We start from the raw sequence: 72089 nt of genomic DNA, 5'->3' as shown, positions 1-72089 counted from the left end.
TTCTGCCTCTGCAATTGCAGGAGAAATGGGTAACTGAGATTTATTGGTGGATCAGACCTACAGCAGACCACAACAGTCATTTCTTGGAAGCTTATAGAAAGGGAGCTGGAGTAAGGCTGGATCTTAATTTGCAAATGGAGAACTAAATTATTCAAAAAAATATTGAAATTTGGCTTTGTGTGAAAACCAATGATTCAATGCAGCTAATCAATATGTTGATAACATGCTGTTTGGAAACTACTAGATGATGTGAAATAAGGCAATTTACCTTTTTCTAAGTAACTTTAGCACTAATTATGAATTATTCCAGAATGTTTTATCACAGCAGACATTCCAACAATTAAGAAGGTAGAAAGTGAAAATGGAGTTGTAGAAGAGGTTAGAGAGATTCATAGAGTTCTTTGGTGGCTTTTACACATGATTGTTTGGTTCAAATCTGGCTCAGAAACTCCACGTCCCTTTGATTGCTGGAAGTTGGTGCAGTTCAGTCAGAAGAATTACACTGTATTTGGCCTGTGTCTCATATTCCTCCCTCAATACCTGCTACTCTCTCCCACTTTCCCTCCCAGGGACAAGGCTGAACTCGGTAGATTTTAGGTGTGATGTAGTGGGGAGCTGCTATGCTCTTTCTTGTGTGCTTAAATGCTGAGCCGCTTATCCTTAATCTTAATCGATGGCTATTATGCTGCTTTAGTTTTTGGAAGCAAGTGTGTAAAATCACTTTTCCGTGCATAGTCACATAGACCATATCCTCTCCATTAGACAGCCACAGAAACCATTTCCCTCTCTGTTTTTGCGACAGATTATTGAAATAGTAACTGTAGCACCTGTGTCCTTGGCTGATCAAATGAAGCAATACTAGAAGGTGCCAAATGCACTTTAATTTTTTAAAATAAAAATCCAGTAGGATTTTTCCAATCCAACTGGAGAAAGAAGCCTCAGCAGCACTGCACAGCCAGATGACCTCTGCAGCCCAACAGGAAGGGCTACAGAGGCCCTTCACACAAAGACTACAGGGTAGGAACCTCTGCCAGCCAGGATGGGAGAGTACCTGGGGATTTCAGATATGGGTGATACCAGGAGAGGAGTCAGGAACAAGGGCACAGCAAACATGAGACTGTAGACAACAAATAGTTCAGCCTCATTGTTATTGCTGAACTGATGGATCAAGAAAAAGGGAAGATTTACTGCTGCAGTCTGGTAACCCTGCATGAAATGTAGGTGAAATGGTAGATGCTGACAAAACAGGCGAGCACCAGGCAGAGTGGTAAAGGCTGAAGCAGTGAAAAGGATTTTTAAACAGGAAGTTCAGCAAAAAATGGAACAGTTAATTATGGTCTCTGTATTGATGTGTCTCATAGCTGGGTTTTCTGATTGAAGTTTTTCTGTGTTTGGGGCAGAACTAAAGGCTTTTTGGTCTGTGGGTTTCTGAATGCCTGGTAAAGGATGAGCTTGTCACACAGGGTTTTCCTCACTGCTAAGCTCTCTCTTCTATAGTGGAGGAGAGGTATCTGTTTTTAAAAAAATTAATTTCTCTGAAGCTGCTACCGCTCAGTTCAGTCGCATATGACTGAAATTAGCAAGTGTGGACTTTGTGGAGGGGACAGACAAACAGACACTGTATGAACAGAAAACCTGGCTAAACCCTCTGTTTTTCAGATGATGTTTTAACATAAACTCTCTTAACTTTATTAAGTGGCTCTTTCTATAGATACTTACCCTAGCACCTCAGAGATTTGTCTTTATACCTATAACATTCCTGGGAATCAAGGACGGGTTGCTGTCTTATTTTTCACTTGGACAACTGGAACACAGAGAAACTTTGACCCAGATCACAAAGCTATTTAAGTGTACAAATCCTAGTAGTAACTTAAGGCTCTGTAAAAATAGTCCCCTGAAGCTTCTGGATCCAAGCAGTTTGTCCAAGATCACACTGCAATTGTGTAGCAGAGGAGTGAGGATTGATTTCCTTACACACAGGTGCACTCTGGTCAACAGGTTGCCTTCCTCTTGATGGAGACCAATACTGCACTGCACAGCAGGTTGAGGTGGGGAAGGACGTTAGTGCCAACCTGATTGCTACCGCTGCTTGCCACTGCCCTGCTGCCTGCCACAGCCACCCCAGCCATACCGAGAAGGGTACTCCTGTGAGTCCTTTTTCAGGCTAAAGGAGCAGGCCTAGTTTAAACGATGTAAATAGCAGGCCTTTGCTAATTTTGCATGTGATACAGTGCTTCCATTAACAATTTTCCTAGGAAACTGACAAGGCTGAAGGCTGTCCCGTTTTCCACAGGTATTGCTGGATCCAGGAGAGGATGTTTGTAGAATAAGTAACTTTGCACATTTCCATTCTGCCTGAGCCTCCTTTCAGCCCTCTGTGGTTGAAAAGGTAAGAAAAAGCTGCTGTTAGCAGAATTTGCTCTTGTGCTGAGATTTTGCTTGAGGAACTTGGTGGTATGTATTGGTGAGCTGTACTTGAAGTAATTATTTGCCTCTTGGTGCACTTGACAGTAGGAAAGCTCCCCTATTCTATGTGAATGTTAAAGAGCAGATTTTCAAACAGCATACAGCTACTCTGGAGAATATTCCAGCTGAAGATTTATTTTTTAAAAGTACTGATTCTCTTACCAAGAGGGACTGTCTTTGTTTGGTATGGAGAAGTTTCAAACTCTTCCGCTCCAGGTCTGAAGGAAAGAGAATATTGCAACAGTAAGGAGCTAAGGACAGCTATCCACCAACACCTCCATTTTCAGATTTCACATCTGGTTAAGTGCATTATTTTTGCTTTTACATATAAATCATTAGCTATTGGCTGTGGCCTGTAGGAAAAAGAGACAGCAATTTTCATATGTCTATCCATATTCTTATATAGAAAGGGAGTAATATTTTTCTAAAATACACAATATGAGTGCTTCTGTTGCATCTCTTATCTAAGTACCTCCGATTCTCTGCAAATTGTAGTCAAATTAGATGTACGTTACATGACAAGACAATTAAGAAAAGGGGAAATGTGAGATCAGCTTCTGTTTCTTTTATAAATCCAGAGGCAAGCACATATTCCTTTCCTGCTGAGCAATGAAAAGTTCCTGTTTTATTCTGATGCACTTGAAATGCAAAGTAGAACTCCAGTTTATCCATACTCTTTCTGCTAATGTGCTCAAAATGGGGTTTATTTTGCAAATATGCTTTCTCCATCAGAACTGGAGTCTTCACCTAAACAGCTTTTCCCCATCTAAGCAGGATAGTAAGTGGAGAAGGAAGTTATTCCTCTGTTAACCTCCCGCATGGCTCAGTAAAAGCTGTGGCAGTCTCTTATGTGACTCTCCTGTGTCAAATGGGAAAATCTTTTGTACCTTCATGGTTCTCACTTCTGTACTTCAGTCCCAACCCCAAACTTCCTTCTATGTCAGCTGCTGCCTTTGTTCCCTTTGATGCACATTGTGTGATCTAGTGAGATTTGAGCTGCATATTTGTGCTTTGTTGTCTCACCTGCTCTCGTTTTGACAACTTGAAATGGACAAATGAGTCAGACAAGCAGCTTGCTGGAAAGGCTCAAACTTCAGAAACCTGCAGTACTACTGCTCATCCATAGTACAGTGACTGCTGAGGTCCTTGCCAAGGCCACATTTCCCCAGGGTCTGAGAAGCTGCCAGGAGCTCTGAAGGTACACTGAGAGCACTCCAGCAATCCTGTTTGTCTGTCCAACAGGCTTGCTGTGACAGCGACACTTTCTGCCTCCAGCGTGCTTCATGTCATCTCTCCATCTGCAACACCACCCCAAACAAGCTGCTGCAGAATCCTGTAGCTTTTTTTGGTAGGTTTTATGAAGACAGAGCAAATCTTGTATAAAGGAAAAAAGGCTTTTTGGGTGTTGGAGTGGAGTTTAATACATGTTTAATACATGAGTGGAGTTTAAACACTGCTTCTAAGTAACATTAGTTATGAGACTATTCAAGGGATGGGGATACTGGCTGCTTGGCACTATTTCTAGAAGGAGCATTTTCCACTGAGCCGGTGATTCCATAGCAGTTTAAGCCAAAATAAATTGGTGTTCTGTGGTCTAGTGCTACCCCTAACCTCTGCTTGCACATTCCCAGTCCCATCTCCTCCCCTCTCCTTTCTGTGCTGGCTCTAGCAAGCCTGTAGCTGTGGATGAGGCAGGGCTGCTCCCTGCATGCCATGGGTTTTGCAGTGTGGCAGGAAGGAACAGCAGAGGTGCTGTGTTTCTGTAATACCCAAGAAGCTAAGTCACCACCTGGCTAAAAATTCTGGGAACTTGTGGCCTGCCTTAATCAAATCCACGTGTCCAAACAGGAAGCCACTCAGTGCTGTCCTGCTTTTACATGGATAGTCTGGGATGGAGAGTGGGGAAGATACTGTTGGATTTTCCAAGTTCCACCACTAATTTACACTCTTTCCTACCTTTGGTGAAACAATTTAATTTGCAGCTGTCCAGACTGTACCATGGGGTTATCAATGCGTTTGATCCCATAGGAAACTTGCATGGTGCTACTGTGTGTGGGCCAAGACATTTGATATCTGTGGGCACAAAGTGCTCCGCCTTCTGAATTGCTATAATTGTGATTTTGTTAATTATTTGTATGTTTGCAAACACAGGGCAAAGAAGTCTTAGAAAATACCAGAAATCAAGAACTGCCACTCTGAAGTTTGTAAATCATAGAATCCGTATTAGGAGAAAATATTTTTCTGCACTGTGTCACTTTTCAGACTATGGCTGGTGCCACTTTGTCCAAATGTAAAAAATACTGGGATGAAAAGAAAAAATTGCTTATAGTTATGTTCACCCTTATTCTTTTCTTGAGGGAAAAAAGGGATGTCATAGGGAACCCACAGAGCATCAGCCAGTCTGAGCTCTGCTGCACAGAGCTAGTTCAAAACTGAAGATACATGAGATTCAGTATAGAAAAATAAACTGATAAGAGGAGCCCAGGCCAAGCACCTCTGCTGGTCCCAGCTGTCACAGTTTATCAGGGACTGAACTCCAGACTTGGCTCTGTGACCCTCATGAGAAAAGTAGAACAGGTTATCAGTAATGAAAACACTCAGAAAAATGGTATTGTTTCATATTTAAATGCTTATGTTCTTGCACATGTGCAGTCAGTGAGTCTCCATCAGCAGCACCGTTGGAAGCCTGCTTCCTCCTCCTGCATCTGGGGTGCCAGCCTAGGAGTGAATGCGGGAGACCAGGTTGACAAAGAGTCGAGTATTATCCTGAGGATAAATGAGTTAGCCCATCACTGCAAACACTGTGCTGGCGGATTTTAGTGCAATTAGCTCCACAAATACCAAGACATGCAGTCTGCAACCAGACTAAAAGGTCTCCTAAACAATTAGGGGACCACGGCCCCATGGACCCCTGTCATGCACATTAATGTCACTAGCCTTAGCAAAGGGTATGTGTGTGCTTTGATGCCAGGGGAATCCAGAGTTTGATGGCCCCATAAACTTCATACCATTTTTGGTCCCAACTCCCACGGCTCAGTGGCATTTTATTTACTACACCTAATAACATTTAGTCAATAAACACGTACAGGTTGGAGAGAAGGTCTAGTGTGAGCTTAATTACCTCAACTCTCTGCCTTCTCTTTTGTTATGTACATCATGGATACTTGACAGCATTAACATTCCTGGAATTGTATCTGCCATCCTTTGTAAAAGGATTGAATACTACGCATTAGTTCGGGCTCGTGGGGCATTTGTGTCTCCAACAACAGCTTAATTATGGACATTGTTTACTAATCAGTATTAAATTGACAGACTATGAGGGCTAATCTGGAGATTAACACAATAGCTTGTTTTCATTTTGTTCTTCTAGCAGTTTATTGAATGCAAGATTTAAAACAAGACCCTTTTGTGAACCTTACCTTCCACATCACAGCTTCTGTGAGTGTAAAGATCTGTGTATTTTCTTTCTGTAACTTCATGTTTGAGCACAAACATTTTGCTTAATATATAAGAACAATCATTAGAAAACCATGTTGTATTGGATACTGCTGGATGTAAAAGCTATAAAGAGTGTCCTTTCTGTAGGATCAGCAGTTCACAAATCTTTAGGCTCCTTTAAGCCTTCTGTTTGTTCTGTTTCACAAGCTACACAGAGTATCATCACTCAAACAAATACCAACAGACCCCAGGCCCCAAGCAGTAATATGTGTAGTGAGAAGATCTGATGTCACTGTGTGCAAAGTTATTCAGTGAAAGCTGTGTGTGCTTCTGGACGTCTGTTTTGCTCATACAAATTATTAAACTCCCTGATAGTTTTGATTTGCCTGTGAGCTATTTCCATCATTGGCCACTAAAGCTGCCCAGAAGCTGAAGAATGTCTGTTCTGCCTAGGTGGATGTCCATTTGATTATAAGAAGTATGAAGGTTCGTTTAGGGAAGAACACACATCGTGTGAAAGAGTCTTATGTATGTTGTGTGTCTGTCCATCTTGTCTGACTGCAGCACTTGTGATTTCTAGTGGTGACAGTGATCTGGTTCCCAACATATTCACATCTCTATTCAACTCTGATTTTTCAGACTGCTGAAAATACCTTGAGTTTTGTAGTTTGCCAGACTTTGCTTATTGATGGATTACTTAGCTGGTTATGTATAAATGGATAAAAACACACTTAGTAATAACGAGATAATCTTTTTCTATGCTCTTACTTTCTGAAAGAGTGATGTAGAGTAGGGGGAAGTGATGCTACACTACAGCAGCAGTGAGGGTGGTAGAGTGGATAAAACAACCAGAAACAAGCTGAAAGGGCTGTTACTACCCTCTGTCCCAGACATGGCAATTCTCATACACAGGGTTTAATGACAGTGTGGCACTCCAAATTACATTATGGAGCTGCAGTCATTTTACTTGTGGCAAGAAAAGATGGCAAATGTTTTTGCACTGAAATGCCCAGCAGAATGTCTCCAAAGTCAGTGCTCTTCTGGTCCATGCACTCCTCATGCTGGAAGTAATTAGTATAAAAGCCCTAATCTTTTTTTTGCATCCGAGCCACGCGGTATAATCCAGCCTTTCAGAAGGATAAGTCAGTATTTCTGAGCTCACTTGGATTTAATGTAAACAATAAAGGGCTAATTCAATAAAATGGCTTTGACCCATCAAAATCTACTTTCAGGAGCTGTACTGTAGGCTAGGAGCCCACATGGTGTGTTGTGCGTGCAGAAATCTTCAAACCTGCCTGTTTGGAGAATAGCTGACAATGCAGATGTACCAGCTCTAAGAAGAGCCAGTTGTTAGAGATTTTGTACCTTGCTTTTTGGGGTCATATGCCTTAATTCTTAGAGAACTTGTTTGTCAAATATGATATGACAGCTCTTCTGATTTATTCACAGGTCTTAGAAAAAACAAAGGAAGACAAGGAAAGGAAAAACAAACAGAAAGAAAATTAGCTGGGACAAAAAATGTAACTTTTTCTTCATTTTTTTAACTTTTTTTGTTTGAGATTCTTCAGAGGAGTGTAGCTTTCAGGAAACATTGAATATTCCTACTGATCTGTCTCCTGAAAAAAGGAAAAATCACAAGAACGCTGTTAAAAATTAAGACATCCAAATGTAGTTGTTGGCTTCTGAAAATTGAAGTTAGAGTTTTCCAAACATCTCAGCTCACAGACTCTGAAAAGTCTCCCGGAGGAGGTGTAGTGTGGCAAATAGGCTGTCTTTTATTGTTATGCTGCTGACTCATTAAAAATTGTCTGTTGATCACAAGTTGAAAGTCAATGATGTAAATGATTGGTTATTGTAGCAAAGTCAAGTTTTACTTCAGTTTTGCTTTTTCTTCTTGCTGCTTATTTACTCAAAGGGTTATTTTACATAGGAGCAGCAGGGTTTTATAAAGGGATTCATATTGGCTTCATGCATGTGAATGTACATCCATAAACCATATATTTTAACTATTGTGTGCAAAGGTTAACAACTCTGGTCTCTTGATCTACCTTTTTTGCAGTTGCTTGTATTCAAGTCCTTTTTAAGCAGCAGTCTTGAAAGGGTGAGCAGTAGAATGTTTTCATGGGACTCTTGGGAAGCTGATAAAGTTTGCTAGTTAATCCAATAAAGCTAAGTCTGTTGCATCAGACCACATCAGTCAGATCAGTTTACACTCTGGCTTTTAAAGCAGGTCTTTGTTTATTTTCTTAAAAAAGTACCTGCTACCTGTACATAGGCTCTCAGGGCAGAAGGGACCACCCCACTGATCATCTATTTCCAACCTCCTGTTTCTGTAGCCATATGGTGTTTTCTGGAAGCTGTATGGAAGCGCTAAATTAGAATTATATCTGGTCTTGCTTAAAGGCTAAGAAGAACAAAGTCAGCCAAATCCTATACTAAGATGTTCCGATATTTAATAATGCTTATTACAAGAAAATGACTTTTTATTTTAGTGTTGAATTCACCTGTCTCCATTCAGCCACAGGATTTTGTTCTACTTTTGTTAGATCAGGAAGTTCCTGGTTGTCAGGTCTCTTCTCCGTTTTTTTTTATTGTGCTCAATATTTTTTTGTATTAAGGTCAATGGACTGAACTCCTTAGGCTTCACACTACAAGCTTTCCTTTTCAATATATGAATGTTTTTTGTGTCCCTTCTTTCAATACTTGAGGAATATTCCAACCTCCTTCAAAGTATGGGCATCTAACCAGCTACTCTAATAGATGTCTCATCTGTGTACAGAGGCAGTGTTGCATCTCTGCTTCCACTTCCTAGACATCTTATGATCAAATGAACTATTTTTTTGCCACAGCATCTCAGAGGTTTGTGTTTGTCCATTGTCCCTTGAATCCTTACTGCTTTCCAAGTCAATCTCCCATCCTGATGGCAAAACCTACATGTTCTGTTTCAATGTGTATTGTAACAGCCAAGCGATCCATCCATGATAATACAGTTTTTCTTTCTGTCCATTACAGACAGAAGCTTGAAAGTGGATTAATTGCATACCCTGATCACAATGGAATAGATGCATGTTATTGCTCACTTACGCATTTGGAAGCATTCAGGCTTGTGTGTTTCTGTATGATCTCTGACAACCTAACGGGTAAGTGTCTTTGCAAAAAGTCTAGTGCGCTGTTTTCTTGTTCCTTTACAGAAGGAGATGGAACCACTAATTTTAACATTCAGGTTAAGTGACTTATCCCCAGTTTTCAACCATATAATTATTTCTTCCTTAGGAAGAGAAGAAAATAAAAGGAGGTCTCTAACACCTCCTTTTTACTACTTCTCCTACTATTACAACACAGAAGTTTTTAAGCTTGGTCTCTCTCAAACCTTGCCACCTTAAAGTGCCTTTGGACATTGCCTTGAGGTTTAGCTGTGCCAGTTTAAGATATTATTATCCTCAGCTATTCTTCATCACCAGAATGTAAAGATACCTTCTTCCCCAGCTCTTCAAAAATCAGCCACATTAAATCAAAGTGTGTTTCCACAACAGTTTTAGTTTCTCCAGACCAGAACTCCCTCAGCATCACACTCACCCCTGCTTTTCTTACTCCCTTCTTCCCACAAACTTAGTAGTCATCAAACTGTAGTGAGGCAGCTTGGAAAAGGCAAAACCATTGATAATTACTCACTTTTTCTTAGGGTTGAGATGCAATCACATTAGGTTCCTTTTATAATTTAGGGAGAAATCTTGAGAGAGTAATTCAGACCACCTAAATTCTGATTTTCTTTCTCTCCTTTTAGGAAGTCTGAGGATAAAGTTCTGTGTTATGATTGAGCTGATCTAACATCTTGCCCTTCTGTTGAAAGATGTGTTTATGCTCCTCCTTACTGTTATACAATCCTGTCACTCTTTTTCAGTAGCTAAGTAGTCTTGTGTAACTGCACCCTAAACCAGCCCACCATACAGGTAGATGAGCACCAGACAGGGCACAAGAGAGAGAAAGCAGGAGAGTGAACCAGCCTTTTTAGTGTCAGTTTACTGTTACATTGGCTTAGAGGTACCATTTGACCATGTCCTGAAATTGCTGCTAATCTGACTGGTTCAGAATGATGTCTGCATTACGCAGTGGCTGATCTCTAGCTGGCTGAGCTGTGGTTTTGTAACCTGCAGCAAAGGAGCAGTGACATACTGTTTGGCTAGATAATGCCTTGAATCAGGGTGCTATTTGCTGATTAAACCCTTGTCCAATTACATACACATTGAGACATTTGTATCGTGATTATCCCATTTTCAACCTCCTTTTACACAGTTTGGTAAGGGATTATCAGCCTGTCTTCCAGAAGTCCGTTAACCCTCTGTGTGAGACTAAAACCCTGTTCTCTGTAAAAGTTGTTCCACTGCTTAAGAAAACCTTGTCTTCTTACTTAATGAGCTAAACTTTCACTTACTGTTCTTTTCCTTGCTTGGAAACTTTTCTGAGAGGATCATGAAAAAAAAATCTTTACTGCAGTCTCTCAAGAGCTCTGAGATGGTACTTGCTGTAATATCATGGATGTTGATGTGGACTGTAACCAAAGAAATCCTTCCTGAACTTGGAATCTTCCATGTTCTTTGTAATAATACGTTGCCTTCATTCCTGGAAAACTACTAGCTTTTTATTGTGTGTCTTTTGTCTCTTGGAGATCGTCTTAATCAGTTTCCTTCACGGAGTTCTCAGACGGGACTATCTATCAACTTTGGCAAGTTGAGGGTTGTTTCTTTGACCTCTGAAGTCTGTCTGGTTTGAGCCAGTGGCAGTTCTCAATCAGTTCCTCCAGCTTATTTTTGCAAGGCAGTCTCTTCCTATGTCTGCAGTGTCAGGTACAATTAAATATACCCAGGGGTAAAGATTTTGGGCTTCCTCCTTGCTGTGACATGTTTTCAGTCACCTTTATTTCCTTGCCTATGCTTTTTATGTGATTCCTCTGGGAGCGTGTGTGGGGAGTCCCTGTGGAGTGATTTGGACTTGTCTGTTGAGGAAAGATGTTTCTCTTAGCCACAAACTTTCTCTTCCACCTGAACTATTATCTTGTACTTCATGAAGGCAAAATTATGTCTCTTTTGAGGGAAGAACTGAAATTTGGCACGTCCAGTGTAGTGGCATATAGCTGATGACCCTCTGTCTGTCTGCATTGCTGATGAGAAACTGCACTACAAAGCAAAGCCTCAATCTCAACTCTGGGAATATTCTCAGAAATTCCACTGCCAGCTGTGTGCTTTTCACAGTTTGTATTCCCTCAGTACTATCCCTTTGTAAAGGGTTACAAATAAGCTCAGAAAATCAAAGTGTGAACCTACAGCACATCCTTGTACTTTGTACCAAACTACTCAAGCATCCTAAAAGCAATCACAGAAACACCAAAATACCCTGAGAGTGTGGGCTTTACACAATCTTCTACATGATACTCGAAGGCAGGGGTTTCGTGGAACCCAGCCTGCTGCCAGGTCAGACCAGGACTCCTTAATTGTGACTGTTTGCATCTATTACTGTTCACCATTAGGAGTCAGGGGTTGATAACTTGGTTTTAAGTGGACAGGCCCATATGCCAGCCTTTCATGCTTTTCTCAAAGCTGTATTTGTGCCCAGATGGAGTCAAATCTGTTTCAATTACTGCCAGTCATAAAGGTGCAAATAGAATCAGGGTTTTTATTGGACTTCCCTACCATAGCTCCACCTTGTGCTTCAGCAAAGGAAGCATTAAGAGGAAAGTAATTGGCCTGCGTTAATTAGAGACTTCTGCTTTTCCCAGTGACAGACAGACCAGTTGGTAATTACAATGCATCAGTAACCCCCCACTTGCCTCCAGTGCTGCTGCTTGGTGAGCTAATGAGGAAGAGAGAACGAGCTGTAGTAAGAGGCTATCCTGAGTGGTTTGAAGTTTTGTAGGGGAGCATTTACTTCACTCTAAAAGTGGAGTTTGAACTGTAAGGTTGGGGTTTACAACAGTAACGCTGATATGTGCTCCTAGGACACTGTGAATTACCCTCTCTTGTGACTTGAGATTAGATACGCTACTAATGCTACATTTAACTAATACACGTTGCAGCACATTCCTGTCTTTGTCAGAGTGGAAGGAGGTCTGTTCCCATTCTTTTTTTTGTGTGCAGATGACCTGCTTCCACCTCATTAGCTCTGCAGTGCTGGTTGGTGTGTTGGGAAGGATGGTCCTGAAAGATCCACCCATCTGAAAGGGGTGAAGAAAGGCAGCCCTGACAAGGCTGCCATCTCTGTTTCTTACGTGGGAATTGATTCGATGAGGGTGGAGGAGCACGCAGGGGTGCAAAGGAGCAATAAGCTCCTGTCTCCCTTATAGGCATTTAGTGAAATGAATAAGAATGCTCCAGCTCAGATTTTTCAGATCACATGCATGCATATAATATGAAGCCATATTTTATAATCAACAGTTCAGGTCCTGATTTGAGTTAAATAGACTTCAGCTGGGGAGCTGACCTTACTGTCCCTATCACATTTGAAAATGCCAGCTGCTGAGTTATTTTAGATGTTTTCTCAAGAACACAATACACTAGATTCTATGAGCAGCCTCCTGAAGGAAGAATAAGTGAAGTGTTGTCCCCTTTAGTTTTGTAGAATTATAAATTTAAAAGACTTCTAATTCTTAAAAAACCTCCTCTGTCACTGGATGAAAAATAACCCTTTCCTAAAAGCTAATATAAATAACAATCTAACCAGTCAACTAAAATAGCACACTAACATTTTGTTGGAATTCTCTGATCTACCTCAGCACTCAAAACTGATATTTGAATAAGGTGTTACTACAATTCAAAACACTTCAGTGAATTTTACCAGATACTGTGGTTTAAATATCTATATCTCTTATCTCTTCTGACACCAGTGAGATTTAAGTATATACTCAAAGGCACTACAATATTTTGCTGAACAGGGATGTTATAAAATGTGTCCTTACATTAAAAATATTCTTAAAAACCTAAATTAGGCAAATGTCATGATCAGTTAGAATTGATTTGGGCTCACTTGGTACTGTTAGGAGGGAGAAATACACATTTGGTAGAGATCCAGAGCACCAAAAGTTTCAAAGTGAAAGCAACTTCTCTTGTGTGTAAAGCAGTTAAAGTCTCAGAAAAAGAGATTTGTACTGGGAATGCTGTTGGCATAGTGATAACTATCAAACTGAATGCAGTCTTGGAAAGAACAACACTTGATAACAGCTGTGTTTGCATTAAACATTTTTAGAGTTCAGTTCAGAGCAGTTCTGCACCATATATGTAGAATTTTTATGCAGAATTTGCATACAGAAAGTATGGAATGCTCTTTGCTGGGTAAATTATTTGCTTCTGCTATTTATTACGCTCCGCCCCCCATCCCCTGGGCACAAGTGGCTGCAAGGATTTGAGTTAGTAGAGAAAACAGGTGTGCCTGGTCAGAAGAGCAAAAAGCATGTATTCAAGGGAAAAGTGGGATTTTTGTTTCAAATAAGATGTATAATGCAGTCCTCCCTCTGGGTCCATCTAAACTGACCTTTTGGCAAGAATGAATTAAGGCATAGATACCATGGCCCATATTTACCTCATCTAATGGAGACACTTTAATTCTATCCTTATTAGGCAAAAGATTTAAGTACAGTCTTAAGTCAGGAACATTGTTGTACTAGACTTTCTCCTCTGAGGAAGAGAGGTTCTTTTAGATGGTACTTCAGGTCATCCATGCACAGTTCCATCTTCTGTCTCTTTAGAGAGACCAACAGGGAAATTGCATTATAAGACTGGACCAGTCTAACAGCTAGCTTTAGGTGAAAGGGTCAGTCTCACTCCTCTTCCTTGCGCTTCTTCCCAACTATAGGGGCTGATTTCCTTTGTTGCAGCAGCTCTCCTGTTTGCCTGATTGCATGGTAAAAGCTGAACCAACTCATCAATCTGGAAGAAAATTACTTTTTTTCTTTGGTCAAGGCGAGCAAAACCTTTCCTGCAGGCTGAGTGAATTGCATCGGTGGTCAGGGGAGTGCCAGGGAACTCATAAAGAATACCACAATGCAAAGGATTCTTTCCTTCCAGCACAGCTCACCTCAGAAAGTTGACTGAGTTTCTGTTTCCCAAAAGGCACAATATCCCACAGCTTGTGAGTCTCACCTCATGTTATTCCTGGGTTCAGATTTGGAAGTGGAAGAATTGTGGATGTACGGCTTCTCTGGAGTTGTTCTGGCAGTGGTGTTTTTCCATGAGCCTCAAAACGACTGAAGGTGAAGCTCCCAAAGCTGTGCAATTCCCACCTGCCTCCCTGCTCCCAGGATAGCCTAACCTGAATGTGTTGGAATTTGGCTGAAAAGCTGCAACTAGTATTCTTGTTCCTGCAAAAGGTACCTTCTAATAGTAATGACTAGAAGTGTTAAGTACCTGAATTTTGCATGTCACGTGAAAGATAGAAGTTCTGTCAGCAACCTGCCATTAATACCATTTTGGGTCACCATCTGCTCTGCAGTGATTCAGAAAGTCAGAGGCAGCTACTGGCTCAGCAGCATCACTTGCAGCAGTTTCGGTGTTCTTTGGAGTCTGCTGCCTGAAACACTGGCCTGGTTCCACCTGACCTGCATAGCAGTCATGGTTTAGCCCCAGCCGGCAACTAAACCCACACAACTGCTCACTCACTCCCCCACAGTGCGATGGTGGAGAGAACTGGAAAAGTGAGAAAACTGATGGGTTGAGATAAAGGCAGTTTAATAGGTAAAGGAAAAGCTGTGATTGCAAGCAAAGCAAGCCACGGAATCCCTTCACCACTTCCCACCAGCAGGCAGGTGCTCAGCCATCTGCAGGAGCGCAGGGCTCTATCACATGTAACGGTGACTTGGGAAGACAAACACCAGTGTCCCCCCTTCCTTCTTCTTCCCCCAGCTCTATGCACTGAGCATGACGTCATGTGGTATGGAATATCCCTTTGGGCACTGGGGTCAGCTGCCCTGGCTGTGTCCCCTCTTAGTTTCTTGTGCCCCTCCAGCCTTCCCACTGGCAGGGCCTGAGAAGCTAAAAAGTCCTTGACTTAGTATAAACACTACCTAGCAACAGCTAAAAACATCAGCATGTTATCAACATTATTCTCATACTAAGTCCAAAACACTGCACTGTACCAGCTACTAAGAAGAAAATGAACTCTATCCCAGCTGAAACCAGGACAACAGCTCATGAAATCTGATGGAATTTCTCAAAGTTACTATGACTAACTGATTTCACCTATGTCTGTGGTCACGGCACCATTTTTATTTCCTTATGAGGGGGAGGTACAATGAGCAATAGCAGACATCGTTAATTCTTTTGGTATTTTTGCTTTTCTGATCATGGTTTAATATTTGAGAGTCTTTGAGCTGGAGATTTTTTTCCTTCTTCAGTCTTTCTGCAAAGAAAAATTATCTCAGCAGTATATTTTCTTGTAGGACAGCAAGAAGAGAGAATGGTGGAAGAAGGAAGATAGTTCTGCTATGGTTGTGCCACCTATGTATAATCTATACCCAGGTTTTAACTCCTGGTTGTTGCTTGTAAATATCTTCAACTCCTGGCTTCTGACCTGTAGCATTTAGCCTTCAGCAACTGAAAAGGCTGCTAATTCCCCACTGTCCACCCAGCCACTCAGCTGCAGGTCATGGCTCCGCAGCAGAAGCAGTAGGATGGGTGATATGGCTTTGTGGTTACCGTTGGCAGTCTAGTGTAGGAAGAAGAGAGTACGAGTGGGTGTGACAACTGATGTGAAGCAGTGAGGACGCAGGAGGGTTTCAGCAAAAAAAATCAGCAAAAGGAACAGAAAATCCACGCAGAACCATGGGAAGTTGTCTCTATGCCTAGTGTCACCCTAGTCAGAAGAGTAGAAGACAAACACAGTACCTGTCTTCTGAACCAGAATTTGGTCTTTAATTGTCGTGGTTTAACCCCAGGTGGCAACCAAGTACTGCACAGCTGCTTGCTCACTCCTCCCCACCCAGAGGGAAGGGAAGGAGGATTGGAAAGGAAAGTAAAACTCAAGGGTTGAGATAAGAACAATTTAATAGGTAAAGCAAAAGCTGCGCATGCAAGCAAAACAAAGCAAAGCAAAGTAAGGAATTCATTCACTGCTTCCCATGGGCAGGCAGGTGTTCGGCCAACCCCAAGAAAGCAGGGCTCCATCACATGTAATGGTTACTCAGGAAGACAAACGCCATAATGCCAAATGTACCCCCCTTCCTTCTTCTTCCCTCAGTTTATATACTCAGCATGACATCATACGGTATGGAATACCTCTTTGGCTAGCTTGGGTCACCTGTCCTGGCTGTGTCCCCTCCCAATTTCCTGTGCCTCCCCAGCCCTCTGGCTGGCAGGGCCCAAGGAACTGAAAAGTCCTTGATTTAGCATAAACATCACCCAGCAACAATTAAAAACATCAGCATCCTATCACTGTTCTCACATCATAGCCAAAACACAGCACTGTACTAACTACTAAGAAGAAAATGTTTCTTCTTTTAAAACCATTCAAGTTAAAATAGTATGAGACAAGTGGAAACCATGAACAAACATTCATGCTGGTTCTCCTGCAGGTAGTTGGTGAGGACAATGCCTGAATGTCCAGAGGTCCTTCTGTTGACTGTTCCAGTTCTCATGCACTGGAGATTCAATCAATTTTATTTCTTTAGTCTTCCTTCAATGCCATGTAGGGTTGAGGTGGTGGTAGGTACCACTTGGGGTCTAATGTCCCTAGAGTTGTGACATTCTCTGTTCCATATGACTGAACACTGGTATATAATCAGATTTCATCTGTGGCGCAAGAGTAAACTTATCTTCCATGTTTCTCCTTTGTATGCAACCTATAAAAGGCTTCATTGTTTTAAAAGAAAGGTTCTGGGCTAAGGGAAAGCTGTGCAGTTTGGAAATGTGCTTTTTATTTTTGTTCAGGCTAAGAACAGCATTCATCTCTTAAGGCTGCATTTCACATAGAGGGAGGCAGCCTGTATTCCCATGGTTTGAAAGGGACAGAGTGTCTATGGGGTAGGACCTCCTCACTCTCAGTGTCCCCTTGTGCTTTCCAAGTGCTTAGCATTCCTTACAAATTACAGTCTTTTGTGGTACAGAATACTGTGCTATTTTAACCAATTGGAGGAGTGGTGGTGCTGGGAGGAATATAATAGGCTGAGAAGTATTTTCTTACTGTGCTAGACAGTTTGTTTAGGCTTCCATCCTGCAACAGGGTTTGAAGGCATGGACCCTTATGGCCCAGTGGGACTTCCTGTGAATAGAAGAGGTCTCCTTAAGTGTGGCCTCACATGTAAAATCCACTGTCAGCTGTAGCACCTCCATATATTTAAACTGATGAAACAGTGTAAAGGAAAGGAGCTATCAGATATAAATCCCAGAATACTGATAGGCAACTTCATTACTGAGTAGTAGGCAGGTGCTAGTGTTCATTTCAGGGAGTGGAATGATGGTTAAATGCCAGATCACTTGAATCCAATAGGAAACGTGAAAAGAACACATAAGGAAATAGCTTCTGAGATGAAAAACATTTAAGTTTACACTAGAGAGACAATAAGCAAATTATTGACTTCAAAAATCCCATTTTCAGGAGGCTGTGAAAAGTGTCAGGAGAAAGGTCCAGAGATCAAAAGGAGACAAAAATGTTAACAGATCTTCTTGAGAACAAGAATGTGCCAGCGGGAGACTTGTTAGAGCCATCTAGGGTGACAGCATGGAGGGGAGAGAGACATACATACTCTATAAGGTAATCTAAAGAAATTGCCCCTCCCTGCTTAAAGCAAAAAAGAGCTGAGAGCTGGCAGTAAGCACCAGTGAGCCCTGGGGAGCTACTAAACAGCTGTATTGCATATATTGTTTTTAAGATTTGTTTTCTCAGAATAGTTTGCTTATAAGATCTGCCCAGATTCTATAGATCTACTTTTTTCACACGGACAGTGGTAGAAAACAAATAGCATCCTTGGAGCGAAGTATTTTTAGTTAGAACATGAGTCTGTGTACAAAAATCATCTTTGGATCAAATATTATTTTTCTAACTTAAAAAAATTATTGTCTTCAACATCCAGTTTTTCAAAACTACAGTGAATTCTCACAGCTTTACCCACAATTCATGTATCCATCCATCTCTCCATCCACACAAATGCAGCATAAATTGTAAACTGAAGCATAGGTGAGTGACATTTATTTAACACCTGGTGCGGTAAGGTGCAATAGGAAGGCAGTAATGTGGAGTGATTTCAGGAATCTGTCAAGAATAAATATTATTGATAATAAATGCTGAATATGCAGCCAGCATATAAGCAGTAGGAAACAGCATTGCCTTTGTTTCTGCTGTTCTGTTTATTTCATTCCGTTTCATCCATACTAAGTCCTAACAAATATGGGATTTATTCTGAAGAAATCCCTACAGAGTTCTTTCCTTTTAGGGGAAGAGCAAGCTCCTCAGTCTTAGGGTAAGAACACTAGAGGAAGGAGAAAGTAACTGGGGGAAGAGTAGATGTTTCCCAAAGGTATGCTGATTTGGGACTTGAAAGAGGAGAATTTGCTGCAGTCTTGTGAGAAGCAAACACCCCTTGGGATAACCCAAACTACTAAACCCTCTCTTTTACACTATTAAGAAATTTCTTCCTACATTCTTAATGTACCACATTTTCTGATACGACTGATATGGGAACTTCTTTCCTCAAATGTGTCATTCCTATTACACTTCTATTCAGTAGAATTTCACTTCTCCCCTTAAAGATGCAAAGGAACACAAACAATAAGAAACATTTCTGTGTTTTGAAAGACTGGGAACTCCATTTTGTTGTATCCCAAGTAATCTAATAAAATAGTAAGTCAGTTTTACCTCTGACTTTTGACAAGTTTCTTGGTGTTAAAATGTCCATTTCACCACTGTGCTACCAACATGAGCTCAAAAATCAAGACATCCATGTGCTCTGAGCTATACCTCAGCAATGGCTCTAACTCACTCCCCACCTGGCTTCGGCTGACACACGTGCACTACTAGTACAGCCAAGTGCGAAGGGCTCGGAACTGTCTCCCCATGTTTGGGCACAGTGTGGGAGAGAGCTAGGATGCCCAAAGTTAGAGGATGTGCTAACCAAAGGTTAAAAAAAATGTGGCTTGTGAGCATCTACTCATGGTTTGCAGAAGTTTGTGTGGTGTAACTGTTTTCACCTGCTAAACCACAGAGATAAATAACTTTCTAGTCTTTATTCTGCAAATTTCCTTTACTTGTCTCCAGGCATAAGTAGGAAGAGCAAAAGCTCATGCAAATACAAAATGGAGAAGAGTAGCTGCTTTTTTAAAAGATGTGTCTCACATCTGAAAAAAAAACCTGAGAAACCCTGCTGTAGTCCTAATATACAGAGAGGAGGAAGGTGACTGGGGGCAGGAAGAATATTTATGCTAATGGTTCCCACCTCCTGAAGATGCTGCTTTTTTTAAAGAAGGTCTGCTTCTCTGAAGAACTGTGGAGGTGGGGAAGGATTACTTTCTTTACCACGGAAGTCTGTAGGGCCCAGCCATATTACTCAGATAGCTGGCAAGAAAGCATGCTCTTAAAGATCACTTCTGTTGAACTTGATAGGAACTGTGTCACTGACTTCTGTGGGACCTAGATCAGGCCCTAATCTGTTAAACAAATAACAGTGACATGACTGTTTTCCCTCCTGGCCCCATACTTTTGGCTATTCTGCCCACCACAGTGTTTATACTTTCTCAAGCTGGGCTGGTTTGATTGCAGCAGCACAGACAGTGTACGCCTCTGACCCAGGGAGCTCTTGCAGCAGAGAGAAAGCATTGTGCTGCAGCTTTTTGCTTGGGTAGCTCCTCCAATTATTAAGGGAATAGCCTCAAAGAATCTAAGGAATCACAGATATTCTGGGGGGAAAAAAATCTGTTGGCTGAAAGAAACTGTGTAGAAAAAGAATGAACTAGCATCTTGATTCAACATGTCTGTTGTATCAATCATTTACTCTGAGTGGGTAGCAAAGATATGATCTAATAGGTGCAGGATTCTTATTTCCTGTTAGAAGCTGAGCATACCTTTTGTGTGAAATCAGAACGTTTTTATTTTGGTTTATTCACCAAATACTTTTATCAGCTAATCTCTGTGGTAATGTGGCAAAAAGCATTTAGGTCATTATGCTTCAGACTATATAAATCTCTTTTAAGATCTAGCTCTTTTATAAGGCTTTATAGCATATATTCTCCAAAACTTTCAAGTCTTCAGCTTTCTAGCAATGTGCTCATTTTCTCTCTGTGTTGCCCACGCTTCGGTTCATAGGTATAAAAGTTATTCTTTCCCTTTGAGAAAATGCTAGTGTATGTACAATTAATGATAATGCAATCATCCTCAGAGTTTACTTCTCTCACATCCAAGAAAAAAAGATGAATTAGAATAAAATGAGAAGTGCCATCACCTGCTCTGGAAATCAGTGGTGTACTCACAGTGATAAGCAGCTGGCTCAATATCCATATTGATATTTAGGCATCTAACTACCCATTGATTTCACAGGGAATTCAGACACTTAATTAGTGTTTAGTTTGAATATCTCTGTGCACCTGGCTCTATGCCTGGTATGAAGTGTTAGCAGGATCAGCCCCCTCAGCTCATATGCTCAAATCTGCCATGATCCTTCTGTAGGCCAGCCGATGGGCTCCCCAGCGACTTCAGTGGAGTCAGGAGAGCTTGGAGGCTGCTCCTGTGGAGCTTGTTTTAGAATCTGAGTCTAAGTTTTATGATGAATGAGGAGATTTCCATCTTTCTTTTTTTTTTGTCTGTGTGGTGATTTCTTTGCCTCTAAGGTATCACAGAGGCAAAAGAAGTAATTGGAATAGGTTAGCAAAACACAAGACACAAGCAAGTAATTGTTTCAGTAATCAACTTTAAAAGGCTGGGACACTGAGTTTCCTTCAAGACTGGTTCCTTTCTCCTCCCTGGATTTAGAACCAGTTAGTGTTATCCGTAGGCAGCGCAGACATTGTTAGGACAGTGTAAACGTTTCCACTGCGACAGGTTTGGAGTGACTAGCCTTGCACAAGAGGCAAAATTGTAGCTAATATATCCCAAGCAGGATCCAAATAACTCTTAATGCCAAGTCATGACCTTGCATTTGCTTGTATTACAAGATGTGCAAATAGACAAATGAACTCCACCTACCAAACAGTCCAGATCAAACTGAAGAACTGATATATCCTTGTTGGTATTCTTTCATTTACCCAGCTTTGTGTCATCCACAACCTTCATCAGTAGCAATACTGTCTCTTCCTCAGAATTCTGGAATATTACTGAATGGTCCTGTCCACAGTGAGATACCTGTGCTATGCCTCTTGGAGCTCCCAGACTATGTTCTTTGCACCTTTGGACTTGATTTTCCTTATGGAGCTGTTTCTTGGCCATGTTCAAGCCATAGCCTGTGTGCTGAATCAGTTTTTATAAAGTAGTATTGTAAACTTGACATTTTGTGAAGTGTGTCCTGTGGATTTTTTTGATTTATTGTCAGCTCCACTACTTTTAACCAAACAAGTTTATAATAATGAAAACTTTTTAAGCATTTAAGACTTGTATTCTATTGGATTCATCAAGAGGATTGATACTATCTGGGTTGTGAGCCTTTGGATTTGCAACTGATCGCATCCCATCACATCCTTGTAATAGTCTTATCTGGAACTGATGCTGTGTTGACCCTTTTGTAGTTATCCACAATTCCCTAATTTAATAGAAATGTTGGTACATAAATTATTTTCTCGAAATCCCCTGCTTGTGCAATATTTCTTAAATAAAACTCTTCAGAACTCTTTAAGTGTAAATTATTTCATATCTGAATCCAGGCATAAGATAGTATGATAGTAAGTGCTATCAGGAACACCCAGGGAGGGGGCGAGCACATGCATATTCATAAATCCATCATGTAACAGTAGGCATTATACTCATGGAATGTGTTTGTGGATTCAGCACTGAGGTTCTGGGCTGAAACCATGGCCTGGCTATGTCTTCTCTAGGTTGTTTTGAGGGCTGTAACAAGCCCTGTGGTAATTGAAAGGGTATCAGGGAACTACCTTCATGTGTAATAACCCTATGTAATCTACTGTTTTCTGCTCCACATCCAGAACTCAGAATATATACATCCAGCAGAAGATATTATGGCCTTGACCTGCTTCTACCAGGCTTCCCTCCTGGTATCATGGCTTGAAAAGGACTATGCATAAGACTGATAAAGTCCACACCAAAGCGGGGCTTTTTTTAAATGCCTCCAAGGCTTGGAAACCGAAGATAGCCATGAGGTAAGAGGCTATAGCTGAGAAAATTATTTCCTATATTTTCTTTGTACTGTATCAGTGTTTACTAGCTCATCCTTTGTATTTTGAGACTTAGAAGTTCAACTGTTTTGCTGGTTAGCGCTTTCAGCAGATGGTAAGAAACCAAACTGCAGATTAATCTCCAGACAATTAACGTACATTTCTAGAGGAGACAACTGAGAGAAAGGTGCGCTATCTTTATTAAGAAAAAAAGGAAAAACCCACTCTACGATTACTTTTCAAGACAAACATTTAGGCAATTTGCCAGAGAAAAATAAAATGCTGTCCATCATCTGCAATGTGCATCTTCCTCTTGCAGCTTGTCCCAGTGACTTTCAAGACTTCGGGTAAAACCTAGAAAAAGTTGTATTTCAAGGAATAGCCCTGGAAAGCTTTGATTCATTGCTTGTTTTCAAGATTTGTGAGATGTACTGTAATTGCATATGTTATTACTCTTGCAATATTTTGTCTTACGTTACTGCATGTTTATAGACCAAAACTTTATAGACAGATAGAAAGCAGCCTGAGAAGGAGGGGAGACATAAATCAAGGTATAAAACTGCCCTGAATAATATTTTATGCTTCACTATATTGACCTGGAATTACAGGATAAAGACATTTTCCACTGGTGCACTGTTCTTTTCTTGCTTTCTCTGTGTGTCTGTTTCAGGCTTGTTGGAGTTCTTCATTAAATCCAGAATCTGTATCAAATGAGCTGTAGTATGCTGCAGCACATAAAGGTTTCAAAGCAACAATTACTCTATTATTTCAGCAGGGATTACCTGTTTGAAATGAAACCCACACTGAATCCTTTCTGACCTGGTCCTCATTGTGATACTGATAACAAGCCACACTTTCCAGTCTTTATCTTACCTCCTACAGGGTAATCTTTTCTTCTGGAGCTTAATTCTGCTAATAGCACCCTTGACTGGTTGCCAGACAACAAACACAAGCAGGTGAAAAATGAATGGCTCCCGTCTGACCGCTGATAACTGCTAGAGACTTTTTATTCTCCAAATTCCCTCCAAAATATACAAGTTGACTGGTGGACAATCAATTACATTCCTTGTATGCTTCTCTCTCCTTCAGATTGGTTATGCTTTGAAAGATTGTGATGATCTTTTCTACAGTTTCAGATTCTTTTTTTTCCCCCTCCCCGAAACAACAGTAAATAGTAATTCCAGATGGTAGAAATTACTTTTAAATTAAAGCAGGTAATACAGGGAATGTATGCTTATCTAATTCGCCTGTTTTAAGTGGCAACGATACAGTGGAAATGGGTAAAACTGATGTGCAGTGAAGGTATGTAAAATAGTTTGAGATTGTAAAATGCTCTTTTTCCCCCTTTTCTGATTTACTGTCCATGAAAATGAATTATAGACTCGTGAAGAAAACAGAAGTTTTTATTTGCTGAACTCAATAGGCTGCTTTCTGGGGACTTGAACTCTGCAAAGTGCTGAAAAAAAGATTACTGCATTCCACTGACAATTTTTCTGTTTGAACCAAATGGGAGGGATGACAGTATGCTGTGCTCTGCCTTTCTGCTTCCCAAAGAAAATCTCAGGACTGTTCATTGTTCCTCCGTTGTGTGCCTAAAAGTCAAGCCCTTAAGCACATGCTTAAAAACTTCACTAAGTTATGCATTTGAGCCTGGACTTGGCTTTAATCAGGTCCTCTTAAAACCAGTGAGTGCAGAAGATCCTTAGCACCTTGCAGATTTGTACTGTATGTGAATCAAAGCCATTATCATAAGCAGGATGGTATAAACGGACCTCGCGTCACTGAAAGCAGTGAATGTACATTAATTTTCACCAGCTGAAGATTTGCTGGGGACTCATTTGTTTTTTCCAAAGTCATTTTGCTTTTACCATTTGAGTATATGATTATAAGGTAACTAGTTAGTGCTAAGGGGGAATATGGTTGGCTTCACTGGAAAATATAAAAGTATCCACTGCTCCTTCAGGGAAATCATTTTAATAGATAACAGCATGTTGTACAATGTTTCATCAGTGATATTTAGATCTAAATTAGGAGCAGTTGTGAGATGGGTTGCCGATTTTCTTGTGATAAAAGGGAAATAGTTCAAGAAATATAGACCAGATGTTATCTTAATCCAATCCTCATGTACAAGAGCACACTATGAGACAGTAATAATAGTCCCTTCTACCTGTTTCTAATTTTCCTGCTCTGAAACACCCCCTGTGAAAAATAGATTAAACCAACACATCATTTATGAATCGGCACTAGGCGGGTTTGAGTTTGTATGGAATGCAGCATGCGTGGCACAGACCGGAGGGTGCAGCCACTAGATTTTGATACATGTTTAAAAATGCTCACTTGACAGTAATGTTTAAGACAGCAGCTCTTAGTGATTTAAAAGGAGAGTAGCCAGTTTGGGTTTGAATCAGGCTTTTGGTTCAGCATATCCCTACACAGTTTCAAATTTGTCATTAGTGTTTCTAGGCAGTATATGTTATACAATCCTCAGCAGGCCAAAAAAGAGGGGGTTGATCCTCAGCTGCTGTAAATCAACACTGATCCATTGATTTAGATGGAACTACACTGATTTGTACCATCTCATGGTCTGGACAAAGTGTATTAACTTTCCCCAGGAAAATCCTTCACAACAAAAAGCTCCATTCACAGTCCTACTGCATAAGCAGTAACTAATGTGTCTCTGCTCTCGTAATAATGTTTAATACCTGCATCATTTCCTCTTTCTGGGGCAGTCGAAACATTACTCTTTGCTTTGACGTAAGAAGTTGAGTGCTGCGCATTTGTAATATTTGGGACAGCTTTTTCCATAGCTCTTTGTCTGAGCTAAAACATTTTGCTGGAATATTCATGTCCCTTGGCATCAATATGCCAAGGAGGCGTTTGGGCAGCTGTCTAGCAAGTCAGGAGACAAGACTTTTATTTTCCTTTGAGAAACATGGTAATATGAAAATACTTTATTCAGCAATATTCAGAACTGTAAGAACTACTGTGGGATTTTTTTTTTGTTCACTGGAATAGCCATAGCTGTGAGGATAGCAATAATACCATCAACAGTGTTAATAAGTCTGCTTTATCTAGAGTGGACACCTTGACATTTTGGACTATTTCAAACTATTTTTCAAGCAGACTAAAATTATGTTTTCCAGATCGGATATTTTCATATTTCTATGAACAGAGGAAACAAGAGCAGGCAGTGAGACAATTAATCTTCAGAGACTGCCCACACAGCTGGCTGTCCGCTGCAAGAACTGTGCAAGGACGGAACTAAAGTTTTCCTTTTGAAACTAACTCCTTTGGTCTTCATTTATTTTTAAAATGAATGTATAGCATTGCAAATAGATTTACCCCTCTGTTGTTTGGGTTTTTTTAGTTGTTTTTTTTTTTTTCCAACAACTTTAAAGATAAATGGGTAAGCTGGTGCTGGAAAGAATGGCTCTGAAGGGCCAAAAGAGGCTGTAGGCTCACACTGGAGAGACGGAATCTCATGGGTTCCCATAAAAGGTTCATAATCTGACTGTTCATCTATGGAGACTCATGGGTGATGTATCAACACATTAAGGAAAAAGTGTTCAGTGTTTCTGTAGAGTATTATTTTTATTCCTTTTCAACCTGTTAATCCAACAGGTTGAATTACAGCTGTAATTGTATTTCTTTTGTGGCTGTACCTCAAGACCCTACCTATCTTTTGAGGGTCTAGTTTTGTTTGATACTGTACAAATGCAAGCACTGAAATTCTCTTGAGTCAGGCAGCGTAGTGAGAAGAGACAGGTGGATCAACGGGAACAGGGCGGGGTGGAATCATAAAGGAATGGCACACAAAGATGTAAAAATAGAGTCCAAGTTGTCACATGCCCTGGACTGCTCACATCAATAGGAAAGCTGTCATTTGGGATTTGAGTGCTTCAGAAATATAGATGGAAAACTTGATGGATTGAAGTAGTTAATGAAAGAATCAAATGAGAGGAAGAAAAATGTGGAGTGGTTGTAAATAGTTATAGGGGAGAGAATCCACCTGGCAGACAACCTATGGATTGGGAAGGCTTGAAACGCTGCAGCAGCAGAGATGAATACACACATCTAGTCAAAATGCAAAGTGCAGTTTCAAGATCTTGGTGCTAAAAGGCACCGGTGGTGGTGGTAGTGGGGTACGTAGGTTAATACTGAAAGTGTGTTATTAGTAATGACCGAAGACCTTTAGCCTCCTGTCCAAAATCCTTTTTTACTGTATAGAACGGGAAAGTAAACTCTATCATGTTGGGCTATTTAGTAAGCTATTAGTGCATTCATCTTTTCATCATTTGACAGGTGGAAGTAGTAGTCCAGCTTTTAGTTTTAATTATAAGGGATTCCAGATGTAGAATAGGACATAAATTAAAACCAGATCTACTCATATGTCTTTTCAAAGTAAGCCAACTTCAAGGTATCTGCTTTTCATTTAAAAATGTTATTAAAGCTATTACTAAGAAATTCATAGTCTTAGCATGCTCCAATAATTGACACCTTTAAAGTGACTAAACAGATTTAGAGTGTGCAGAAAAGTAAATTTGTCTTAGAGAATGACTCTAATCATCCATTTACATATAATGGACAAATCAGTGTTTGTGTTTTGAAAGGCTGGGTGAGCAGCCTGTGTAGATAGCTTTCTGACTACTCCTCCAGCCTGGCCCAGCTGCTGGGTGTTAGGTTGTTTCCATGATGATGCTACTATACATGAAGATAAAGAATTAAGGGCTGATCCAAAGCCAGTGAAAGTCAATGGGAGTCTTTTCATAAGCTTTCTTTCCATCATAGCCTCCTCCTTTCACGTTGACTTGACCTATATTACATTATGTTGGAAGTTGCATTTTTTTAAAAGAAAATTAAATCCAGAACCATTTTTTTTCCCAGTGATAATGTTCTTAAACCCCTAACTGTGTAAAGAAAGCTGCAGATTCCTTTCTAAAAAGGCTTTCTTTCCCCAAGACCTATTTATCTAGTGATACATTACAACCATGCAAATAACGCTGTACATTTGACTTCATAAAAAGTCTGAGGTTTCCAATAATTAGAATGATAGCTGGCAAGTCTGATAAATTAGAGAAATAACTTGTTTGGTGTAAACTGAGCCTGTTTCTGAGGCAGAAATGTTAGGCTTTTATCCTCTGGAGTGTGATTGAAAGGGTGAGAAGTTAATTTGGCAGCTTCGCTTCTATGGTTTCATAATGTTTCTCCTCCCCCCTCCCCTCAGCTTCAGGGAAGGACTGTGATTTCAGTACTTTGCGCCTGCCCTCATACAAGGCAAGAGCATGACCCGAAACGAAACCCCTCTCCCCAGGGCACATCCTGAGCAGTAACAGCTTGGCTCAAGTGTTTCTTATGAACAGCCGTCCAGAGCACTTGATCTAAATCATGCCATTTCCTTCACAGTATGGCACAGTTAACAAGTCAGTGCATCAACACAATCTGCAGATGGCAGTTCAAAAGGTGCACGTTCCCCAGCAAGATAAAGGGCAATGAGTTCCATGGGTTAGCTCATTACTTGGATTCAGGCAGGGGCTCCGTAGGGGTGTGAGGGAGGAAAAGGGGGCAGGCAAACCTTGAGAATGCATGTCTACACAAATAAAGCCAGCATTGCAAGAAGCATGTTATTGAAGTAAAAGTGCAAACAGCTTGCAGAGCATGGCTTCCTTCAGAGGTGGCTTGCTTTGCCTCCAAAAAGCAAGAGGAAAAGGGGAGTGAAACCGGTGATGATAATGCGGTGCCTGTGTGCCTTCATTTATCCGCAAGGCCAGGCAAATGTGACACCATTTCCTAAGCAAAGCCCCAAAATTCATGAGAGGCAAGCAAGCTATCATCAAGGGCCAGGGCTCATGGTTGCTCTGCATCCTGCTTGGGAAGGAACCTGTTTTCTGGAGCATTGCAGAAGAGCTTCTAGAGAGCAGTGTGCACTCCTGCACAAATTACATTAGAGCTAAACGTCCAGTGAAGAATCTCTGAGACATATTAGTCCTTTAGACTTCAAAACGAGCTTAAATTGGAACCATATTGCTGGAATACTTCTTAGCTAACATTTATATTACTTCAGTTACCAAATCCAGACTAAGTCCCAGGACTCGGCAGGGGAGGACATAATATATTAGGAAGTAAGATGAGGGTGTGCACTTCTAGCCTCCTATTTTATATAAATGTACAAAAAGTTTCCTCACACTAGCAAGGAAATGACTACAAGGCCCTAAAATGCCAGTTTCCAGCGGCAAACGAGGGAAGTCCACTGCCCCTCCTCCCCTCTCTCCCCTGACCATTCTGTGTGTGCCATGCCTTGGGGATAGTTTGGATTACTTGGAGTAGGACTGTTGCATAGAAGCTCAGGTATCAGAGCAGATAATTATACACATATAGCTAGATACAGCAAAGATCTCAGTGAATTGTCAGAGGATGAGATACATCTCGGGAGACCAAACAAGCCTCCCCTATACTGATCTTTGTAAATGAATCTCTTTGGGAACTATCAAGATGGTGCTTTACCACGATTTTCACTGCTGAGGAAAAAGGAACTCTTCCAAGCTGTTTGTTTTCCAGGTTGTATCAAAAGCTGGCGAGTGAAGATTTTTTTCTTTCTGCGCTTATGTTAGTATGAATGCACTGAAAGGCGCTAACATATGTGCTGATCTCTGAGTTCCTGCAGCAGAGAAGTTCAAGGCAGGTTAGGTAAGAGAGGAACGTAACCCCCCTCCCCTCCCCGTAACTTTAAATCTACAAAGGCTGACTTTCTGGTGAACTCTCTGGTCTACATCGCAATTCTTTTGCAGAAACAGTGCTAAAACTGGGAAGGGCAAATCCTGAGTGGCTGCTAGGCAGAGGTGTGTTGAACTAAGTTCATTCCTTGTGTAATTTGATTGATTTAGTAGAGTTATGCAAGATAAATTTGGCTTCGGGCTTTTGGGTGATGTGTCATGTTTCTTTAACTTATTGAACAGGTGCTTAGCAACAGCATCTTCCACTGTTTTATCCAGAGATCTTCAGTTCTTTCTTTCATTATCCATTTGTCAATATCCTTCCAAGCTGTGCTGAGTTAAAAACAGAGCCAAGACTTCAGGCTGTGCCCCACTGGGACACGTAGGTACGCAGCATGTTTCCCCAGGTTCTGCATCCATTTCTCTCCTACAACAGTGCCTGGTGATTACTGTTTTTCTCAATCCAGTGAGATAAATTAAGGATAAAAAGCTGTGAGTCTCAGAGATTTTTCTGGATTTGGTGAGTTCAGCCTTAAGCTAAAGCAGCTGAAGAGGACTTCAATAGTAAGGAGCTGAACTTCATTTCATTAGAAATGTTCCACCTTCTGCTGAGATCAGCAGAAAACAAGTGAGCCCCAAAGGTTTTAGACCTGAGTTGACAAGGCAGCAGTCTTCAGCAGTGATTCAGGTTGCTCACAGCTGCTCTACAGTGTGACTTCTCTAGACCATTTCTTCAAAGCTGCAGTTTCTGTACTAGAAGTATCTTTGCCCAAACAGCAAGTCTAGTACATGCAAATGTCTTCAGACACTGCAAAGCAGCAATTTATTTCTCCCTATTGGGCAGCAGCCTTCAAAATACTTTTTCTTTGCTTCAGAGTGCAGTGCCCAGAGGACTTTCAGTGAGGTGGCTTGAATGCAGTAGGGCTCTGCCTTGGCTAAGTAGATCCCCCTTCTCTTTCGGAGGTATCTTTGATATCTCAACATGGTATTAAATGGTGCTGTGCTATACATCATGTATACCCGGGTTGTGAGAAATACTATCTTTTCTATCCCTTTTCCCATCTCTCTTGAGAAGACATGAGGAAGGAGAGATGAGCAATCCTTGTGCTCAGCCTTTCCTGCACGTAAACGACGAAGCCATGTGCCCTCTGTGTTCTGTCTATGTCTTTTCAGCTCACCATCTCATGTAGATGGTGGAGGGCCTTGTTCATGAGATCTGTGACAGCTGCAGCCTGCCTAATCTCTTATCTCTGTGGCTGTATCCTTCACAGCCATTGCTTCCAGAGAAAGTGTTGTTTGCTTTCTTACGTTACACCTTAAGTTCAACCTAGTAAGGTACACCTCAAACAAAAGTGTGTGACTTACGAAAACGATTATATGATATGGGTGCTAGTAATAGCAGGAAACAGAACTCAGTGAATTAAGTCCCTTCCGTCCACATCTTCCTGTGATTACCCTCCTAATGATGGACGTCAGAGAAGAAAATGGTTTATTTTGGTAGCTCTCACTGATCAGAATGCTCATATTTCTTAGAACTACAGTGGAAGTCTCTAGTGTTGTGTTGAAATAGAATCTCAGACTCTCACAGTGCCTTAGTCTTCCAGAAAGCATTCTGCATCTTTATCATGAAACATCAGTGCTATGATAGCACTGAAAAACCCTGAGAATGGGAGCTCCAGTGTGCAAACAACCATATATTGAGACATGAAATAAAGAGATTGATCTCACATAGGCGGTCTGCAGTAGGGCTAGCACACAGACCTGGGTCTTCTGCCTCCCAGTCCCATGCTTTCATCATGAAATCACTCAGTTCTTTCAGCTGGGTCTCCAGGCTCTGTTCTTAGCACTGTAGTTTCTCTGTCCCTCATGGAAACCCCAGGACTGGGCTTCACAGACTCTCTGCAACTCAATCCCTTTGGACTGTAATTGATTTGGAGTCAGGTGGTGGTGTAACATAACCCGTATGGAATCTGTTGGTGAAGTTTATGGCCATTCAGTTAAACAGGGAAAAAAAAAAAAAAGGGAGAAATATAGAGGGGGAGTGGGAAGTGAATTAAGATTGAGTTCTGGGATGTGAAGCTGTGCTGTTTCACAGCCCAAGGAGAAAAGCTTGTAGAGGCCTTGGGTATGGAGAAATCTATCCCCAGCTCATGCACCACAGTCGCTCAGCCTGGCCGTGACAGCCTGTGTATATACAGAAGAACCCACAGAGAAACACCTGTTCCCACTGTGTTCAGCCTTTGAGCCGGTATGGAAAACCAGAGAAATGCAGAGGGAATGTAGAGAATACTTCAAAAAAATTAAAAAAGAAAAAAGAATTGCTCTGTTGATGGCTCTGCTCTGCTTGCCTGTGTAGCTGTAGTAAGTCTCTGAACTTCTGTCTCCCCTTACCTAAATTTCCAGGGCTTTTGGGTAGCAAAGGAAGATATTCCAGTGTAGCTCCTAGGCTCCCTGAGGTACTGCAGACAGCCTCATGTTATTTGCAGATTTGAACAACTGATTCTAGATTGAAAGTCTTGAACAGGGAAGATCTCCATTGACAGTACTGGATTTTCTGATCTGGCAGATTTATCTGGGATGATAGAGATGACAGACCAGAAAATTGTTCTTTTTGTGACAAAAGAATCCCTTTCACAAGGTTTTGTAGAGGTTTGAAGATATTCTTCCAGGTGCAAAAAGTTTTAGAGAAGATTTCTTACCCAGCTGGAGGGTTTCGCCTGTGAGTTACGCTGAAAATGCCAACAGCATTATGTGATAAGCATTATGTGACAAGCTTTATGTGGTAAGTATGTGACAAGCAAGGCCATAACTTTGTACGGTATCCCTGCATTGCTGAAATCAAAATAAATAGAGTGAAAACGCTGCTGTGAGAGCTCAGATCATGACCGTATGTAAAGTATTGTGAAACAAATACTCATAGCTTTGCTTCAGCCATGGTGATTTACTGATACAAGGGAATCAAAGCCTGTGTGAAGCAGCAACATTTGTCAACTGGCCCATTTGTACAGCTAGGAAAAAAAATGGGTAGGCCTTTGAACACAGAATCTAGGTATTACTGTTGTTGCTGTCATTACTGTAATCTAGGATCTTGCTTTCCAGGAGGAAGAGAGGAAGCCAGTTCTCACGCCAGACTGTAGGCAGACTGCTCCTGTCTCTGGGCGATTGGAGCAGTCCTCATCTTACACAAAATACTCTCTTACAGACTGGCTATGGAGAGCCATCCTGCTGCTGCCACGAGTCAAAATACTGCTCTTGTATGCAAGTGAAGTGCGAAAGATAGAAAGTAGCAGTTCAGGAGAATGAGGGTTTGCCTTTAAGCACTTTAAGCACTGAGTAAGGAGTGATAGCCAGGTTGCATCAGCCACCCAGACATCCTAGGAGACCTCAGGTCCTTGATTACTCTTCTGTGGTATATTTTTTAACTTTGCCCCTCAGTGTGTGCTCCAGCCAGTACTAACAAAGGGGGATTTCCTGAGGAAGGGGCAAGATGCTTCAGTCGCTCTGCTAACATGATGCTATGCAGCATGTGCTGTGGGTGCAATGCCCCCTGTACACTTAGTGTCCTGCTGATTCCTTTCCCAGGGACTGTCCTGGTCCCTCTTGTGAGCCCCACTCTGTGAAATCACTGTCATACATACTGCACACACCAGAATCCTGGCACAGAGCAGCCTTCAGGGTGATCTCTCTGCCCCCATGGTGTGTGTGTGCCAGTGCCCCAAAGCACTCCTGGACTGTGTTGTCTGTTCTGTACTATGTTACCCTATTCTACCTCAGTGGAAAATGAGATGTAACAAGGTTGAAACCAGTCACTTTGTAGTGAAAAATAACCTCTTATAGAAAGGTACAGATCAGTAAATGAAAACAGTAAAAACAAAACCCAGGGACTTCTGAATTACTCTATGGCTTTCTTAACAGAGGTTATAATTTTCCATTGCATTTTGATGGTCACTTACTACATCTGTAGCATGCTGCTTCTTTGTCATTAAACTCTACCAGATTCTTCCATAGGGGTGATATTTTTTTAAAGAGAAAATACTGAAGCCCCATGTGAAAACAGGAAACTCCATGAATTTTTTATAGTGAAATTTTTCCACTAGGGAAACATCCGTATTTTACAGTTTGCAAAATGTGTGGGACCATAAACTGTAAAACCGCATGGAGAACCACAACTCCTTTGTACTTTAAAAATAGACATAAAAGTAATTTCTCAGAAAGAAGGAGCGTATTTTTAAAGGTGAATATTTGTAGGGCTTATAAAACCTATTGGTCTGTTCTTGGAAAATGAATGATAATATTTTTAAAAGGAAAAGACAGGTTGTGGTGAGTCTATTGCAGCTGAATCACCTCTATAGTATGTGCTCAACTGGACCAGCCATAGCGCAGCTACACGAGGATGCGCAATGATCCCACCCAACACGTGAGCCTTTGGTTCCCCACTTCACCCAGGGATAAGGGGGCAGGAGAGGTGGTGCACAGACATGAGGAGGCAAGTGGTGGAGAAGGTCATGAAGAAACTCAGACTATTTCATTTCTTCCACAGCATACCAGCCAGTGGTGCTGAGCTGGAATGAGGGAAAAGCAAGCTGTTCTGGCCACAGGACTGCAGTGTTTCCCCTGACTCTGCAACGTGGTGAGCAGGGAGCGGGTCATACTTTATTCTCCCAGCTCCTTCGGGGTGGTGCAGGAATGACCACACTCAAGGCTTTGAGCCAGAATTCACTCTTACCCTACTGGCTATGTCATTCATAGTAAATGAGACTGACAGTTCTCTTCCTGTTCGGATCAGCTGGGCTGTTGCCAGGGCTGTGCAGGACCTGACAAGGCTGGTCTTTAGAGCTGCCCAACTGGGAGATGCAAACGTGGCAGGAGGGTGGTTTTTAGCAGATGCTGTGTGCCATGGGACAGCACAGGGATGTCATCACAGGATGTCAGGAGGTATTTCTCTGCTCCTGGACGTGCTGTAAAGGCAAGCAGCTGTAGTGATTGCCTGAGGCCCATGGTGTTTGAAAGCGGGGTAAGACATGCAATGTGTGAGTGGGCATATGAAGAGGTGGAGATCCCCCAGCACCTAGTGCTGGCTCTGGCTCTCTGTTGGTGAGGTGACATACCAAGGGCAAGATGTGTTCCTCAGCATACCCAAGCATCTTGTCTGAATACTGAATTGGACCAGGACAGGTTATAGTTCTAGGCAAAGCATTTGCCTTGGAGCTGGCAGACTCCTTGGCCCTGCTGCCTGCTTGGTGCATGCCCAATCTCTGGAGAGCCAGCTCTTCTGCTACTGTTTCAGCAGCAAAGTCGGGGTGTTTGGAGAAGGGGGCCTTTCCCAGCAGCAGCAGCTGTATTGCTGTCCTCTCCCTCTCCCCCAGCAGCAGGACCAGCAAACCCTAGTCTTCACAGCTCTTTCCTCTTTCCATTCCTCCACAGCTTTCCTCTCTACCTCTGTTTCCAGGTGAGAGGGGTCAGTTTCTGGCATAGCCTCCTCTATGGGTGACAACATTCACTCTCATCTGTGTGGCAGAGTACACTTTGTCTGACTCATAATTTGATAATGATGTCCTGTTTATCAAAGTTTATCCTGCCATTTCATATGGATAGGAATGTACTTTTCCATGTGTTGCTCAGTTCTAGTGTTGTTGAATAGTGTAATATTCTGGTCTGCTGTTTGTTTGCAGCTGCCTTTCATCTTCAATTACCCACTATATTTTAGCAGTGGATAACTGACTGATTCCTGTATTCAGGCCAAATCCTGCTTGTTTGGCTCATGTGAGTAATCTAAGGAAGTCTGACACTTTGTTCCCTGATCTGTCTGGGAATGCTTGCACAAGTGGTCCCCAGGCATGGGACGCATGAGAGGAGTAGAGGCCTGAGGCTGGGACCCATCTTCCTTTCATTGCATAGCCACTAGACAAATGCACCAGTCCCAGAGTGTGACTCTAGCTTTGGGCAGTCATCCTGTTTGTGGCCAGCTGGATAACATTAATTTTTACAGGCTGTTGGTACACAGTGTGGAATATACCAGCTGCCTTTCCATTTTCAGGGAGGGCTGAGACAAGGCCTTGGGCCATTCCAGTTGGACAGCACTCCTGAAAAGGGCAAATAGATGAGTTGGAAACATGCAAAGTTAAAAACTTGCCCAGTTCTTCTGTGCAGCTGTCATCATTAGCAGAAACAGGCTGGTGCTGCCAGAGCTGCTGGGCTACCCACTGCTGAGACTCATTTTACAAAAAAGCACTGCCCTGCTTTGCTGGCAAACTTATTTCTTTTGGATGCCTTCATTTAGCTGAGCTACAGAGTACTGATAGCGGTTTATCTCAGGAGGGGGCTGCAGCTGCTCCGTTTTTTCCTACCTTTGTGCATACTTGAAGAGATCTGGGATATGACCAGTACAGAGGTCTGAACATGGACCATGGTGAGGTATGTGAATTTAGAATAATTATTTTCTTTCTGTCACGTGCCACCACCACTTCCAGGATGGGGTCATCACCTGAGAGAGGAGGGCTGGTCCATGGTAAGAGCATTTCCTTTGGACCTGGGAAATATGGGTTCAGTTTTCTATTCTGTTACAGATTTTCTCTGTGAACTTCAGTAAGTAACTTAGATTCTCTGTGATTCAGTGTCATGTGTAAAATAGTGGTAATAGCTTGACCTTTCATCACTAAAGAACATAAAAGAAAATAAATCAAAAAAATTTTAAGAGTCAGCCATTAAAATGTTCAGAGCCGAAGGGAAAGGAGTATCTGCCCTGAGGAGATGAATTAATTGGGAAGGACTAAAGTAAAATGATGAGGTAGTTTAGGTTCGGGGGTTAGAGGTATGGACAAGGTGGGGCAGGGAGACGTAGTTGCTAGAAAACATTTGGCAGGCTGGAAGGAACATGAGGGTGTTGGAACTATGGTCATGAAGGAGTGGCATGAGTGGAAGAGCAGAAGGTGTAAAAAACCCCTAGAAAAATCTACTTTTTGAAGAGCAACTATATCATTTGAGAACTGTTTTGGGCACCTGGGCTAGAAACCAATGAAGAAGAGTAGGATGTTGTGGCCTTGGTGGCTGCCCTCCATATGCATGCTGAGGTGGCTGCCCTCTGTATTCACGCTGAGGTGGCTCCAGGAATATTTCATGCCCTGCTTACCAGGATCACTTGGGCTTTTTAACTGAAATGATGCTGTAAATGTCCCAAGCTGAACTGTTTGTCCCCAGAGTCTATCTTTGTCTTGTTTATTTGTTGGTTTACTTGCATGTTTCTTGAACAAAGTCCTCATTGTCTGCTTTTACAAAATCTGAATATTTTGGGGTGTAAACTGGCAGTGTCTGGGTAGAGCAGTGGGTTTACGGTTTTGGATGTTGTGCAGTGCTTGTAAATAAAGTTACAATGTAGATAGCAATAGCAGTCATGACAATTAAGACCTCCGGTGCCTGAACTGAGCTGTTTGGCTGATCTCTAACTATTTCTGTGGGCTGTAAAGAAAAGATAGTCTCTTAACAACTGCTCCATGCATGGATCACTTGTGTAAGCGCTATAGCTCCCAGATTTACAGTCTTTTCCAAGATAGGGAGGATCAAACATAACACCAGTCTTTCAAAAGGCTCTAGCCAGGATCTAGGGAACTGCAGAAGGGTAATACAGATGTTTGAATGGACAAATTAGTAAAAAATAATGGACACATGCATAAATATGACTTGGAAAGAGTTAACATGGTACCTGTAAAGGGAATTCCTATTTTACAAATGTCTTGGAGTTCATTAGAGGGATCAATGAACAAGTGCGTAAGAGAGATCTGATAGATATAATCCACTTGGGAATTCCAAAAGACTTTACACAAAATCTCCCACCAAAGGCTTTTAGTGAAACTTAGCAGCCATGGGATAGGAGAGAAGCTCTTTGCATGGATATCTAACCAACTTAAAAGAACAGGGTACAGAGAGTTTAAATAAACAGTCAGTTCTTGCAGTGAGGGAAGTTCACTAGTAGAGTCCTGAGCTGGGGCCTGTGCTGTTCAACGTTTTTGTAAGTGGTCAGAGGAAAGAACAGTGAGAAAACCTGGTGGTGAGGCAGGATTCAGTCAGGGGAATAAAGTTGTTGACAGATAGTGAAAGAATGTAAAAAAGCAGGCAAGACTGAGTGACAGGTCAAGAAATTAGACTGTGAAATTCAACAGACATATTTGTGAACAGATGCACATGGTGAGAAGTGATCTAGGCTTCATATATAAAGTGAGAAGCTTTAAGCTGACCACTGCCACTCAGGAGAAAGATGCAATGATCACTAGTTTTCTTGGATACTTCTGTGAAAATGCCAGTTCAATGCGCGATAGCACTCCAAATCATGTTAGGAATTACTAGGAAGGGAGTGGAGATGAAAAGAGAAGATCCTTACACTGTTATATAAATCAATTTATTGCCTACCCATTCAGTGTGGTACACAATTCTGAATCCTCATCTTGAAAGAAATATACCAGAACTAGAAAACCTTCAGAGAAGAACAGGCCTGATTAATGTCTGGGATAGCGGTCAGGATTTGTTACCCTGGAAAAGCTGTGAAGACTGATGTGGAAAGTGTTGATAGGGATCAGCTGTTCATGTATCAGTATGAAAGCCAGACTGCTATAGGCTCAAATTCAGCTAATGGGAGTCCTTGTTCAAACCCGACAAAGAGATGGGTAGTCCATCTCTGGAGCTCCCTGCCAGAGGATGTGTAGATGGATGCAAAAATAGTTTTAAGGCAGATTGTACAAGTAGTTGAAAGAGAGATCTGTGAAGTGTTTCTAAACAGAAGTAGGCAGAGCAGAGTTGGAAGCTGGAACAATATTCAGACAAGTATCGTAAATGACTGCCATGTTCTTACTCTTTCCTGGATATCTCTTCAGTATCGTTACTGGGAAAAGGATATTAATGCTTGCTCTGACCCAATATGACAATTTTCACATTCTTGCCTATATGTGCTTTATAGGCAAACATCCACTGGGCATTCAGATTCACATACAGTGGCGTACTTCAGTAGAGCAAGGTCTAATCTCTGTGGTGAGGAGATAGGTCAGCTCTGGATCTTAAATTCAAACCAGCGTAATCTATTTTTCACCTTTCTAGGGCAGATCTCTCTACAGATCACCTCATAAAGAAGTTCAAAGGATGTTGTCCCTGAGAAACTAGGCAGTGAGGTCAATATTCTTGAAATAACAGTTTCTTGATGTGCCCTTATTTGCAATTTGAGATAACAGAAAATATCACCGCTTTTGTTTCAGGACTAAACTTTTAACTGAATGTATCCTGGCCTTTTTCACCAGTGGAGCCTGGAAGCTGGAGACTTCTCCCTATGGAGGCTGGAAAGGCTATCCACATTCCCTCCAACTCCTCTTAATTCAGAAAGCTGGCACAAGTACATGCTAAGAAGATTTGAAGAGTCTTGTTAGCCAGAACAGTATTGCTTTTCTGATCTGCAAGAAGCGATGATGTCTAATGCTGGTTCTTTTCATTGAGAACGTGATAGCACCATAACATAGCTGGACTTTGTACCCCCATTTGCACTGTTTCTGCTCCACAGTTTAGACGTTAAGTTGCTATTTTCATTGAGGCAAAGTGAGTCTGTTCTTGAAGTGCATAATGTATCCTCCTTAGCAGGAAAGATTAGAACAATGTACCTTGCAGATAAATAAAAGGAATTTTCTATCCAGGCCTGTTGTCATCTGCTGTTTCCATCTAGAAGGCAGATTCAAAACCTTTGACAATACCTGCTGAAATTGTGATGAGCCTTTGGTGAATTCGGTACAGTTTCAGCTGGCAGCTCCTCAAGAAATGCTCAATATTTTCACATCTCTGTTAAAAAGGCTAATAAAAGGCTTCAAGAGGACTGACTTACCTGCAAAGGAATTGTTCTTTTCTGAGCTTTACTTGAATTCTGACAATACTCATGAAACCTTTTTTTACTTGCTACCCTTCTGTTCTCTTTTTCAATTGTCCAGCAATTCTGATTTCTTCCAAGCAATAACAAGGAAAGGTGGAGCGAAAATCACTATGGTAGATCTTTTTCACATTGCTTTTTTTACAAGGAAGACGTTTTATTAAGATTCATCCTGAATTCTTGTCCAAAGATTTAACAGATTTCCACCTTAAGTATTCAAGTAGGAAGTTTGTCAGTTATTTTTGCTGGAGCCATGAAGCATCAGGGACAGGAGCAAGTTTAATAAACTATATATGTATATATATAGATGTACATATATATGTATGTATATGAGACACCATTGCTTTAATTAACTGGATTATGCAGTTTAGATCCTGTCCATGTTGCCTATTGGAAAATAAGAGAGATCAAGCCTTTTCAGTACTGAAAAATCTTGATTTTGGCTTCCTTATATATCTAGAGTGGATGTTACTCATCAGGCTTCCAGACATCCATGGAACATTGCTGCTTGTTTCACCAGAAGGGCTTAGGCCATCTGGGGAGAAAAATTCTGGAAGAAAACTCTAATTTTGATCGTTTGTCAATTTTAATACGTTCATATATGTCATATCATCATCAAAGCATCCAAGCTGCTACAGACTTGAGAAGAAAGTTTTACAGCCATTGTAGCACTTGGGAGTATGCAGAGGAATATATTTGTGATTTATATTCACTGGAAAAAGAAGAAACAGTTCCTTACTTGTACAGTAACTTACCCTTAGCAATGTGCTAGGCACAAAATCTCTCCATACTTGCTCTCCATTCTCTCTGCTGTAGATGCTACTGTAAGTTTCAGATCCAGAGGAGATGCCCTTGGAATTTACTGTCAGGACACTTTTTTTTCATTCCTGCTACTTTTTCACCTACAAAAAAGAAGATTTACCATCCCCGTCTGGGTTTTGAATATTTCAACAACTTTCCACGTCTTTTCAACACTCCTTCCTAATACCTTATTACAGAGTTGGTGGCGAGATACTGTCTTTCGTCTGCTCATTCATTCATTTTACAGAAAGTACCTCAATTTCTGTGTAAGGATATCTCACTAGAATTCTAGTATGGATTCTTCTCTTTGACCTTTTCCAGCCCTGGGGCATTTACCAAGTATTTTGTGGTCATGGTAGTTCATCTGAAGACACAAGAAATACAGATCCAGCCATAAAGATGTTTCTATAGGCACTGCTGTCCAACAGACCTCAACTGCCTGTATGGATACATGAGAAGCAAAAGCAGAATCCATGTGGACAACACATCTTGAACTATAATTACCATATGGTAAATAGTCATTCTTTATTGTATTGTCAACAGTCAAGGAACTTGCTCTGATGTGGAGGCTTGGGGTATTGCTGGCATACTTAATGGATTAATCTTGGGGGAATACTCTTTTTCCCACTTGACATTCAAGTCACTTTTCTGAATTGTAAAAACATCTGTAAGAAGAACTGAATGAGTTGTAGGCCTTGACAGCTGATCTTCCCATGACTCATTCCACAAAGACAAACTTGTCTTATACTTTTCCTTTATCTTCATCTAAAGCATTTGCCAAGGGGAGTGTCTGAATTTTGCTTAAATTATAATATTCAGTTTCAGATTTTCCATCTGAAGCCTTTGCTCCAGAAAGGGAAGGGAGGCTTAATATTGTGACAGCAATAAGGTTTTAAGAGTTTTTTTGGATAGAACCAGAGTATTTAGGAAGGCTTTTCTACCTTTGTGCATAAGGGTTAAAGAGGAAAGCTGGTTTTATTCAATTTTAGGTTGACATGAATTAGCTTCTGGATTAAGAGATGTAATTTTTACTTGGATGTTAATAGTTACAGTGGGGCCACATGCAGATGTTAACAGCAAGTTGTCTATACCTCAGCTAGATATAGACATTATTCCAAAATAACGAATTAAGAGAACGAAGGTGTATCAGTCTCTTCCCATAACAGTTGCCTAAAACAACTCAGACTATATGTTCTCTAAATTGTCCATTTCATTTGTTTTCCTGACAAGCTTAGAGGTAGATGTCTCCAATACAGGTGTCTAAAGTGACTTTAGTAGCCTTCCTCCATTATGAAGTGTGGTAGACTTTGTTCCTGAGAGACTTTTCACTTGCATGCTGGGAGGTAGCTCTGCAGTCTTTCCTGGTAAGTATAAATTAAGCAAGGACTTCCTAACTTCAATTAGATTAGCTTGTCAAAATAAGATTGATAGTAAATTGTCTCAAAGCATAAATACCTTCACAGATACAAAATAGTAGTGTTTTTTAATCTATTGGAGAAATGCATACTGAAACTAGATATACTTGAACGAAAAATGAGACCTTTTTTATTGAAAGGGATACTTAATCATTAAAACAACCCAAAGATTGTAGTAAAAGGACTGATAGATTCTCCATCTTTTGATGTCGTCACATCAAGACTGGCTGCCTTTGTGAAAGGTATGTGTCAGCCAGCTACAAGTGACAGTCCGGTCAAACACAAATTATTGGGTTCAGCACAGGGGTAACCCAGTGAAAGTTAATGACCTGTGATGTATAGGAAATCACACTAGATGATCTAATGGTTTCTTCTGGCCTCACACTCTATGAATCTATGAATATGTATCCTCAGAGGTTGACTGCTAATTATATTCCTAAACAGGGGAATAGGCAGAGGCTGCTTCAAAAGAAGGATTTAAATTTATTTAGTGGTATCCATTGTCCTTTAGTTACATATTCAAGTGGTTCACACCCAGAATTTTAAGGTCTGTGAGAGGAGCTGGAGCATCTGGCAGAGCATGGTCGCTGATAACCTCCACTGTGAGAATTTAGTGCTGTGAGAAGTGATTCACACAGTTCCCAAAAGGCGCTGCCTTCCAGCATGTAACCACATCTTGGCAGCGTTTGAAGGGCACCCTGCAAGCATAAGAGGCAGAAATGGTGATTCAGAGAGCCACAGCAAGTGATAAGAAGCCCTTTATGGTGGAGTATGAAAACACAAAAATACCTATACTTCTTGTGTTCAGGGCTATGCAGAATATCAAGGGAGGTACAGCTCTCAGTAGCTGGGCTCATGAGTGTATGTTTAGAGATGGCTGTTTTGGCCACTTTTTTAGCAAGGTAAAGCTTTTCCCCACATTTATTTTCTGGAAGGACAGTGGGAAATCAGAACTCTTAGAGCCATCCTTGTGCCACGCCGGGGCTGCCCATGTGTACTTACATCAGGTTCCTGTTGCTGGTTTTGTTTTGTTTTCCAGTTGGGTGGGAATATTATCTTTAAACAGACGAGAAAATGAAAACAACTGACTTAAAGTCTCTTTCAAAATAACATTCAAGGAAGCAAGGATGTTCACAGGAGGGAAGGAATAATAACTGATGAAGAGGCAAGCAATCAGAGGGAAAGAAGTGGCTAGGTTTGGAGAATGCTGGGGAAGGCCTGTCTGTTTACAAGCTCTGTTTATCCACACCTGTGGCTTAGAAATGCTGTCATCTGAGGAGTGGCCCCATATTACAAGAAGGTCAAGCACCGAGCAGACCTAATTAAAAGCTCATTACAAGAGACAATCTCCATTAGCATGCCAAGTTTCATGCAAATCCATTAGCACCAGGGCTCTCTTCGGAAGCTTTAAATTCCAGTCCTGTGCCCCAGGGACTGGAAACCGTGGCCGGTTAATTTGCCATTCTCAGTCTATGAACATTAGGCACAGTCCTCTTACTTTCTGGATTACTTCACATTCCAGCAAATTAGTTTTATCCGTTCTGAGAACATTTTAACAAAGAAAGTTCTTTTGGCATCACATGGATAAAATAACAAGGGATAAAAGAATGAGCAGTTCCCCCAATCAGGAACAAATAACTTTAAATCTCTCCTGAAAATGCAGCCTTTCCTGTTATTCCCACCCCCCCCTTCCTTTCACTTATCTTTCGGCAGTTGGATTTTTTAATTATGTTTCTGCAGCCAGATTCCCCTCCCACTCTCTCTTTATGATGGTGTTCTCAAGAGCCATGTTTTTTCTTTATGCCATTGTAGCAGAACTTGACTAAAGATCTTCAAACTTGTTAAGTATAAAAGTTGGTAAATGATACTATTGTTTGAGTTAGGGGTGGGGGGAGAAAAGGGGAAGGCAGTTTATCTGTGGTGGCTGTGGGGAGGGGGAAGGTTTAAAAAAAGGAAAAGAAAAAAGGCTCAAATGAACTGAAATGGATCAAAGTAAACAGAGACATCTAAAAGCTTTTGTACGTTAAAAGTGGCTATCTGTTGCAAGTCCTGCCTCATTAACTACTGATAGAAGCACTGTCTTGGCCTTCCAAGATATCTAAGGCTGACCGCCTATAACGAGATGAACTCTGGGTTATTCCCTCTTGCCGTTCCGTGTGTTGCCGTGCAGAACTGCTTAACCTCAACCTCTCCACAAATGTTTACCCTCTCTGCTAGGCACAGCAATGGGAAAGTCAGTCCCTAAACTTCAGCGCTTGCTCAAAGGAAGAAACGTAAGCTCAGAGAGCAGGAAGGAAGTGGGAGAAAGAAGGAAATATCCCCAAAGCCAGTGTCTTGCCTGGGTGTCTGGCCTGCACCATTTTGATGTACCTTTTTTGAGGATCGAGTAGAGCGAGAGACAGAGATCAGCCTCCCTGTTCTGGCTTAGTATCCCCCATGCTGTCCCCATTTGGTGGGGGCAGCAAGCCGAAACCGAGAGGCTTGTCTAGGGAAGCAGGGAGAGTGAGGAGGGATGGGGAGGGGGGAACACGATGGCTCTTTGACTAGGACCAGATAGGTCTCTGTGTAGAGTAATATTACAGCTCGCTCTCTCATAAACAAGCTGCATGCAGGCTTCTAAAGAGCCCATCTGGCATAGCTTTGAGAATGGCAATAATTACAAGCTGATGATGGACATGGAAGAAAAGCCCTGCTGAGCTAGCTCATAAGGAAGTACAGGCCAGGACTGTAGGGAAATTACAGGCTAAAACCCTTTCTAGTTTAGGCCTTTTGGTGATCTTAATCACAGACTTTAAATGTTGTAATAAACACTGTTGCATTTTATTGACCAACTCCCATGACAGGCAAATCTTTTTTATTTTATTTTATTTTTACTATTTGTTAGCTCAGAAAGCAGTTCAAGAACAATAGTTTCTTAAGACTGGGTCTGTAGATTTACTTCATGAAAAGTGATCCAAACAGTGAGAGTCCCTTTTGTTACTTTGCAATTAAAAAAGAACAAGAAAAAAAGGGAAAATAAGTATTTTAGAGTTACACTTACCCCTATGTGGTACTAGGTCACTGATCATGCTTTTGACATTATCATTGAGGAATGAAAGATCTAAAATGAGTTGTTGTTAGGTGAAACTCCTGTTGATTTTGCTGGCTGTAGGATTTCACAGGAAAGCAAGCAGTGTTTAGGTATGAGAGATATGGGCTTGATCCTGTGCCCAGTGAAGTTCATGGCATGCTCACTGACTTCAGTGGTCTAAACCAGTGCAAGGGGAAGCTTAGAGGCCTCATCCGTGTCTGCATTTAAATGCACTCTTACTATTCTGACTCAGAGCAGTGTTCCTGAATAAAGAGGAAAATTCCAGGCTGCTGGGGTCACTGGGGCTCTGTTCCAATGTCCCTTACAGGTATCAAACATCATTTTCACAGTGAAAAATGTGAAACACATTTTCACAGTGGAATGTGTGAAACATGAAACACAACCACATTGATGCCCAGTTTAGGGTACTTGACAGGGTTGTGATTTTCAGAGGAAGGTGTCTCTGGCACCAGGTTTCCCAAGTTTAGAGTTAAGAATCACTAAACTTCTGAGAATGTTACCTGTGTCTCTAAATGTCTGTGCTTTGGGTATATGCGTATATTTACTATGTGGTTTTCTATACACATGTAGGTGGCAATGCCATCTCTGTGGACTATAGATGGATATGGACTGTCTCTAGGGTCTATCTATATGGATATGTGAGTGGAGTACAATGGAGCTGCGATAGTTAACACCAACTGAAGTTCTGCTTCAGAGAGCCTACCTGTTTTCCCAGACTAATTTCATTCTCCTTTTCCTACTATGGAGTCTAGAAGATCAAGAGTTAAACAGTTCTCTGAGTTTTATTTGACTTGAGTGCAATAAATCTCCCAGGGTGACTGATAGACTGATAACTCTCAAAATCCATGCAGTGCTTTGTGTGTCAAATCAGCAGTGAATTTGGAGTGCTGTCCGTTGCTTTAAATAGTGCTGTTTTGACAGTATGTTGTTTATTACAATTCAACACATGTAATTTGTTTTCTTGGAGGAAATTTGCCTTTTTTTTTACATTGTCTTTTTTTTTTTTTTACTTTGAGAACATCATCCACAGATTAGAAATGCTGCATAATATGGTGGGTTGGATTTACTGATCCAGTTGAATCCTGGAAATATATCCGTGTTTTTACAGGACACATTCTTGTATGAGATCCTAAATAGCAGAACATTCTGTTCCTTTAGATAAATGTTTGCCTGCAGGTATAGCTTTGTGTTTGTGAATTGTTTCGTGTTGGTCTTATTTCTGCCGCAATTCCCCTTTCACAGACATTTAAAAGTTTCTGTTTTACTTGTAGCTGTTTGTATCCCAGAATTTCATAATGCAGACTGCTTATTTAGTTTTCTCGATTACCATTTGATTATTTGTTCAGGCACCAGATTTTTTTCTCTTTTTGTTGCAAAGTTGAAGGAATGCAAGGTCAGGCAATGGAAATTTACCTATTCGAATGCAGGTCTTTTCTTTCATAAACTTCCTTTGGCTTCTTAATCTGTAACTTGCTTGTCAATGTGAAATGATTTCTTTATATTTAACTGTCTCTTTCCAATACAGACTAGAATTGTTCCTAACAAAAGAAGCATGAATTGGTGGAAACTATATATTAAATGCAAGACTATTTGTCTAGTTTTCATTAGGTTGCTGAGTGAGAAGCCCAAACTCCTCTCTTTTCCCAAGGTACTCGGATATCCACGAAGTGCCTTCATCCCGTAGCCTTGTTTCCTCTCCCGGTAAACCAGCTTTCCAAAAGAATGCTATGCTCTCTGCTCTTTATACTGTCAGCAGTGACAGCAACCAGCAACGCTGACATTTCTTATTGTTTACAAAGGATGAGCGCCAACAAGGCATCTCTGATCATCTGATAAACTCTCCTAACCCTCTCCCCCTGCCCCCCACCCAACCCTCTGCTTCACTGACCAAACTAACCTTTTCACGGTACACTGCCTATAATTACCAGTGAAAGACGCTAACCAGAAAGGATCAAAACTTCAGCTAAACACAAACAAACCAGCAAAACGGCTATGAAGATAAACTACTCGTAACTAACATTGCTCAGCAAACAGTGCAGGCCAGGAGAAACTGAGTAGCTGCAGGCGGGGAGGTGGAGAAAGAAGAAATCTACCTTATGTGCATGTGGTTTTCATATGAATTTTAAAATTACTTGAAAAAACATTCTAGAATAGCATTAAAATAACCTTATTGTTTATTATCATAATCCTGTATATGTAATATCCTCTTCCACCTTCAGTTCCCCCCACTCCTGCAGAAACTCCCGCCAATACAGTGGTCAAACTAAGTTCATAGTTCCTTGTAATGACCTCAGGCCTAACGTCTATACCAAAAAGAGTGACTTTTCAGTAATCACATGAATTTTACTTTTACACCACCCCCAGCCCCCTGCCTCGATTTCTAGCATGACAGGCAGATACTGTGTATTTCTTTCAATTTTGTTTTCCTGGAGCTAAGAAGCACCAGCACAGAGAGTCTTCCCTCCTCTCATCCCTCTCCAAGACTGAGTTGGCAAGGAAGGTGGTATTGATGGCCTTTGTTTGTCAGGAATGTTGATGTTGTGGATGATTGTATAAAAATGGTTTAAATTCCACCTTTTAAAAATTACATCTGTTGTTCCAAACTCTACCTGAATTAGCTGGATAACAGGCTTGCTCAGCAAACAGAACTTTTGCCACTGAATTTTCCAGTGCTAAAGTGTCAGACGCAGTTTTCAGGAGGGTGTGATTTTCTTCCCATATGCTAAGCTGTATTGGCTCACTTTTCCACAATAAGAAGGCTGTTACATGGAAAACAACATGACCAAGTTTAGGTCTCCAGCAGAAATAAAAATCTTTAAAATGAAGTTTTATTTTAGGCACAACGAACAGCAGCAGCAGGTCTTCTGGCTCTGCAAAATACCTTCCTGTTCTTGTGGAAGTCTTGTCTGCTGGGAACCCAGTCATGCCATGTTATCTCAGCATGGAATTAGTCTTTTCAGTGATGAAATAATTTCATTTTACGTGTGTTATTTCTGCAGATGCATTGATTAGAACCTCCTAAGGAATAACCACAAAAGTAGTACTGCCATTCCTATGGCCTTTGGACAGGCTTTGTCATCAGCTGAATACTGAACACCTAAGAGACCTCTCTTCATCTTTCTTTCTTTCATCAAATTACTGTAGTGTTGTGATGGATGAAATAGTTTGCACCTTAGCTCTAAAGCTCTGATCCTTGGCTGGAAGCTTTAGCTGAAACTTAAGCACAAATAATAACCTGCTGCTAAATTGAAAGTGGCTGAGATTGTCCTTGTCTGACTTTGCAGGGCTTCCATCATCATGCAGGGTCTCCAGAAACGCTGTTCATGCCAACGCAACTGGTTGAGGTAGTACGTGGTGATTTTCCTTTTGTTTATTTTAATGTCAATTTTCATGGTTCTCTCTTGAATTTTTATCTGTTCCAAGTAGATTTCACAACATTGTCAATCTAGCAAGATACGGAAAGTGGAGCCTACGGGAGCAAACTTGAAAGCCTATGTGATTTAAGAAGCATGAAAACCTCCTTTAGAAGTATGTTTCATTTAGCCTTATTGGCCTTCCTGCCTTCCCTCTGTATCAGTCTGACATTTTTTAATCAGAAGGTTCTGCACAAAAGTGGCTATTCATGCAGTTATGACACTCAAAATGAGAAGTATCCATAGGTCTGGGATGTCATGAGTTTTCCTAGAAGAACTGGGTATGTGCTTGTGCATGCGATGTGCATGAATGCCTTTTGTTTCCTCCCAGCTCTTCTTGTCAGAGTAGGTATATCCCAGGGAATCAGTTTGCTCCAATACTCTTGCAAGAACATACTGTGTGAATTGCTGCAACAAAGCGGAGTGCTGCATAGACAAATGCAGTTTAATGTATTGACAAATAGGAATAGAATTTAAAGTTGCAGATAGGCATCATATGAAGGCATGAGCTTAAATATACAGAAACTCCCCCACTAGTATAAGGTATATTTGAGGTTTCTAGGCTAAACTGTTTGTGAACAAGAAAATGCAAAAGCTGTGCAAAATACCACAGCTATTCACTTTTTGAACATGCATAGATAGGAAATGCCTTATGTCAGTCTTATTGTGTGCAAAATACCCGCAGGCCCATGAATGCATAAATGCAAAGATGATTTTTTTTAAAACAGTTTAATGCATTTGGTGAGGGGAGACTGTAAATTAGTCTTATCAGAAAAAGTCTTAACTATTGAAAAACTGCTTCCTCCCCATAAACATAGTGAGGATTCATAGATCATAAGGCTGGAGGGGACAATCAAGGAGTGTGCTGTTTCTAACATAGAATTATAGAATTGTTTAGGTTGGAAAAGACCCTTAAGAACATTCAATTATTAACCTAGCATTGCCAAGTCTACCACTAAACCATGTCCTGAAGCACCACATCTACACATCTTTTAATTACCTCCAGGGATGGTGACTCAACCACTCCCCTGGGCAGCCTGTGCCAGTGCTTGACAACCCTTTTGATGAAGAATGTTTTCCTAATAACCAATCTAAACCTCCCCTGGCACAACTTGAAGCCATTTCCTCTTGCCCATGGAGCATGTTGGCCAGTATTGGGTGTTTCTGAAATTAGATGTAGGAAAACCTATAGCTTGAGCCAGGGTAGGCAGTGGCATGACTATAATCAGCTGTCTGCATTGGACAGAGGTAAAACTTATAACACATGCTCTTAGTGAGTTACAGTCACTGCAGACCACTTGGGCTTCTTTTTCCTGCTGCTAGTCTAATTAGAGTTCATAGATTTCCCACTACTGTCCTTTTATCTTGCCTCTCTTTCATGTTTCCAAGTCTCACTATCACCTTCATGCTAATGAGGAACTCTAAACACTTGTTACCTTAGTATAGGTAAGCAGGCACATTGGATATGCAAGCCTTACCTGTTCTGAATCACCATGACATTTTATTTCTGTGCTTTGTGCTAGTAACTTGGTGTGAGTGTAGCCATGTATTGCCAAAGCTTAGGGTTGCAGCTGAGGGAGCTGGACAGGGAAAGGTACTAAGATGAAAACAATAAAAAAAAAATAATTCTTTCTGCACTCACATGTGCTCGTATTGTATCAATCACAAGAAGCCCCGTGAATTAAGATGAGGTGAAAATGCCAGCAATCCCTTGCCCTTTTATCTCCACTGTAATGAAGTCATGTCTTGCTGTTTAACTTTCATGTTACAATTAGGGTTTTTACTTCCTCATGTGATTCACTGCAGGGAAAATGGATTCAGAAAATTTTCAAGGGCAAAAAGAACAAGTCAGAGGAGCAAGTAGGTTGAAATGGAGGTCTTTTTCCAAGTTATTTATTTCCAAGTCAGATTAAAAAGAACTGCGAGAGCAAGCGTTGCTTCTATCAGCATGCAGTGATTGGAAATAATAAGATATTTGCTCCTGGGACATTAACAAAAGCCCCCTGACTCAGGCAAAGATGACTGTAAGGAGTTAGTAGGGGGAGGTATGTTTGAGACAAATAAAGGTCAAGCACTTAAAAGCCCAAGGGGCTAATTGTTGTTTGAGCCCACAGATTTCTTTCTGGTTTTTTGTATCTGATGTTTAAAAATGTGAGCTCAAAATTCACATCATTAATGCACAGAACTATTTTACAGTGAGAGGTAAGAGAGTAATAATGATATTTAATGTCATTTGTCATGGAACTGCATATAAATTCTCTACCTTGCTTACCTAAAATGAAGTGCCTCTTCTAGACAAAGCCAGTTGTTCCCTGGACACTGGATGAAGTAGATTTTTGCTTTGTAGATTTTTGCTCTATTGCATTTGCAGGTGCCTCATATTTAGTCACAGACGGCAAATAATCAGAATTTATCTGAATAACATTTTCCTGAGTCTTCTGCCTGAATGTTCTCACTGTCTGTTCCCAGCCAAACTGCCTTTCCAGTTCTTTTCCCTACATTTCTGCATAGTTCATTGCCCTCGTTCCACCACTGGGCCCCAGCAGTTTTGTTTGATGTCTCTCTCTTGTCTATACACATCTGTTTAGGCCAGTGGCTTTCAGACTGTGATGCAGGAGTCTCGGTGTGCAGGAAGATGAGGTCGCCACAGTTTGCCTCAATAGAGTTCTATGAGATGTCACTAGGAAAAGCACAGTTATTGTCATTAAGTTTAGATTTGCTAATACGTGGCCTGCACTCCCAGGAGAAAACTTCAAGGGGCTGGAAATCCAAAAAGGATTGCTGTAAGTTATTTTGTGGAGGAGGAGCAACATCTCTCCATGCTGCACACCTCCTGCCTCATGGACATGTCACAGAAGAGCTCCTCTAGGACAGAGATAGAGTCTTTCCAACCCATACTGTGTCAGACTCTGTCCTGAAGTGTCTGCTATGTGTATTTTTCATTTAGAAGTTATCAAGATGCTAGGTTTGCTGATGTACTAATGGAGCAACTATCACAGTGGTTGTTGTGGGGCACTGGGTTTTGGCTGTTCCAGCCTTGGTGGGCCAGGTGAAGCTAAGCATTTACATCAGGGACACACCATGCAATATCAGCATTAAAACCAAAATTCATTTTCAAGCAACCAGCATTTCTTTCTGGGGAAACACTCCAAGGAAGCATAGCAAGAAATGGGGGAACAACAACAACAAAAAGTCTCTGAAACAGTGCTCAGGGGAATTTTGCTCCCCAAGTTGCTGATTTGTTCATATAGACAAGGGGGAAATGAGGACACCCCCTCCTGATCTTGGTTAACTGTATTTACACGTATTGTGGAGGAAAATTTTCATCAGCTAGGAGTTAGATATCTGCAGGACTCTCCTTATCTTTTGGCTTTGGGCTCTGCTGCTGTTTCCAAATATGCAATGCAAAGTACTAGCTCGCTGCATCCGCTACACCTGCTTATTTGGCTTTCATTTGTATGCCCAGTCATTGTAACAAACATCATGTTGTACTGGCTGTCAAAAAGGGCCTTTCTGGCTAATGAAAACTCCAGTTTCTGTTACAGTTCCACAGTTACAGTTCTTTCCTTGCTCCTGCTTGCTGCTATCAACAAGGGATTAGCCCAAGAGCTTCATAATGCCTCTGCACCACCCGGAGTGTCCCCCATTCGGTGATTAATATTTTTGTGCGTACATAGTGGTGGCATTTGTAGCAAGACAACCAAATCAACCATCTGAAGCTGCCCTGTGGTCTTAAATGTGGATATTCAGGTGTAAGGCAGGCTGGCTGGCTGCCCTCCCCTCTGGGAGGCTCTGCATGTGGAGGGGTGCAGCCCCATGACTAGCATTTCTCCTCCCCTCCAGCAATGCCTCAGTGAGTGCAGTAACCTGTGCCAGACATGGGGCTATTATTAATTCCTTATCCTTAGGTCACACTGGATCAACAACCATGGTATGTTTTTTTTTAGTCACAATGAGGCTCTAGGGCTGTACATCTTTGCATTGCCTTGTACTTGAGGATGATAATAAATTCTGCCATGGAGTTCTGTGGTCCAGCCAGTCTGGCCTGGTGTTTTCTATACACCATTCATCCTGCTAAACTCAATTCCCTCCCACAGTGTGCTCAGGCCTATGAATACTTCCACTGGAGTATGGAATAGGCCTTTCATTTCCCCACCTCTGTTTTTAGGAGACGGTAGGGGTAGCTCCTTCTTTAAGGCATCAAAATGAACCAGTTACCTCTGTACTTGTCATGTTTGGAACTGCCATGATTTTAAAGGCTGCTTAAAGCAGAGTTTACTAGACTTGTGTAAATCTTTGCTTTAAATCCACTGTAAATATGTTACAGAATCTGCCAAACATGCATTAAAATATTTTGCTCCAGGTATGCCTATGTCTAACCTTTTGGTTTCTAAGAGCTTTAATCAGTAATCTTCAAGTAGGAAGTTATTCATCTTTATTGCCAGGCAGCTCTCAGTGGTGGTCGTGGCAACAATCTTTTCATTGCTTCTGTGTTTAGTTGTTCTTTGACATGATAGAAGTCAGCTGCAGTTCAATGAGCTCACTATTTGTGCAGCTTAATTGCTTGCTTCCTTTAATATGTACTCAATTTTTCCTTTTATGAGCAGGGTTGTTGGAAAAATTAAGCTTAAGGATATAGCTATCCACTGTTAATTAACCTCCTTCCCAAACACATTAGTAAAATAGGTCAAATGACTGTTGAGTGTTAAGTGTACCATTACTAAGGTATTTCTCAGCTGGAAAATGAACCCTATATTAGATAAGACAGGAGCTTCCAAAGGAGCTTCAAGGACTTAGGTGTCCATATCACACTGAAATTCAATTAGATCCGAGTGCCTAATTCCCTTAAGCTGGATTGTGCAAAAGCCTTAGGAGCATATGTTAAGAAGTTTTTATTTGGTGCATGTTTAGAACATGTGTGTTTAAAAATAGACTGAAACAGCTTCTTTTTGTTGCTCCTTAATTGAGCTTAGTGGAATCCTTCATTCTTCTGGGATGTGTGATCCACACATGCATGCATGTATATGTACACAAAAGCAGGCAAAAAAAGGGAATACTTTTTGGTAGGTATTTGTACTTTGCATTAATAAGGATACTGCATGTGTTTGTTCTTTCAAGAATGACTAATATTACTATTCAGATTTTAAATTCCTAGGATAGCTTTGTTATGCGAGGATGTATAAATAGTTTTGATGAGTATAAAATATGCTCAGTGAGGGAACTGATCTATCAAAACAGCTTTATACAGTGATAGTGTAATTTCTTTCCATGTCAGGGATATATTCAGATGGAAAAATCACTTTAATTGCAGTGGTGATAGCTTGATTGGAATTTTGCCAGTTTACCCCCAAAATTGTACATGAATTTTAAAATAATATTTAGACAAGTGAGTTCAGTTGGGAAGTTCTTCATTTTTTAAATATATGTATTTTACAAAGGGCTGGATAAGGTTTAAGAAAAATGGAAGTTGGAAGATTTCCCACTAGGACATAAAAGGCCATTTTTTTTTATGACTTATTCTAGAAGCCAGTGGGAGTTCCATATGCATAAACTCTCCTCATCCAAATATTATTGTGTGTTACAGTAGTGGCCAGCCCAGATCAGAGTCCACTGTGCCACGCATGGTCCATGTGTGTAGGAGGCAACCCCTGCCTCGGAGGGCTTCCAGCTTCCAGAAGGAAACAGAGAGGAATGCAGCATTCTACAAAACAGATTTTATAGAGCAAGGATAAAATGGCCAAGGTCACATGATGGATCCATGGCCTCCTTGCAACAGAACCTGGAGGAATATTATAGGGGTTTGAATTGCAAACAGGGTTTTTGCACACTTCACTTTCATGCTGTAGTTCCGCAGACAGAGAAGTGCTTGTCTTTAAACAGGCCTTCTCCAGGCAGGGTTTCCCAGCCCCATGCCCCAGCTGTGGTGCACAGGCTGTGCAGGGATGAAAGGCTGCAATCCCTCAGACCTCTTCCCAGCTACATCCCCCCATGCAGACAGTGAATGCCATCCTTTCCAGCACAAGTTCTGCTTCTGCTCTATCGTTTTCCCCTGTTGTCCTAATAATAGCTTTATGAAGGGCTTGATAGATGCAAAAAAATGTAAAATAAGTGTATTAGTGGAGGCTAGGCCCTTCATCTGAAGTATCTTCACAGTTCACCAAAGCCAGGGTCAGTGGAAAACTTTAGGCTTCCAGGATGCAAGCTGGAGCTGTATGGTACATTGTCTTTTTCTCTTTCATACCAAATCAGAATGCTGTAAAAAGGACATAAGGTGGGTCTAAATGACATTTCTGCCAAGAATCAAAGCCCCTTTAGCCATTGCCAGTGGTGTAATGGGGCCTATAATAAATGAGAATTAAGTCCTTATTTAGAGATGCACTGAAATTGCTGAAGTGCTGCCAATGTGATACAAGCATCAGGAAATCGCATTTGTTCCATGTGGCCAAAACCCGCAGAGAAGCTCCACGAAGCACTTGATTTTTTAGTATGGCTGTAAATAATGTTGTAGGGAATTAATACTGAAGTCCAGTGAACAACTTACATGCTTCCAACAAAGTATTTTCACCCTCCTTTGTAGCTGATGGTGCTGCACTTCAGGGTGCAGATCTGAGATTCTCCTCAATAGAAATGCACCTGTCGATATGCAGAGGGTGGGTGTGCAGTAGCTGAGGAGCTTCTGCAAGCCAGGTGATAGCCTTAAGCATTTAAAATGACAGCAATGCCGCTGCTGTTGGCAGAGTGGCTGCTCCTTTCAGAACACGGTGAATGTATACTAGAGCATGGTTCACACACTGCTACTTGCAGCAACAGAAGCAGCCTATTTCTAGATCCTGGGACACAAGGCTAAGAAAATGGTGCAGGGAATTGGCAGTTATTCCTTCGCTTATATATCTTCCTGTGGAGGAAATCAGTGTGAGGATTCCCAGGCTGGTCTGTGTGGAGCTGTAGAAAAGGGTGGCTCTTGGTTGTGCCACAGGGAGGAGTGGAGTGCGTTAGAGGAGTGGCTCATGTCGCATTGCTTGTGTTGGGCACACCATAGGGACCCAGATGCTCTGAGCTCTTCAGTATGGTGAACTAAAATGGTATGGCTGGTGTTCCTTGGGGACCATCACAGGACCCCAGCCTGGTGGGGCTGGAAGGGACCTCTGGAGCTCACCCAGCCCAACCCCCTGCTCAAGCAGGGTCTCCTAGAGCGGGCTGCACAGCCCAGGCGGGTTTGGATGTCTCCAGAGAAGGAGACCCCACCGCCTCTCTGGGCGGCCGTCCCAGCGCTCCGGCACCCTCACGGTAAAGACGTTTTTCCTCACATTCAGGTGGAACTCCCCGTGTTGCAGCGTGTGCCCGTTGCCCCTTGTCCTGGCACTGGGCACCGCTGGAAAGAGCCTGGCCCCGTCCTCTTGGCGCTCACCCCTAAGATATTTGTAGGCATTGATGAGATCCCCTCTCAGTCTTCTCTCCAGGCTCAACAGCCCCAGCTCTCACCCTGTTCTCACCAGGGAGATGCTCCCGTCCCCCCATCATCTTTGTAGCCTCCGCTGGCCCCTCTCCAGCAGTTCCCCCTCTCTCTGGAACTGGGGAGCTCACACTGGACACAGCACTCCAGGTGCGGCCTCAGCAGGGCAGACCGTTTTGCATGTGGCCATGGGAGCCGGTAGTCACTGAAGGGCTGGCGATCTGGCGAGCTGGCGGGCAGGGCCTCGCTGGGTGCCTGGGATTCGTGTCGCAAGCCAGAAGGTGGCACTGCGGATACTGCGTTGGAGAGGTCCCATCTGCTCCCGGCCGGAGAAGGAAAGTGGGGGAAATACTGCAATAGTAAGACACTGTAAACCGGGTTACGTGGAAGGTAGCAGGGGTCTGAGAGACCTTAAAGCAAGCAGCATGAATGGACAAGGCGGCAGTGTGGATGCGAATGGTGTGAGGGTACAGGGAACATCCTGGCGTTTAATCTTCCACTGGCAAGGTTTTGAACTTATTAATCGCAGAATCGGATTGTGCAAAATGTTGAAAAGCAGTTTTATTGCAAATTCCCAAAGTGAATGAGCTTGGAAGGAGGTTTACAGAGTGAGCACCACAGAGGGGTTCTTGGCTTTGGCTGGACTGGTGTAGAAGGCTTGGTTGTCTTGAGCTGAAAATGGGTAAAACTTTCCTGTTCAGCCCTTCTGTGGCTGACTTGGGAGAACGACTCCTACCTCTTGTATTTTTTTCTGTCAATGAATATTCAATAGTGAGGGACAAACCGATGGACTTCGGTTCTGCTAAAACAGGAGACTGACATCAGAAGAAAGGAGCAGGTGAACAATTGGCTATGAGATCTTTGTTAACACAGAGCCCACCCCTGAGCTTATACGCCTGGCTTCTTCACCCTGAGATTGTGGATACTTTGAAGAGGATTTTGTGCTCAGCTCCAAGGGAAGCCTCCTAAAGACAGTTTGATTGGAAGTGACTGTGGAAGGCCAGTGTGCGATTCATCATCCAAATGACTTATCCCTCCCCCAAAGTTTCTGTAGTTTCCTGTCAGAGCTCACGTGCCCTGAGGAAAAGTGCTTTTTCTTATTTTATTCCTTCACTCTTCGCTAGCTACTTGTGTGGGTGTCCTGGGGTCTCAGAGAAAGTGGTGCTGTGCCTGGATTTGTCTCAGCTTAACTCCACTTTTTCTATCCACCCCAGTGTGAATCTGGAGTCACATATTAGAGTTAATGGCAATCCGCTCATAGACAGACTTACCAGGTACATCGGGGGGGGGGGGGGGGGGGGGGGGAGGCGGGGGGTTGGTGGCAGCTTTAACCTTCTCCAGAGTGCCTCCCAGCTGCTTCCCCTCCACTGCTGCGTGGAGAGGCTTACACAGATGACAGGAGAATGAGGATCTCTGGGTCCTAAACCTGCTAACTCTTGTGAACAGTTACCCTGGGTCAGCTTCAGTGCTGGCCAGGATTTGTGCCTGCATATGGTGCCCGGCTCAGGAGCAGAGCAGAGCCTACTGGGGATACTTGGAGCATGCGGCCCTATAGGGGCCAGCTGGATTAAATCATGCAGGGTGGCAGGTTTTCCTTCTGCTGTCCTGCTGTGGGTAGTAGCTCAGGGGTAGTAATAAGCAGTTGGAGAGCAGAGATTTGCAGACTGGGAAGGGAAGATACACAAAAGCTGAGCAAAGACATGAAGATCAGAATTTTGGCCCAGGAGCATCAGTCCTTTACCTGGAAGAGTGCTGTACTGCAAGGGGGAAATAGCCTCTGTGTTCTGCTCTTCATATGAATGCATAAGAAATTGCTTCACCACAGAGGGAAGGGCTCCCAGACAGATGCAAGAGGCTTGTGCAGGGGAGGTAAGGTCTGCTGCATCCTACCCTACTCCTTTTTCCCCTCTGTGGGCAGACAGGGTGGCTCGCAATGTGACCAAGCGTAAATGGTGCGGCTCTCTGAATTGGCAGGGAGGGATTTTTTTTTTTTTGGTCAGGATTGCACTTGCAGTTTACAGCAAGCTGGTTTCTGCTGAAAGGCAGATGTGACTTCGCTGTCCTGCAAAGCCAGCCCCCATCCCTCCTTTTTCAGTCCTGGTGGAGTCCTGAGATGGGGAAGGCCATGTGCAGCTCCGAAGGGCACACGTTTCCTGTCTCTTTGCTCCTGGCAGGTTTTGTCTGCAGACACTGGCTTGAGTACCCCATAATTATATTTTCGCATTTTTTAATATAGTAACACATGGCTGGGCTTGTGGTAGAGAGCCAAGTGATGTCTTTGGGCCATAAGGACTATAAATAACCAAAGGGATCATTTTATTTGGTTATGGAAGGAAGAAGGTCTTTCTTCAGCAGTTACTGTACAAACACAGCTTTGGAGCAAATAAAGAAGGGTTTTTTTCCTATACGTTAGGGAGATACCCATGGATTCAGCAGAACCCCCCAAAAGACAAAAATTCTTTCAATTACATTTCTCTATGGAAGGCCTTTACACAGTCAAGCTGTCCAAATTATAGCTTTGTTTTTGTTTTAGTTGTGGCAATTATTGTGCTTTTGTTAAAAATACCATTCTGTGTCAATTCTAAGCTCCCAGTAGCAAGGGCTGTCTTAAAATAAATGTATGTACAGTGCCAGGCACAATAGGCCTCATCTGTGCCCAAGACCTTGAGGCACGACTGTCATATATATATAGCGAATAGCTGGTTTGTGTAACATGATGCAACTTTTCAGGTCTAGATCTTGGCACTGTGAATCTTGAAATCCAGGATTCCTACTTTCCCTTCACACTGTGCTCCTGAAATCCATGATTCCTCCTTTCCCTCCACAGTGTGCCTCTTGGCATACAGCCGTAAGCTGTATCAGCTTGCACTCTGCTGTCACGCAGTCTCCTCAACTTGCTCCCCAGCACATATTTCCCCCGCTGCGGTGATGCCCCTCACTCTGGATAGCACCCTGCTTTCCACATCCAGACAGCCCCTGGATCTATGTGTTGCTCTGACCAGGAATGCTGAGCAGCGTGCAGGACCAAGGCTGCGGTGCTGCCTGCCGCCAAGGGAATTGTACATAATGCTAGCGAGCAGTCATCCATCCCCACCACACGGCTCACTGATAATCTAACGTGTTGTGATTCCTCTGACTTTCAGAGTTTGTTTAGTGTGAATGACTACACACAAGGCTTGGGGCAGGAGCATTTAGGCCTCTTACATACAGCTTTAGTTTTGCTTTGGAGTAAGGCTCCCATGACCTCGTATCTGCGGCGAGTGCTGGATCTGCCATAAACAGTCTGTAGAACTTGGACGCAAGCTTCTCTTAATAGAGAAGAAAAATGCTTGGAGGGATTGCAAAGCTATATTGTGTATCTTCAGACATTACAAAACCAGAGACACCTTTCTGTGCACCATGGAACAGGATGCCTGGTGGATTTACATATTTGTTAATATATGTGACTAAAATATAACCAGATATAATGGGCCCATTTCTGCTCCTATTTTGTGGATACAAAATGTGATCAAAATATACTCTGACTCTGATAACCAAGTAGGTGAAGGGTATTTACTGCAGCCTTCCTCATTTCCTTTTGATGGGAATGTTTTCTCCTGCACATGGTCCAATTCTTAGCATAGATGACTGCCAGACCAAGAGGTTTCATTCCTAGCATGTGTGCAAACTGCTAAATTTCTGGAGGGAATGTGCTGTTCGTACAATTGCTTCGTTACAAAGAGACTATAGTTGCATGATTGTCCTCAATTAGTTGTGCTGCCAGATCATTCCTAATATTTTTTTTAGATAGGCACAGCAGTGCAATGAATCTGATAGTGTGTATGTTTTGATGTGATGCATTGACAGCAGCAGTGTCTATCAAGAAGAACAACTACAGATTAAAGAGCAGGGTGCTCGCTCCAACATGATGGGGCAGTTACGGGAAAAAGCTCCCATTGTTTCCACGGCCATATCGACTGAGGCCTACACAAGGCCCTCTTGATTAAATTAACTGGCAGCAGAACAGCAAGTTCTTGTTAACCATACATGCCAAAAGACCCTAACACAAACAATCCCCATTATAAATTAGGCCTTTTACAAACAATATTTCAAGAAACTACTTGTCCATTTTCCATGCCATTATGCATTTTTAGGATGATTACAAGTTTCTGCTGGATAATGGCCTTTTGCCAAGGGCGAAATGGAGTTTCAATAGGATTCATTATGAAGTGAAAAGTTTTTCTATTCCTACCTCCTTGAAGGAAAAAGCCACTCACAGATTAAGTTTGTGATATAATTACGTTGCTTTAGATAACCAGTGACATTACTTCCCAAATGATAAGTACTTGTTTTTATCCTTTCTTAATCTCACAGGCCTCTTGCAGTCTTTTAATAGGAAGTGGTGTCAGCTGTGAAGGCCACTTGATCATTTGGGTTGGAGCAGAGTGCAAGGCTGCCCTGCTGATAAAAGTCAAGACAGCTCTAGCTATCAGGATCGCTATTAGAGGAGGAAGTGCTGTCTGCAAGGGGAGACTATGCCAGGCAACTTTTCAATGCACTGCTAAATAATTACGTTCCATTATAAACCTTTCCCTTCCCCCTGTTCATTTTACAGAGCATGATCTTCCCTTGAATTCAGACATGTTGTTTGTTTCTGCAAGGGAACAAGAAATGCTGAGTTTCCAGAATGGGGATGTTAAGGGTTGAACCTGTGAGCGGCTGAATGACCACAGTAGCGGCCAAACCCTTGGATCCTGGTGCTGTGTGCAGCAGTTCAACGGTGCTCAGTATCACAGAGAAGTTACACAGCAGCTCTGTGACTGGGATCCTGACAAAGGCAGAGGTTGCCTTGGAGATCACAAAAACAGGGGAGCTTGTATTTTAAGCCCTGATCTGGATCTCGGAAAACCTGGCTCAGTTTCCAGTCCTCCTTCAGATCCTCAGTTTTGATCGGTCATGCTCTGCCCTCATTTCCCATTTTTTAAATATGAATGGATATGATTTCTCCTTTTGTTCAAGTCTTAGGATTATAGGATCTTAAGATAAAGACTCTGTCATCTGTACAGAATATCAACAGGCTTTTGCCTGTCTTGGGTGAGATATTGACATGTTACTGTACCAGAAATCCCATTTCTCTGATCTATGTCTCATGTGACCAACTTTGTTTATAAAGATGCCCATCATTCTCCATTATATGTTTCCTCCATCATCATTGCAGGAATTTTATCAGGAGGGCAAAAAAGAAACGCTTAGTGACCATAAGAACAAAAGCCCCAATTCATGAAAATTCATTTTCAGGTGGCAAAAGCAATTTATTATACCCATATAGCAATTATTGTCAAGTTACTAATTACAAGATTTCATTACTAGTATTAAGAAGACAAGCCATTTACATTTTTATAGTCTGAGGTCTTTAGGAACGCTAATTAGAGTTTTTCAGCACTCCTGGAAGAGAGGAAGATGTTACTGTGCAGGTTCAGCTCACATTCACTAGGAGGGTAGTCGGGAGTTAAGTTGCTTGCCTGTGTGACAGTGAGTATTCTGTCCTGACAGCTCAGGAGTTAGAGGACTCCACCTTGGACTTGTTGCCTGATTCATCTCCCTTGGCTTATCTAAGGAGCCAGTCTTTAGGCTCTCTTAGAAGAACAGAAAAAGGCACCTCCAAGTGGCAACTCAACCTACTGAACATCCATGCTTCCACTCATTAAAATCCATTTTCAAGGAGCCTAACAAAGGTGCTGCTGGCAAGTTACTAAAGTTAGGTGAGGTGAAGCTGAGCTAAGGCCATCTCACCCTAATTCTGCTTCCCCAGATGTGAGGAGCCAGGAAAGCTGAGAGCAGGAGTAACTCTGGGGAAGGTGTGTACTATCCAAACTGAGGGTGACATAGGAGTTTGAGTGAGATATGGAGGAGCTGGAAAGGAAAAGGTAGTCCTGGGATTTAGATAGTGAGATGCTTCTCTCATGTTGCCACAGTGGTCTTGTATAAGGCAAGATGCTTTTATTGCCCTTTTGGCTGGAAGCCCTAAAGTTTTTTTCTGGTTTTGGGTACTCATCTGAGCTCCATCTGAACTGCATGTGAGCTTAATACTCCAAACTGTGTACATGAAAAATGCTGTAAAATGCAAAGTACTTTGAAATATCATGCTGTAGACATGCAGACCTTTGTTGATGTCGTCCTCTCCTTTCCCTGCTCAGGAGGGGAATAATTCTATCTGCTTGCCCCACAGAGGAGACAGAACCACAAAAAGCTCACGTGTAATTAGGGCGATGGGTCAGAGAAAAAGAAGACAATGAGTTTGACAGGTGGGTGTTTGATGGGCATATGAGGAAATACACAACCAAAGCAATTCTTCTGCTCTGTGCATTACAGGAGAAAAGAAAATGGGTAGTTATGGACTGTTCACACAAACAGACAGGCAAGTTGGAAGTTGATTGTGGGAAGTTAGTTTTTAGTCTTTTTTACAACGTAGGTGTGTTTTATATAATATGTATATTATATAAATGTGCATATATCAACAATATATATATGCTTATTTAGAAAAATAAAAGATCTAAAACCAAATATATAGTATAAAGAAATGTATGCCTGGTGGGCTGTGCCTCTTGAACTATGAAATCTAGTTCTCCAATCCTGCAGGCAGTCACTACAGGGTCTGGGTCACAGAGGTGGCTGCCTGCATGCTCTGTGGAAGGGAGCGCAAACAGGGGCAGGCGCACCCAGGCATTGCCAGCTCCTGCTACCTCTTGTAGGCAGACTGAAGCACCAAGTGGCAGCAGGTCACAGTGAAGGACCTAAGCTGCTGAGGGAGTGCCAGAAGATATTCAGGGAGGGTGTCCCTTGTGGTAAGTGTTGCCACAGCCTTGTGCAGCCAAGTCATATAATTCTGCTCCTAGATCTATCAAGCTCTGCCTCAAAGTGCCACAGTGATCAGAGAAGGAGTCTGCAGGCCTGACTGTTGTCTTCTTGTCTCCTTCTCTGGGGACATTCAAAACCTGCTTGGACATGACTGTGCAACCTGCTCTAGATAAACCTGCTTTAGCAGGAGTTGGACTAAATGATCTCCGGAGGTCCCTTCCAACCCTGACTACTCTGTGATTCTGTGCGTGCTGTCCTTCACGGATTGGCAGATCACACTTTTAGACAGCCCTGATAAAAGCAGCCATGCTGCAGGCACAGTGCTGTACTCCCTGAAAGGCTGTTGAATGCATTAGTCATTAGGCATTTAATTACCTCTTTTCACCTAGGACTCAGCTGGCCTCTAATGACCAATATTCAGAATAACAGGGATGAATTGAAATGAGCACTGAGAAACAATAATTGCAAGTGACTTCTTGCCTAAGTTCATGGAAGAAGTTGGTGGCAGAAACCTCCTCTGCCATAAACCCAAAACCATTCCTTGCTGCTGGAGTCACACTTCAGCCCAAGTGATTGTGCTCTGTGTACCAGGCTGCTTTCAGGAGGACAAGTGAAAAGGAGGAAATCCTTTCACAGTCATGGGAGCTGGGGCCTCCATCCCCTGCCCCTGGAGATGGTGGAAAGACTCATTGTCTTCCACAAACTTGGCATGGAGCCGTTGTGAGGCTCTTCTGCACAGCACGTGGGGAAAGTGCAGGCCAGAGGGACAGCCCATGGCTGGAAAATTTCCTGAGATAATGGGAAGGAGTGAGGAGAAGCACCACTGTCTGGGTAGAGAACAGCCCTGTCTGTTCTTCCAACAGCTGCCTCTTGGGGTACCACAGCTACACATTTCTGAGGTGAGGCTGTCCTGCTCTGTGGAACAAAGTGAACCACATAGAAACCCTGACCCAGAACTCATGCGTGGAGATGCTTTTGGCATGGGAAAAATTAAGTGTCCAATAGGACACTCCAGAAATTCAGGTATACAGATATTACACTGAAAAGACCAGGGTGCTCTTTTCCCAGTTAGTCTCCTGAGGCAGATGGCAGAAAGAAGAAGGATAATATTAGAAAAATAAGCTTTGTTGGGGGTATGGGTGTGTGTGTGGGGTGGGCAAGAAAAACTGAATAGAAAACAGATTGCTTCAAGGCACTTGAATTCTCTGCCCATTTTTGGTATCAAAATTACCTAAAGGATGTTAACAAACTAAGAAAAGCTTAGAAAACCAAACAAATAATAAACTCTGATAACCAGCAAGCTCCCCAAAGACCCTGCATGCCTCAGGAAGGGGAATTCCAGTGAAAATCACCACATTTCCAAACTGCTGGTTTTAGTATTAATCTTCTGGAGCTGTTTTTAAACAAGGTCTGCAGCAGCTTATGTAGCCAGCTGAGCAGATGATGTGAATAAAAGAAATGAGCCACAGATCAAAAAAGTCTACATGGTTTGGCTTTTAATTTTACCTCTTCGTCTTTTACCCAGATGTGGCTGTGGGTAGGTATCAGCCAAGAAATTGCAGGTGGCATGGTTATCTTGCTGTTTACTGTGCGATGATGCTGCTACCAGCTATTCAATAATAGGAAATGACTAATGATGTGGTGGAAATTATGAACCAGGATTAATAAAACTTGAAAAGGAACAGTCTGGTCTGTTTGATCCTCTGAAGAGGAAGTCTGTCTGTGTACAAGTCTTTTCCCTGAGGTGATGTTCTTATTAGTCTGATCTGAGTAGGGAGCAAAGGGAACCAAGTTTGGAAGTGGGTTAAAAAGAAGACAGTAAAAGAGGACATGAAGTATTGTCGAAAAACATCCCTGAGTGACACGCTCGTTTCCAATGCTGCCTTTCAGGAGGGTGGTGGTAAGTCACAGGAAGGCAGTTCCAGTCTGCATGTCGCTTGCAAGTGAAAAGGAATTTCTTGGAGAGCTGCATTTGACTCAGGTCCGATTTTGCTGCTCTTTCTCCTGCCAAATCCTCCTTGAGTCATTTTGCTTGATTAGGGACTACAGTGCTGGGCTAAGTCCAGTGCTGCTTAGCCATGTGAACAGGAGGTGCCATCTTCTGAGTGCTGTAGCAGTGATGTGAGTAATTTCTTGGTGGAGAGCTGAAGGCAGGCTGCCTTTCATAGGACTGTCGCAGGTGCCATGATTTGAAAGCAAAAAAGCACCTTTAAAAATCAGGCCCGAGACAGGGAAGCGGAGGGCCTGAGCAGAGTAAAATCCTGGACTGAGCCCAATGGAAGAAGTTTCCGGACATAGACCTGAAAATGAGTGCATAAACCTTGGAGAACTAGAATTTTTGTGGGTAAAACCACCACCATCTGAGATGGCACCAAGATGGAAATATGTTTGATGTGGCAAGGCTGACAGCTAGGACACACGATGGATTCCAGGTTGTTACCACAAACCAGCAGTCCTTTCTCACCATGTCTAATAGCTGTGTAGCAGAGGTGCTAGATCTATCTGCAAGTCTGTAAGTGGTGGCAATGTGGCATGGTAGAACAGTGGGGCCATACCAGTCATGATACTGAGGATATGAGGCAGTTCTTGAAAAGAGGCTGGGGGAAGCTGTCCTCCCCTAAGCCCCCTTCCATCTCCCAGAGAAGAGACTTGGTGTTTCCTTTTTTTTGTGGGAGATTATCTATTTCCTATGTTCCTTGATGATTCATGACTGCATTGGCGAGCCACTGGGGATTTCTGCTCTTCTTGAGGCAGATCACAGTTGTAGCTATTGCTGTTTTCCTAGAGGACTGAGGTTAGTTCAGTAGGGTACAGAGTGACGATGTTGAGTGGCCTGTAACATTTGATAATGTGTGAAGGAAATGCTCTGCTGAAATAGATGGTGCTGTGTGGTTGGCTGAGATTGCAGAGGTTGTGAGGTCAGTGTGATCTTGTCTAGTCCAACATTTCTATGGTGCCAGAATCTGATGATCTTGAATGCTCATGTCCAACAGTAGTTCTCTGCTTTAGCCCTCCTTGACTTTGCCACTGTTTGAACCTGTTTGTTTGGCATGAGAGAAACAAGGTAAAAAGGTCTCTTAGCCTGGCAAGTGAAAACATGGTCGAAACCGATGGCTTTCATTTAAACCTACTGATCTCAGGATTGTACTGGATGGAGCTGGAGAGAGGGGCTGAGGGGAGGCAGGAGGAGTGACAGCACAAGGGAAAGGAAGAATTGGAAGGGAAGAATTGACTGCCGTCCCCTTGCCTTCCATGGGAGCTCTTGTTTTGGTACACATTGGTGCTGAAGCATGGCCCACAGACCAGACCTAGTCCACTAATTTTCTGGTATGGGACTTGGTCCCTGCTGTCCTTTTTTCAAGGTTAGTTTGGAGCAGAAAGTGAGCTTTAGACTCTTATCTGTCATAATGGTTCATTGCTTCTGGCATATTATGTGTAGTCCCCAAGGTCTCTCCCTTGGCATGCATCAGGCACAAAACAGGGCTCATTGTGTAACCAAAACTCAAACCATTTAAAAAGAGCATGATGGACTGCAGGAGAGGATTGTGCACACTCTGAGTCACAGGATGGCAGCTGCATGCCCATCCTATCCTGCAATTTACTCATTGCCTGATAGAAAACATCTTTCTGTTGCTGACATCGCAGGAGCATGCTGTGGTGGCCATGAACATTGGAGAGGTGGGGCCATGCAGCTGCTGTCTGCAGGGCACTAATGCAGCCTGCACTTGCAAAAGACAGCAGTGATTTTTTTTATTTTTTTGAGTGGCACTGTGAGCTCTCAGAGCTTTAAATTCATGATAGTCAAGTTCACCGAGTTCATTAAGTGTAAATCAGTTGGATCCACTGCAGTTCCATTTATACTAGCTGAGGGTCTGGCTGCAGTCTCATCTGGTTGATCAATCCAGACAGAGCAGCCATTACCTGGTATTTGGAGCTCAGGCCTTTTAAAGGAATGAACACTTGGTTGCATTTCAGTGTGTGTGTGTGTAGGGCAAGTCACCCCTCAGATTTCAGAGTTCAGAGTTTGCTGCTCAGGCCAGTGGGCAAGCAGTCACTAACCGCAGTGTGTGAGTTTGAGCCCCAAAGGAGTAGCCCCTAGGTGGTGGGGTAGTTTGTGAGAGGCTCTGCATTCCTCCTCTCCCATCTCTTGCGTTGTCTCCTACGTTTTTTCCTTGTGCCAGCTTTCTTTTTCTCACTCTGCCTCTGGCTTCCCCTTATTCTTTTAAATAATTTATGTTTTAAAGTGCAACTCAGCTATGCAATTGGTTTTGTATTTATAAATTGGATTGGGCTGACCCTCTCCTTACCTCTGAGCTGGTATTTTTAAAAGCCCCATTGTTTCCCACTACTTCAGAAGGTTAAAAGTCCAATCTCATTACAAATGCTGTGCATATGTTGTTGTTTAGTATTATATCAGTGCATTACCTAAAACTACACAGCCAATCGTAACTCTGATGGACTGTGTCTCACGTCATCATAAGGGTGGGATGGAGCCACTGATGTATTTTAAAAACATTAAATCCTGGTGCCTGCTTTGTAATATCTGAGGATCTTCCTTTTGTCTTTTTGATATCATAAAGCATTTTCACTCTCTGCTTGGGCAATACAAAGAAACATTCAGGGCTTGAAATCCCATAATCAGTTTTGATCATGCTGCTTTTGGGAAAGCAAGGACAGATGACTTTGTCTTGGTGGAATGTTCCTCCCTGCGAATGCTTTTTAAGTTCTTTTTTTATTATTATTTCCCTATTGATTTAAACCAACCTACTAGATTTTTGTTACTGTTGTCTTATTCATAAGCTATGCACCAAGTTGGTTTTTTTCTTAATTCTGTTGCCCAAAGAAGATTTTCTTGACACCAAGTTCTTTTATGTACTAGGGTGAACAGAAACCTGCCTCATACTTTGATCAAATCAAATTTACAGTTTTCTGTGCTGGTTTCTAGTTCATCAACAGGAGTTCTCAGTACTGAATCTTCAGTATCCAAAGGCTTTGCTTCTGTTTAGAATGGACCGGGTCCTGTCATGCTTAAGTAACAATTGTATCTAGGCCAGCTTTTTCAAAATATACTGGAACTGGTCCCCAGAAAGAAAGTAAATGATAGTCTTTGGTTCTGGCGAGTGCATAGCAGCTTAGTATCAGCCAGAAGGAATGAATGTAACGCCCTGACCCCATTGCTGTTGACACTTGGCTACAGGAGATTCAAGCCCAAAGACTGTCTACATTGGGTGAATCTTACTCCAGAAGGTAATGATAAAGGTGGGGCTCTCACATACAGCCTTGGCGTTGACTTTGTGTGTGGTAATAATAGTGATAATGACTTTGTGTTGCTGCTTCGTCCACAAAAGCAGCCTGGGCTCAGCAGTGGTTCCCTCTCTTTGTTCTTTCCATAGAACCGAAGAAGTGTTTGCAGAACAATGTCCAGTCTTTACAGAAACAGATGCTCAAGCTATTTGTTTTTCTTCTTTTTGCTCTAAGCTAGATGAATATAATGTTCTCTTGAGTTGTAAAATACTGGTTTTGTACCTCACAGTCACGTTTCAGTATCAGCAAATATTTTAGATATGAGTTAAGAGAGGTACCCCACTGACAGAAAAAGGCTGGTGGAGCTTGTAGTATCGCATCGTAAATTCCCTCTTCTGCTATGAAAATGTAATAAAATACATGGCATGGCAGATTTACAGTGATAAAGTTGCTGCTATGTTAAGGCAACTGTTTTATCTCTTCGTTTTAAAACAGTTTTTACTGTACTACACACAATGAGTGCTTCCTCCAAGAAACAATGCCTACAAAGCTTCACATGAAGTCAAATATGATCTCATAGCAACTCTTCATCAACTTGTTACACCGTTATCTCTCTGCTGCTAATAAATTTTAGGAGTGAAAATTTATATGCAAATGTTTTATTTCAGCTATCATTATACTTAGCTTATCATGAGCCTGGTAGTGCCCCCACCCAGTTACATCATCCTTGGAAAAATTTAGTTCAATACGTCTTTTATAGTCTTACTGCAATGTTATATTTGCAAGCCTGACCACACATAATGGGCTTCCCAGCTAGGTCCTGTGGGCTGATGCAGGTAGGCAGGGTCTTGCTTGCCTGGGGAGCTGTATTAGCTCAGGTTGATCCTGTATAGTATAGTGGTAGCATGGGACAGGGATATGCGGGTCTGTGAATAAAGTGGTCCATGTTGCCAGATTCTGTCTCTAGATAGATGTCTCTGGTGGGCTGTTTGCTGAGTGCCTTGACTGGGTGTATCGGTGTTTTTCTTCTCACTGCCTTTTTGTTGTTGGATTCTGACTTGAAAAAAGAAAGTTGAGATTACAACCTTTTATTAGTCAAACTTCAGGCTTCTTTCATCTCCCACTGTTAGATTGTTGTAGAGATGTCAGAATTTGTCTGATGGTGCTGCCTGTCCTGATTCAGCAAAGCATTTAAACATGTGCTTATGGCTATTGCAGTCCTGTGAGCATTCATCCTACAAACTACAGTCAGGATTGAGAATGAAACAAGAGAGGTACTCATGATTTTGCATGTGTAATATCGAACAAATAAAACGATATGCCTTCTGGGCTGCTCACCAAAATATTCGTGTAGGTCATATGCTGGGATGGTGGAGGGGCAGGAGCTGTCATCTTCTTTATGTATATTACTTTGACAGTGTGGATCTGTAGCCTAGACAGGTAAATACTCTTATGCTAGTTCCTAGATGCTGTTTGGTTTGTTCTGTGTTTGTGCTGTAATTAAAGCATTGTGACTTTTGATGAGAAATTTGAGGGGAAATTCTACATACCACAGTATTAAGCAATAACACAAGTAGGTAGGTGAGAATTTCAAAAGGCTGAATCTTGGAGCAGGAAGGTTTGGTTATGATGCTGGTGGTGTTTTCACACTTAGGGAGTGTGAATAGATTTTATTTGGATCATTTTTCCAGGGGACTGAAAAGGTCTGTGATTTTTTTGTAGCATGCTCCCTGGATACATGAAAGTTAACTTTCTTTAAAATTCTGACTCTGTTGTTGTTAGGATAATAAAATGTGTTTCCTTTTAAGGAAATTGCTCTCCATATGGAGATTTATATCTCCATATACTCCATATACCATGATTGTTATGATTGATTTGTTAATATGTGTTTATGCGAATGCCTCAGTATAATGGCTATGATAAAATTTAGGAAGCTTATGCCTCCATGCTTCCCAAAGACACAGGGGAATAAGCTGATCTCATGGGTCTTGTTTTTAAGGGCTCACCAGGTATTTTTGCTTCATTGTCCAAATTGTACCTGTAAAATTGTACAACTGCTTCCTCTTCATGTTTATAGCTCTATGATAGGCTGTACTGTAAACACCTAGATAACTCCCAAGGACTAGAATTTTGCTAAAGCCAAGCAAACCATATCTTACTAATTTTCTACTCTGTCATTGAGCAAGCTGAAAAAGACTTTTTTTTAAAGAACAGCAAAGGAGTCTGTAGGTACTAACCTCAGAGGCTGTGATGACTGTAATATTTAGATAAAGAATACCACATGTACTCATGGGAAGAGAACAGGAGGGGAAGCAGCAATTCAAAGACTGAGTAAAAATTAGCTACACAGATTGGCATTTTCAAAAATTCCTATCAGACTAGAAATATGTGTTATGTTGACAGACTTGTGATCCTTCATCGTTCATACATGTTTGGGAACCTCAGCACAAGTGATGAAGGGGATCACATTGGACTGGTGGAGGAAGAAGAGAAAATCTGACATCAAAAGCACTTGTCTGGTAAGGAGAGCTTTCTATCCAGGAACACAGACAAAGCCTTGAAAAGAACATTTTTTTTCGATTTGCATTAAAATAGCTATAAAGGCTTGCATTTATTTATTTACAACATTATTTTTTCTCATTGTGATGTAAAATGAAGTTGGTATTTTCATTTCTTTGGTGGTTGCAGCATATTGCTGTGTCACTGAACCCATCTGCTGCACAACTGTCAGGATTGTGATGCTTCAAACACACAGGGGCTGAAATACCATTCATTTGACAACTACTGGCTTAGCAGACCAAAGGTCACATAAACAAAAGGCATCAGTAACCAGGAGCCCTGGGTCTATGGTATACAAAAATATTGCAACTACAACTGCTTCTAAATGTTAGCTGTTTTCTTCCTAATACTTAGGAGACCAGCGGGAGGTAGTAGCTACAACAATGTGCCCACAGGTTAGCGAAAGCCCGGCTCTATGTTTGAAGCAATTAGAACAAGCCATAGAAGAACACCAATGAAAATTAAAGGAAGAGTGGAAATGGCTTCCACTGTTACTCCAGGTCACCAGGGGAGGCTCAGCCAACCAGTGACTTAAGATTAACACATGCATCAACACATATGGACAATTCCAGTCAAGTCAGGAACTGTTTTTCCTATGGCCATGAGGAAAGTTAACTATTGTATCCTAAGTCATCTGACATTTTTTCCCAAATAGAAGAATTTCCTTTCTTCTTCTGGAGAACTTTGCATTTTGCAAGGGAGTGTGTTTACGATAGATTCCCACATCAGAAGTGGTGACATCAGTGATTCCTCTTGCAATTTCCCATCAGTACCCTGGGGACAGGGCTGGCCTTCCTTTGGTAGCACACGCTGAGATCTGGGGACAGCAGGTGCTGTAATACACCAAAGTGCTAGTGCTCTCACTAGGCATTTTAGCCAGTGAAAGTTGCAGGACTTACCACAATGCATAGCCTATACCAAGGTCTGATCCCTCTTTATTTCATGGAGCTCAGTAAAACTTAACAAGTTGTTGCCCAGCAGTGACAGAAAGCAGCGGCTGTGTTGCAGTAGCTATTGTAATGGAAGGACTCTTGCTGTTCAGTTCCAGACTAAGCAGCAGCAAAGGTATTTTTAAGTTTGCAGCCTGCACTTCATTGTGTGGGTTATCTCCAGATGTGGGTAATGTAAAGGACAGGCAAGTGTGGATTCACTGGGTAGGGTGCAAATTAGGTCATCCCTCATTTGCTGACGATACTTCGATACTTCGTTGTTTTCAGGACCTGGGGACAAGCTAAAGGCTACCTAAGCCAGAGCATTAGATTATCATCCTCCAAGACTTTGGGTTCTGCAGCCCCAGGAGAAGGTCTAATTCACTCCTTCCTCTCCCTTGAGGCAGGAGATGGAGGGAATCCATGTTGTCTCAAGAGGATCTGTGTGTGTTTGCCATGCTGGAAGCTCTGTGTATTCCTCCTACTCTTCTATCACTCCTCATGCTGATAAGCCTGCTACAGGTGGTCTGGGGATTGGGTTATTTGTAGTTTCATTTCTAAGGCAGCAAGCTGTCTGGCAAGTGAAAAATAGGCTTTTCACTGAGTTACACTAAATATGACCTTTTTTTTGGGGGTGGTGGGGGTGGTGTGTTCATTCCTGGATATGCTGGGGGTGTACCTCTCAGGATACATAGCGAAATGCTTTAACACTTCACATGAGTCCTGGAGATTTAAAACCACTGTGAAAAGAGATTGGGCTTGTTTAGGATTTAAGAAACAACTTGTTGAGGTCATGTGACTATCCATGATTTAGCAAACCGCTAAGTGGTTAAGGATAGTTTTCTAGTTAGCTTGCTTCTAGTCTTTTAGGTGTCTGATGAAAATCAGCAGCTGAGCTGATGGATATCTAATTTGGCTGCTAATTGCTTATTTGACCATCCAGTTATCTGTTTGTTAGATATTCAGGTGGCCATCAGGAGCAATCAGTCTTCTGATCACTCGGTGATTTGGATGTACAGTGAGATGAATCAGCTCTTAGTAGCAGATTTTCAAACCCAATCTGGAGAAAGTAGTTTATATTCCCACACAAGGGCTAGGACTGTAATGAATTTTAGATTGTTATGTGACTTTCTCAAGGAGACACCCCTCACCAGAGAGACTTTAAAGGTTTGTTAAAGAAGCCTGGAGCTAGAGCTAATCCAACTGAGATTGCCTGGGTAGAAAGCATGTGTGCGTGTATTTATGTATCCCCACATACTATGTGTATACTCCTCTGTGTAGTCAGGGAGCAGATTCGTTCTCCTGCTATGTGTATTCATCAGGTGTTATCTGACCTCAGATACTACTTAAGGAAACATCTAACTGAGACTGATGGAAGATTTGCCCAGGTAATGGCATCCCTAACAGCACCTGTGGTAAAAGTGGAGCGTCACCTACAGTGATTGTATGGAGCGCTGCACGATAGCTGGGATGTCTGTAAAGTCTGTACGAAATTAACTACAGCTGCACAATAGGTGATTAAACTAGTTTTCTCATGCTGTAACTC

This window comes from Falco punctatus, assembly GCF_963210335.1.
Source record: "Falco punctatus genome assembly, chromosome: 7".
Lineage (NCBI taxonomy): Eukaryota > Metazoa > Chordata > Aves > Falconiformes > Falconidae > Falco > Falco punctatus.
The sequence above is the reverse complement of the archived record's forward strand: the minus strand, read 5'-3'. Positions refer to the sequence as shown.